Source organism: Odocoileus virginianus, chromosome 15 (genome assembly GCF_023699985.2).
Source record: "Odocoileus virginianus isolate 20LAN1187 ecotype Illinois chromosome 15, Ovbor_1.2, whole genome shotgun sequence".
Lineage (NCBI taxonomy): Eukaryota > Metazoa > Chordata > Mammalia > Artiodactyla > Cervidae > Odocoileus > Odocoileus virginianus.
The window spans coordinates 15,827,034-15,899,122 of record NC_069688.1 but is presented as its reverse complement, the minus strand read 5'-3'; the positions used below and the strand labels follow the sequence as shown (position 1 = coordinate 15,899,122).

At 39.0% G+C, this 72,089-nt stretch overlaps 1 protein-coding gene and 1 long non-coding RNA gene across 4 annotated transcripts; one reads left to right on the top strand and one right to left on the bottom strand.

The window, feature by feature from the left end:
• Positions 1-20,590: 20,590 nt before the first annotated feature.
• On the bottom strand, positions 20,591-52,395 carry HAS2 (hyaluronan synthase 2). Of its 2 annotated transcripts, none has more exons than XM_020906030.2 (4): positions 51,767-52,395; positions 37,978-38,604; positions 25,831-25,932; positions 20,591-24,195 (listed from the first exon to the last, which is right to left on the bottom strand). In XM_020906030.2, exons 2-4 carry the CDS (start codon positions 38,602-38,604, stop codon positions 23,266-23,268), a joined length of 1,659 nt encoding a protein of 552 aa, XP_020761689.1. In that variant the 5' UTR covers positions 51,767-52,395; the 3' UTR covers positions 20,591-23,265. The 2 variants fall into 2 exon arrangements, with proteins under 2 accessions (XP_020761689.1, XP_070333162.1); XM_070477061.1 differs by lacking the exon at positions 51,767-52,395 and adding an exon at positions 49,105-49,319.
• LOC139038444 (uncharacterized) lies at positions 50,201-51,574 on the top strand. 2 transcript variants are annotated; one of them, XR_011491413.1, is made up of 2 exons: positions 50,201-50,270; positions 51,426-51,574. It is a non-coding gene; the product is annotated as an uncharacterized lncRNA (long non-coding RNA). The 2 variants fall into 2 exon arrangements; XR_011491414.1 differs by having other exon boundaries at positions 50,215-50,363.
• Positions 52,396-72,089: the final 19,694 nt, after the last annotated feature.

The following is a 72,089-nucleotide window of genomic DNA, read 5'->3' as shown; positions in this document are numbered from 1 at the left end:
CTGAGAGGTCCTAGCATACCGCTCCTTCTAAAGTAACTCCGCCAGTAAATCGACTCTACTCCAATAAATTTTTCTAAAGAATAAAAGGAAACATTAAAAATAAATAAAAAATAAAGTAATTCTTCCTCCCTGACCTTCCTTCACTGCCTGTCAGTCTCCCCTGACCCAGCTTGATTTTCTAAGTAGCACTAAGAATACTCCTTGGCTATAGGGACTTATGTATCAATCAACTGTGTATTTCTGTACCATAAAACATTTATATAATAGGCATTAGATTATATTATTATAGTAGTATTTATAGTATGTAGTCAATAAATATATTTGTAAATTCATATGGATTCAAGTAGTCAATGAAGACTGACAGAGCACAGGGCCTTCCTCTGTCTTTATTGCAGGGGCAGTGGATACATACTGAGCCCTTAAGGTTATCCTTCGTCCAGCAGTTTTTTCCCTTCTCTTAAAAAAAAATTCCTTAATTTCTTGCCCAGCTATAAAAGGGTAATAATGGCTGTGAGGGTGACCAGACCAGCTCTAGAAGGTTTTGGAACAAAGTTAGAAAAGGAAACAATAAGGAAACAAAAAACACTGACTTGAAAAGACATATTCATCCCCATGTTCACTGCAGCATTGCATTCGACAGACAGTACAGGGAACAACCTAAGTGTCTAGTGATGAATGAATGAATGAAAACACTGTATTGTATGTATTTCCTGAGATTTTATTCAAACAGATAAGAATAGATATCATGATCTCCCTTATATGTGTATTATAAATAAATAAAAAATAGAATGGATTGGTCGCTCCTGGAGGAAGAGGGTGGAAAGTAGGAGAAATAGATAAATTTTGTTTTTCATCTTAAATATACTGGATTTTTAAAAATCATCATATCACAGTACATGATTAGAAAATTATTTTTCTGTTAACATCTCTTCTGAAATGATAATGATCAGTATTTACTAAACACTATATACCAGGAACTTTGCTAAGCACTTTAATAGATTTCTTTTAATTTCCACAGTGATCTTGTTGACCCCTTTTCATGGATTAGGACTCTAAGGCTTGGAAATAATATATACAACTGCTTAGTAGTGAAGCTGGTATTCACACCAAGGGTTTTTTGACCCTGGAAACTATGACTTTGACGAGTCCACCTTATTGCATCTTTTAAGTAAGATATTTCTATAGATGTGGGAGATGATACCAATTTTCTATTTTAAACAAATATAATTTCCTCCAAGTTTTTCAGAAATGAGAAAACTAAATTTTCTTTTTTTTTTACGCACCAGTAGTACAGATACCTAAATTATCTTTTAGAATATTTTTTTTTATTTTATCCAAAGTCCCCAATAATAGAAACCTAATGAAAATTATATCCCAACTTGTTGAATTATTTATTAGGCATTAAAAATGAGTTTAAACTTAATGACACTTCCTTGAGACAGTGTAAATACCTAGCTGATTTCAGTGTTTTGTTTTAGAATTCAAAAGCCACTTGATTCTGCTAGAAAATCTAGAAAACTACTACCATAGCCTTTTTTCCCCCACACTGGGTGGAAAAAGTTTATATAAAGCTTCTGTAGTGCAAAGATGAACAATTACAAGTACATATATCCTCAGATACAAATTTCCAAAAAACGGACTTTCTCAATCCTCCTTCACTATCTTATCAAAATATTGAGATTTTCATATTTTGCATTATATTATTTTTAGTAAATGCTTGTTTGAAATATCTCAGCATACTCCTTCAGGACAATCTTTTATTAAGCATCTGTTTTACACATATGCCATATAAAGAATTGCACTAAATCAATATAAATAACCAGTCAGGATTTTTTTCCTAAAAAAAAGTAAAGTATTAAATAAAACCATATATTTTATGTCTAATTTTAAATTCTAGGTATAAATAACTTCAAAAAATTGTTTACATTGCTTAGAAATCTCTATCTTTCAGTTGAATACTAAGTAGTTTTGAGGAATGGAGGTTGAGTTCAGGTGAGAGAGGAACGCTTAGTGTGGTATGAGTCAGAGAGTAAAGTCTAAGATAAATTGGATTGCTTATCTAAGGCAAATCAAAGAAATACATGATATTACACAGAACTCCTTCTGTATAAGTAAACCCCACCCAAATCAGAGTCAGTATAGTTAAAAGCCTAGAAATCAGAGTGATGGCTGAAATAATAAAACAGAGAAGCTCAGCAATGACTTATGGAAGTAATACACTCTGGGTTTCATGCTATGCATTCCAGTCTTCACCATGGGCATGATTCAGGCAACTTCCTAGGATGTGACAGCCCTATGATCTTGTTACCCAGAGCAAATGTAGCTCGGGAGGAAAATTGTGCTGTTGGTTGCAGTGGCTGCTGACAGGTCTATGACAGAAAACCATAACCCTACACAAAGTCATAGTTTCTCTCCACCTACAATTCTATTGCAGTTCTGGTTGCTAGAATACCTAAGCTTGACAAACTCAGCTTCAAACAAAAGCATTCTTAGCAAAGATCTCTGAAATCCATGGGGTCAATGGGGGAGAGTTTAAGCAGAACTTCTCCTTTAGTTCTCATATCACATATTGGTATTATAACCACTGGGTTTTTCCTCTTTTTCTTCCTGCCATCCATAAGAACATATGTGGTATATACTAGGGACCATATTTTCATCACCCCTGAAAAAAAAAAAGCAAGAAAAGGCAAATGTTCCCCAGGAGAAATCTGAGCAATTTTATGAGTTTAGGGGTCAAGTTTGGGGCATGAATGAAAATGAGATCTTTTTTTTACCAATTAGATATCTAGTATTCTTACAATATTTATTGTCAGTTTCTTGTGTTTTGGTAGTAAGAATAGGTATGTGTATGAGTGTGTACGTGCACATGAACATGTTTTGACTTCTGGAACTAGATTGAATTGGAATACACACCTGGCTCTTCCTTTCAAAGGCTGAGTAAACTTGAACAAGCTATATAATATTTGTCATCTAAATTATAGATGAAGCTATAATTCATCCATAAAATGTAGCTAATTATATTGACTTCATCTAATTATGAAATTGAAAGATAGAATGCATTTCATTCAATACCTGAAAGTAAATATTCAACAGTTAGAACTCAGGGATGTCAGCCCTCTGTGGATTACTACCCTGCTAGTAACCACCTAGTCAGCCTGACTCTTGTTACCTTTAAGCTGTTGCTTGTTAGTCATATGCTAAGTCAGCTTCAGTCATGTCCAACTCTTTGTGACCCTATGGACTGTAGCCTGCCAGGCTCCTCTGTCCATGGAAATTCTCTAGGCAAGAATACTGGAGTGGGTTACCATTCCCTTCTCCAAGGGATCTTCCCAACCCAGCAATCAAACCCATGTCTCTTATGTCTACCTGCATTGGCAAGTGGGTTCTTTACCACTAGTGCCACCTGGGAATCTGTTTGCTAGTTAACAAGGGATAACTCTTACATAGTGGAAAGAATAGCAGAATAGAAAGGAAGTGGATTCAAGCTCAAGTTCTGCCTCCTATTAGCTGTCCAACTTTAAGCAAACCACTTGAGTGTTCTATGAATAAGCTATGTGTCCTTAGAAAATTAATATCCCTAACATCAAATGTTCAGTGTATAATTAACTTATTAATTTGTAGGAGTCAGGAAGAATAAAAGAAAAGCAGGCCCCAGCAAGGGTTGCAAAAGAAATTTGTCAAAGAAATTTATAATTATTGATAAACTGGATGCTATAAGGCATGGGACTCTTGGAACAAGTTCAGAGGGAACAGTTCATACTCTTGAAAACAAAATATGATCCTGGGGTCCGAAAACCAACCCCAGACTATTTCTCAACTGGCATGCAGCTCAGAGTCACATGTTTTACTTATCTGGTGGAAAATCTATAGATAAGAATATTAGTCTGATTTACTAATTTGTTATTGATTACTGTTTCTTAGCTACTCAATGGTTAATGATCACTTTGTTCTTTGGCCCTGAAGGCCACATGAGTTATAACTTAACTCCCTGCATATTCTTTCCTTTATGGCTGAAAGTATAATAAAGCTGGCTTGGATTCAGTTTTAACACCTTCACCTTGGAGTGGTGTTGGTCCTCTGATCCTTGCTTTTCACTGAATTCTTGTGTCTTGTTTCTCATTCTCTTACCATATTGAGCTTTCAGAAATCCTGCTTGTCGAGCCTGTTGCGATGTTAATTTTAATGATTTTAACCCACAGCTGAGTGTCTAGAAGAAGTATGGGTGTAGGTTGCACTGTAGGCAGTTTCCTCATCATAGTCACCTGAATGAGATTGAATACAAAGAGCAAATTTGTATCTACTTTCTGAGCCTCATTTCCTCATCTGCAAAATGGGAATGATATCTTTGCAGACTTACTGGTAAGAAATACATACACTTATTACAACTTCAATGGGATATTAATGGTTTCAGTGTCTTAACAAAAAGGAATAGTAACTTGAATTATAAATGCATATGCACTTTCTATTTCCACAAGGTATCGAGTTGTTGCCTAGGATCTCAGTACAAAGGGTTAAAAGGCACATTTAGAACCAGCTTTACTGAAGGAATGGCTTGATCTCAGTGACTGACACACAGGATGTATCATTATAATCCAAAATCTAATAAAGATCAGATCAATGTCCTTTTAGTTGTAGCCAATATTTAAAGACATAAAAGCATAAAAGATGAAAGAAGATATTTTTAAAAATATTTGGTTAGTGAATGCATGACTCAAGATCACATCTAATAAATAGCAAAAATGATTTTAGAATGCAGGCTTCCTTTACTTTTAAGCTACTGTTGTGTGGGAGGAAGGAGAGATAGGCTTCCAGTCATATGTACTAATAGAATGATTAGAATTATCATTCAACTTAGGCAGGTGACACTAGTAAGATATGTGGAAATGTGCTTCTTTGTTACAAGACACTCTGCTTGTGGTCATTTGCCTTCTAACAGTGGATTAGAAAGTATGGTCAACAAAAGGTTAAAAAGCCGTGGTTCCCAAATACTGTGATACATCTCGAAATCTGTAAAAATTACTGATGTGTGGCTCCTGAAACATTATGAGCTAGTTGGCGTGGGGTGCTACAGGGGCATCAGGATTTTTTAAATCTTAAGTAATTCTAATTGCAATAACGTTTGGTAATCATTGGGTTAAACTCTGAGAAAACTTTCATGATCTTATTTGCATAGATGTATATCCCTCAGATGTATTGCCTCTGCTACTGTCCTCAGTTAGAAATCCTAAGTTTTTGTTGTCTAGTCGCTAAGTTGTGTCCAACTCTTTGAGACCCCAGCGACTATAGCCTGCTAGGCTCCATGTCCTTTGGGTTTCCCAAGCAAGAAAACTGGAATAGGTTGCCATTTCTTTCACCAGGGATCCTCCCAACACAGGGATTGAACCACAGGGAATCTTTACCACTGAGCCACATGGGAAGCCCATAAATCCGAAGAGAAGTACCCGATTGAAGCTTCCCAGGAGTCTTCACATGAGAGCATGCCGGGAGCCAACAATAGAGACCCTACCCCGAAAAAGGCCATAGGGGAGAAAACCCGATGGGCAAGGCCAACACACGAGACCCTACCCCTAAAAAAGGCCATAGGGGAGAAAACCTGATGGGCAAGGCCAACACACAAGACCCTACCCCTAAAAAGGCCATAGGGGAGAAAACCTGATGGGCAAGGCCAACACACGAGACCCTACCCCTAAAAAGGCCATAGGGGAGAAAACCTGATTCACCTTGCCCATCAGGTTTTCTCCCCTATGGCCTTTTTAGGGGTAGGGTCTCGTGTGTTGGCTCCCAGCAAGAGCACATGACCCTCCCTTTCTTCCCTTCTAACCTCTCTTCCTCTCTGGTTCTGAAGTTGGCTTTTGTCTTTCAAGTATTACTGCACTTCTTCTATCAGAGACCCTTGAGCCTAAGCCTGTAGGGGTTAAGCAAAACACTTTTCAAAGACCTTGTCATCTGAGCTGTCTCTGGATCCTGGACTTCAGGTTTCAGATTCTGCTTCATTTGCACCATCCATATTGATCAGTGGCTTCCTAAGAAGCCCGTTCTCTCAACTGTCCTATTTGTTCCTGAACTTCACCATCCTCAACCTCATCCTCAAGTTCACAGTGGCAAAGGGGGAAGTTACAGAATGACCTGGAGTGAAATCCTAGCTCTACATGTTCCCCCACCAGCTCATGGGCTCTGTCTCTATAGGTCACTTTTTTGTGACCATATGTACCACAGTGTCAAATCACTACATGAAATCTTTCCTGATCTCTCAATCAGATGTGTTTTCTCCTCAATGTGAGCCCCCATAAAACTTGACTAATCCAGCTGCAGCATAGTCCAGCTCAAGGGTGTTATATTTGAGAATTCCTGAATTAAGTTTCATCCACTCTCCTTATTAACACTGTCACTCTGAGTGGTTTTCTTAACATTTCTGAAGCAAGTTTTCTTTTATATAAAGTTTTCTTTGTGTGTGAGGTGAGATTAGAGATCTCACCTCAAGTATCTAACTCCATGTCTGATGCATACTCAGTTCAGTTCAGTCATTCAGTCATGTCCAACTCTTTGCAACCCCATGGACTGCAGCATTCCAGGCCTCCCTGTCCATCACCAACTCCTGGAGCCTACTCAAACTCATGTCCATCGTGTTGGTGATGCCATCCAACCGTCTCATCCTCTGTCGTCCTCTTATCCTCCTACCTTCAATCTTTCCCAGCGTCAGGGTCTTTTCCAATGAGTCAACTCTTCGCATCAGGTGGCCAAAGTATTGGAGATTCATCATCAGTCCAGTGAATACTTAGGACTGATTTTCTTTAGGATTGACTAGCTGGATCTCCTTACCATCCAAGGGATTTTCAAGGGTCTTCTCCAATACCGCAGTTGAAAAGAATCAATTCTTCGGTGCTCAGCTTTCTTTATAATCCAACTGTCACATCCATACATGACTACTGGAAAAACCATAGCTTTGACTAGACGGACCTTTGTCAGCAGAGTAATGTCTCTGCTTTTTAATATGCTGTCTAGGTTGAAATAATAGCTATTTTTACATATTTATGGGCCAGATCATATTTCGCCTTATACTGCAGATAGTGAATGTAGATAGTGAAATTAGAAGATACTTGCTCCTTGGAAGGACAGCTATGAAAAATCTAGACAGCATATTATATTATTTTGAGAAGAAGAGAATGGGAGAAATTATACCATAATTACAATGCTGTAATCCAGAAATGTCTACCTAGAGTTCTGAATTTATCCCAAAATTCTAATTCATACACAACATAATATACACACTAAAATATGTACTTTAAAGAGTGAAATTTTTATTGAAAATATAAAAGAATGGGCAAAATACTAGGAAAACTTTTGATGGAGTGTGATGGCTATTTAAAAAAAAAAACAGTATCTCAACTGTTTGAGTAGTCTTATTTAGCTCTTAGAAAAATATAGTAAAAACTAATGTAAGGAATGAATGAATTTGCACACATTGGGATGAAAGGAAAAAGTTTAGAATTTACGAGCTCTTTTAAAGCCTTCGACTGTGTGGATCACAATAAACTGGGAAAATTCTGAAAGAGATGGGAATACCAGCTGACCTGCCTCTTGAGAAACCTATATGCAGGTCAGGAAGCAACAGTTAGAACTGGACATGGAACAACAGACTGGTTCCAAATAGGAAAAGGAGTATGTCAAGGCTGTATATTGTCACCCTGCTTATTTAACGTATATGCAGAGTACATCATGAGAAATGCTGGGCTGGATGAAGCACAAGCTGTAATCAAGAGTGTCGGGAGAAATATCAATAACCTCAGATATGCAGATGACACCACCCTTATGGCAGAGAGTGAAGAGGAACTGAAAAGCCTCTTGATGAAAGTGAAAGAGGAGAGTGAAAAAGTTGGCTTAAAGCTTAACATTCAGAAAACTAAGATCATGGCATCTGGTCCCATCACCTCATGGGAAATAGATGGGGAGACAGTAGAAAGAGTATCAGACTTTATTTTTGGGGGCTCCAAAATCACTGCAGATTGTGATTGCAGCCATGAAATTAAAAGATGCTTACTCCTTGGAAGGAAAGTTATGACCAACCTAGATAGCATATTAAAAAGCAGAGACATCACTTTGCCAACAAAGGTCCATCTGGTCAAGGCTATGGTTTTTCCAGTGGTCATGTATGGATGTGAGAGTCGGACTGTGAAGAAAGCTGAGTGCCGAAAAATTGATGCTTTTGAACTGTGGTGTTGGAGAAGATTCTTGAGAGTCCCTTGGCCTGCAAGGAGATCCAACCAGTCCATCCTAAAGGAGATCAGCCCTGGGTGTTCATTGGAAGGACTGATGCTGAAGCTGAAACTCCAATACTTTGGCCACCTCATGCAAAGAGTTGACTCATTGGAAAAGACCCTGATGCTGGGAGGGATTGGGGGCAGGAGGAGAAGGGGACGACAGAGGATGAGATGGCTGGATGGCATCACCGACTCGATGGGCATGAGTTTGGGTAAACTCCAGGAGTTGGTGATGGACAGGGAGGCCTGGTGTGCTGCGATTCATGGGGTCGCAAAGAGTCGGACACGACTGAGCAACTGAACTGAACTGAACTGAACTTTCAACTCTATTCTGTAACATTTTAGATTGTATCTATAAATTGTTTGATGGGCATAACTATATGTTCTAGTCAATTCTATATAAATCCACATTTTAAGTCCTTCATCACTAGCATGTTTGAATGTGGACTGACCCTAAAAATTTTGTTAAAATGACCTTTTAAATAAATCATCATCCTATCTAAAATCTCCAAAGGTACATTATTATCATATGCCTCAGAGTAAAGAGAAATCTGTAGGGGAAACAAACAAAAACAAACAGCAACAACAACTTTGAAATCTACAAAGGGCATTGAAGTAGCTCGGCCTCTTTTCAGTTGCCTCCTTTTTTCAATCAACCTCTTGGCTTCACTCTAAGCCTGAACTGAAAGTCAACATGGAGTGATGCCTCCAATTACGGGAAGCCCTCCTTGGCCGACCAAGACTTCCAGATTGATTGCATCACGCCTCCTCTCTGGGTGTGATGTCAAAGGCCATTCTGGTCCATCCAAGTGGATTAGAGGAGTGGATCCTTTCGGGGCAGCTGTTTGGGAGACAGGTGGCAGCAAAGGTCTTCAAGGGTGGGCAATTTATTGGACAAGGAAATGTCAAAGGGCTCCTATGTGCACCTTCTGGGAGCAGGGCTGTAGCAGCTCACAATGGGTGAGTCCAAGTACACTGGAAATTGTGCAATAGGACCCAGGTCTTGTAAACCCTCCTCCCCAGGCACTGCATCCAGCTCCCTAGGCCCTCTTTCCAGCCTTAATCATACTATCAGAACTGTATCCTCTTCATGGTGCTTTGATGGCCAGAGGAAAAGTTTCTCTGGCCTCCCCATCCTTGCCCTTCACATAGATTCTACTTTTGGACCTGCCCTCTTGTGCACACCAACCTATTTCTGAGCACTTGCTCATGCTGGTTGGGAACCAGCAGAAAAACTCCACTCAGGATGTTGATTCAGTTCATTGCAACCCTGACTCTGGCTCGTCTACTATATCAGGGAAGGAAAGCTGTGACTCCGGGATGAGATGAAGAGGAACCATAGCTACACTCTAACTTTCTGTGGTCAGTGCAGTCTTCTATTAATCCATATTACTTAAATATAATAATGCATTGTAGCGTCTTGTGATGGACCCATCTTATATTGGGCAACAGGAGTTGAAGCTTTAAAGAGCGGTCTTTTACAGCTTCAGTTAACAATAAATTTGTCCATCTGTTTGGTGAGAACTTCTCACCACTTGCAGGTTTCTTGGCAACTGAACTATTTTTACCTACAGAGAACTAAAGAGGAGCTGGAGGGTATTTAAAACAAGAAATTCCCAACTGTTAGGAATTATGAGCCTGTGTCCTTGTGTAATATCTTCCTGGACAGCTGGCTGTAGCCTAACCATCCTGGAGCCCTGCTTTCAACTGACCAGACACTTTCTGAAGCCTGCCATGCATGGTGTGTGGAAGCCATCAGGCATCCCAGGCCTTGTACCAATTATGAAAGATGCTCTTTATATGTTTGTCAGTGAGAGATGGTGCAAAGAGACAGGGATGCAGCTAGCCCTGGGGACTTGCTGCAGTTTATCCAATTATTTTTCACATGCAATTACTGATTACTGCCACACCTGCATTGCACAGGGGCCTGAATTAAACTCTGGCTCAGAGATTCTCTGCTTGCCATACTCAAAATGTTTCCTAGCCTCTTTAATGCTTCGGTGTCTTCACTGATAAAATTGTAAAATGATGCCCATCCAGCAAATTTGTTAGGGAAGTCACCTGATACAGGGCCTGAATATGAATTAAATTTGAAGAAAGAGGGTAGAGAAGCCATTGTTTGATTGCTTTATTCTCTGTCCCTTTTCTTTCACCATCAACTCAATGACTGTGAGGTCCTAGCTTGGGTTTATTTTTCAAGAAGTGGGAGCTTTTTTCCATTTCCATCAGATCAAGATGACGAGGCACTTCATGGTCCTAGATACCTGTGCTCAAGAAGCTGACCTGTGCTTTGGGAAAGACAGATGTATATTTTCTCAAACTGCATCATTATCACCATCATCACATTCTTATAACCACCACACTGTCATCATCCTCATCAATAATTATAGCTAGCACTTAGGAGGGCTTCCCTGGTGGCTCAGATGGTAAAGAATCTGCCTGCAATCCAGGAGACTGGGGTTCGATCCCTGGGTCAGGAAGATGCCCTGGGGAAAGGAATGACTACCCACTCCAGTAAGGACCAGGCCCTATCCTTACTTGTTTACATAGAGCTCATTCACACATCACTATACCCCTTTCAGTTAAGTACTATTTGTTTCTCTCAAAGTTGGAAAAGCAATACAGCATAGCAATTGGGCACTTAAGTCACCAGAGCAAAATGTCCTGTGTATAATCCTTGTCTACTGAGTGCTAACCCAGGACATGTAATTAATCTCTCTGTGCTCTATTATTCTTAATAGAATTATTATGCTCAATAAAACAGTGATTGGTATGATAAGAGTACCTGACTTGTAAGAATATTTAAAAGATTACATGAGTTGAAAGCATATTTCGGAGAGTAAGAATTACACCAATGTTCACTATTTTTTTATCTCTGTATTTTAGATGGAGAAACAGACTTGGGGTTTAACTTACTAGAATAAGCTTATGCAGTTTTTAAACACAATGCACTGAGATTTGGCCATAGGCAATCTGATTCTGTAGCTTCTGTTTAAAACCGTTACACTCTATATCTAAATAGAGTTTAATCACTAAACCCATCAACCACCGGGTGAACCAGCACCATGATGTCTAAACCTAAGGTCCTGGGACTGGCACAGATAACAGGGCCTCACGTATCCCCACAGGCTGGAATAGAATCAAAATACAACTTGGCTTGGAGATTTTCATGATTCTTTCTAAACAGGGTAGAGACACATTGATTTGCATGCCTGTGTATGTGCTCAGTCACTAAATTGTGTCCAACTCTTTGAGACCCCGTGGGCTGTAGCCTGCCAGGCCCCTCTGTCCCTGGGATTTCCCAGGCAAGAATACTGGAGTGGGTTGCCATTTCCTTCTCCAGGGGATCTTCTCAACCAAGGCATCAAACCCATGTCTATTGCATTGAAGGTGGATTCTTTCACCACAGGGCCATCTGGGAAGACCCAGAGACACACTAATTTTTTTTTAATAAGTTTTTTTAACATTTATTATGCACTTTCTTTTCTTTTTTTAAATGAAACAAAAATGAATATTTTTAATGATAAAAGGTACAATTCACAAAGAAGATAGACATCATAAACAATTAGACACCTTAACAATAAAGAAACAAAAATATATAAAGCAAAAATCAGAAGAAATATAAGGAAAAAATATATAATCATAGTGAGACATATTAACAATTATCAGAATATTTTATCAAGTACAGAAAAAATAAGAATAGGAGTGTCTAGAATGATGTCATTAATAATTTAAATATAATAGATTTATATTTAATTAATTTGTATTAATCATATCCTACACAAATATATTTAAAATTTTGTATCTCAAATGTTGTTATTAGATGTCCATAGGACATTTAGAAAAACTGGCAAAAAGATTAACATTACTAAATTTCAAAAAGTAGAATTCTTTTTTGTGTAAGACTCACTAATTTAAAACCTTTCAAATATTGGAGATTGAATTGCAGAAAAGGCCAAGAGCAGGGATAAAGGAATCTCTCATTTGCCTTTTGAAACCTGAGCTCAGATGGAGAGTGACAGGGCAGACAGAAATCCCTCCTTGCCTTCCCTGTTCTCTTCAGTTCAGAGATGAAGCCTCAGGACAGCCTGTTCTGAGTGTGTGTACAGAGCAGGGGTTGGATACCCAGAGAGGCTTAAGTTACTCAACTGAACGTGGAGTCCATTCTCTCTGTTGGTGATAGCTGATGGTCTGGTTGCCCTGCCTGGGTAATTAGTCTGGATCTTGAAGTCAACAGCGTTGTCAAGCAGTGATTCATATAAATCCCAACCTAGGCACTCAACTGGCAGCTTTCTCAAACGCATTTTAAAATGGCTGTGACTGAAGTTTAACAAAGAAGTGTGACTATGAATTAAGTTACTGATTCCATATTTTAAAAGAACAAACACACTTTTCCCCTCTGTTATTTTTTATTATGTCCTTCAGCCAAATTTTTCTGGACTTCAAGAGTATTACACTTTTTTTTTTCCTTTTTCTTTGCTCAAATCTAGCACCCAAGTATAGCATGAGAAAGTTGATTCAGAAGCATTCTCCAAGTCATCTACTTGGGGGGTCCAGTCAGCCCTAAATGAAAACCATCATGGCAAGTGCTGAGGGGGAGACTAAAGTTGGAACACGTGCTTTGTAATGGGGGCAAGTTGCCAGGGACTTTCCTCTTTGCTGCAAAGATCTTAGGATACTCAATTAGGTGTTCCAGAATGTTTCCTGCTGAGCCTCTAGAAATCTGTGTACACAGCATATGGCTCCTTGACTTATTTTTTAATTTGGGACCTTTTTTTTTTTTCAAAAATAAAAACAGAAACTTGGGCATCTTTAAGAAACCCCTTCAGCTAAATGGTAACCTTGGAATACATGAAAGTCCTGTCTGCAAGAATTAAATAGAGTAGAATCACTCCCTCCCTCAGACCACCTCTCAGTATTTCATTGACTCCTTTCTACAGCTCCTAGGGAGCCAGACTGGCTATGGCACTTTGCTTAGAGCATGGTCTTCTGTTGAGTTTTGTACACTGCTTCACGAGTTCTGACCCCTGATATATGTCTCATCTTCAGGGTGTCTAAGCCATGACTCGGGATCCAAAAGACCCCAGTGTACTTTCACCTGATGAATCTCATGTCTGAATAGATTTCAGTCTGTTACTTCTTTCATTTGACCTTTTTAGTCCCAAGCTGTCCATAAAATAAACAAAGAATCATGATTGTAAAATAACCTTCGCAAGCTCCTTTCCCCATCAAAGAGCTAAATACAACACACAAATACTTCAGTACAAAAAAAAAAAAAAAAACCTTTGGAAATCTAAGATAAATGGGTTGTATCAATGGCAATTTCCTTATTGGGATAGCATACTATGATTTTGTAAGTTGCTACCATGGGGGCGTGAGGATTACTGGGTAAAATGGGTAAGATCTCACTTTATTCTTCCTTCTTTTTCCTTTTTTGAGTAAAAAAAAAAACTATCTAATAAAGTTTTTTCTTTACAGTTTTATTGAGATTTACTAGACATGCAGCACTACATAAGCTTAAGATGTACAGCAGAACAAATTACATTCATCATGCAATAATTAACACTTTAAATTTAGTGAACATCCATCATTTCATACAGATATAAAAGGAAATGAAAAAAATCTTTTTCCTTGTGAAGGGAACTCTTAAGATTCACTCTTAACAATTTTCATCTATGACAAATAGCAGTGTTAATGACATTAACCATGTTTTGCATAACATTCTCTTGTACTTATTTATCTTATAACTGGAAGTTGATATCTTTTGACCACCTCCATCTAATTCTTTCTCTGCCTACTCCCCACCCCTGGTAACCACAAATACAGTCTCTTTTTCTGTGAGTTCTTGTTTATTTTTTGAAGTGTAATTGACCTACAATGCTATGTTAATTCTTGGTTCACAAAATGGTGATGAGATATTTCTATACATTACAAAATGATCACCATGGTAATTAGAATCTGTCATCATACAAAGATATTATTTTATTATCTGCTGTGTTCCCCATGCTATACATTTCATCCCATGACTCATTTGTTTTATGAGGTCTGTCTGGACCTTTTAATCTCCCTCACCTATTTTACTTGCCCCCCAATCCTATTCTCTGGCAACCACCTGTTTGTTGCTCATAACTATGACTCTGTTTTGTTTTGTTTGTTTGTTTGTTTTAGATTCCATGTGTAAGTGAAATCATGGTATTTGTCTGGCCCTGTCTGATTTGTTTAGGTTAGCATAATCTCTCCAGGTCACTCCATGTTGTCACAAATGGCATGATTTCACTCTTTATTATGGCTGAGTAATATTCCATTACTCAGCCATAATAAAGAAAAAAATAAAAGATTAGTGGTTATGGAATAACACATACTCTTTATCCATTCATCTATCAGTGAGGACTTAGGTTTCTTTCATTTTTTGACTGCTGTAAATAATGCTATGTTGAACATAGGAGAGACTATATCTTTATGAATTATTGTTTTCGTTTTCCTTGGGAAAAGGCCCAGGAGTGGAATTGCTGGATTGTATGATAGTTTTATTGTTAATTTTTTGAGGAATCCCCATATGGTTTTCCGTGGTGGCTGTACCAGTTTACATTCCCATCAAAAGTGAGCAAGGGTTCCCTTTTCTTCACATCCTTATAAACACTATTTTTGTTGTTGTCCTTTTAATAATAGCCATTCTGACAGGTGTGAGGTGATATCTTATTGTGGTTTTGATTTCTATTTCCCTGGTGATTAGTGATGTTGGGAATCTTTTCAGGATCTATTGGCCATCTGTATATCTTCTTTGGGAAAATGTCTATTCAGGTCTTCTGGCCCATTTTTAATTTTTTTGACATTGATTTCTGTGTTCTTTGTATATTTTGGAATTGACCCCTTATCAGATATTTTGTTTGCAAATATATACTTCTATTGAGTAGGCAGTCTTTTAATTTTGCTAATAGTTTACTTTACTGTACAAAGCTTTTTAGTTTGATGCAGTTTCACTTATTTATTCTTGTTTTTGATTCCCTTGCCTGAATAGCCAAAATAAATGACTGGTGTCAAAATTAATACTGCCTGTGTCTTTTCTAGTAGTTTTATTGTTTCAGGTCTTACCTTGACATCTTTAATCCATTTTGAGTTTTTAGTGTGAGAAGGTAACCCACTGTGATTCTTTTGCATGTAGCTGTATAGTTTCTCCAAAACCATTTATTGATGATATTGTCTTTCCTCCATTGTTTATTCTTGCCTCCTTTGTCTTCCATTGATTGATCATGTAAGTGTGGGCTCATTTCTGGGCTCTCTATTGTGTTCTATTGCTGTGTGTCTTTTTTACACCAGTTTTGACTTAGCTTTATAGTATAGTTTGAAATCAGGGAGTGTGATATCTACAGCTTTGTTCTTTCTCAAAATTGTTTCAGCTATTTAGGGTCTTTTGTGTTTCCATACAAATTTTAGAATTATCTGTTCTAGTTCTGTGAAAAGTATCATTAGTATTTTGATAGAGGTTGTATTGAATCTGTAGATTTCCTTAGGTAGTACGGTCATTTTAACAATATTAAATCCCCTGTTTCAGTTTGTATGTGTCTTCACATCTGAAGTAGATCTCTTGATGGAGGCAATTAGTCCCTTTACATGTAAAGTAATTGATAGGAATCTACTTATTGCCATTTTCTTAATCATTTGGAGGATGTTTTTGTATTCTTCTTCGTTCCTTTCTTCCAGTTTTGCACTCTTCCCTTATGACTGATGATTGTCTTTAGTGTATTATTTGGATTTCTTTTGTGTGTATGTATTACCTTATTCTAGACTTTTGTGTTGTGGTTACCATGGGATTTATATGCATGTACCTGGTCTTCCCAGGTGGCGCCAGTGGTAAAGAATCTGCCTGCCAGTGCAAGAGATACAAGAGATGAGGGTTCAATCCCGGAGTCAGAAATATCCCATGGAATATGAAATGGCAGTCCACTCCATTATTCTTGCTTGGGAAATCCTAAGGACAGAGGAGTCTGGAGTCTTTGCAGTCCACAGGATTGCAAAGAGTTGGACAAGACTGAGTGACTAAGAACACACACATACTGGCTGGTACGGTATTTGAAACTCATCAGGACTTCAGGAGTTCTGGGGCTGGTGGGGCCCACTGATGGATGAGGCTGGATACCAGCATGGCTGGCTTCAGTGTCCAGGGGTCACAGGGCTGATGCAGGCTCACTGGTGAGTCAGTATGGTCCCATGATATCTAGCTGTAGGGTCTAGGGTATCTCAGAGCTGGGTCTAGGGTATCTCAGAGCTGGTCCTAGTGCACTGTGGCTAAGTTAAGTCCACAGTGCTAATTGGCTAGAGGAAAGACTCCAAAACGGCACCAGCAAGCAGCAGTGTACTCAGGGCAGAACAAGCTCCCCAAATGGCTGCCACCTCCTGAGAAAGTTCCAGTTGCCTCCTGCCTCTCTGGGAGGTTCTCTAAGTTCAGCAGATGAGCTTGACCCAGGCTCCATTCAAATGACTGCTTCTGTGATAGGACTTGGAACTTGGTAGCTTTTATCGGTGCCCTTTAAGAGCAGAGTCTCTGATTCCTACAACCTTCTGATTCCCTTGTACTCAAGTCCCACCTACTTGCAAAACCAGAAGTTCTGGAAGCTCATACATACTCCATTGCAGAACCTTGGGGCTATGGAGCCCACTGTGGGGCTTGGGCCTCTCTCTCCATGGGGATAACCTCTGCAATTGCAGTTATCCTCCCACCTGAAGGTCACTAACCTGGGGATGTGGATATGAACTACACTGTGTCTCCACCCTTCTTACCTGTATCATCATGGCTCCTTCTGTGTATCTTCAGTTTTGGGAAACATTTTCATCTAGTCTTCAGGTCCTTCTCAATGATAGTTGCTATGTAAATTGTTGTGATTTTGGTGTGTCTTGGGAGGAAGTGGGCTCAGAGTCTTCTTACTCTGCCTTCTTGGCCACTCCCGTCTGTATTATTTCTAACAATGTTGTTGAATCTACAATTATCTTAACGTGAAAAGTTTAATTAAAAAAAAAAAATTTGACCCCAAAAAGAAATGTTTTGTGGTTGACATGTGGAGGTCATGCTAGTCCAGTTCTTGCTGACCCTAGCCGGCTGTGCTGTGCTCAGCCCTACTGACTCTAGCATCTTTGCAACCCCATGGAGTGTAGCCTGCCAGATTCCTCTGAATTTAGGTCTGTGTGTTAGTCACTCAGTCATGTCCAACTCTTTGTGACCCCGCGAACTGTAGCCCACCAGGCTCCTCTGTCTATGGAATGCTCCAGGCAAGAACACTGGAGTGGGCTGCCATTTCCTTCTCCAGGGGATCATCCCAACCCAGGGATTGAATTTGTGTCTCCCGTGTCTCCTGCATTGGCAGGTGGATTCTTTACCATTAGCGCCAGTGGGAAGCCTTATTGACTCTAGTATCAACCACTCTTTAGAAAAAGGATTTATCTTATCTGAGAAAGGATTGTCTTGACTTTTTTCTTAAATAAGAGGGATTGGAATTGATTAAGCTGTCTTGCTCCATGGAGGATTCTCCTGCTGTATAATAAGAGAACATGCACAGATTTTCTTTTTTACACTTGTGAGTTACCTTTGCCTATGCCTACTTAGCTTGGTAGAGAGGATTCTTGGATTTATATTTTCAGAAAACCTGAATTTAGATCTAGGCCATGGCATCAAATTTACTTTGCTTCTCCTTCAGATCCAGAGTCTACACAGCATCCTTAGTTTACTCTTCTGAAATACAAGAAGCTGTGAACATAAAGAATGACAATTCATTAGACAATCTAACTTCAACTTCATCTAAAAGGTTGTGACTCTGGACTTCCAATCTTAGTACCAATGTTCTTTGTAGGCACAAATGACCCTCCACATCTGGGCTTCAAAGAAAACAGTTGGAGGCACCATACTTACTCTTGTGTAATAAAGCATATTTTTACAGAGTAAGTCTTGGGACAACCACTTACTCAACTGTCATTCAAGAAAAGCCAAGAGTTTAAGTGACAGGCCTCCAGGAGACCCTGAAATTTCATCCCAAGTTTTGGTAATAAATTGCAGTATTTTATCACAGGTTGGTTAGAGCTAGGCTTACTGCCTTTTGGAGTGATCAGTATTATTCTACAACCACTTCAGGAAACAAAAGTAGAGAAAATTATGAGTGAGAAGCAATGTAGGGAAAAATGAAAGGACCTTGTACTTAGGAACTCTCAAGTGTTAGAGAAGTCCTAAATCTAAAGATCCATTGTAGGGACTTCCCTGGTGGTCCAGTGGCTGAGACCCTGTGCTCCCAGTGCAGGGGGGCCTGAGTTCAATCCCTGTTTGGGGAACTAGACCCCTCACACCACAGCTAAGATATATATATATATATATTATTTATTTAAGTGATCCATTATGGGCAATCTGGCAGGCAGAAGGTCTTCTGATAAACAGGAAAATTTTGATGGAGAATGGGGAAAAGAAGAATATTAAGAAAAGTGTTCTTCCAGTTGAGACATTGACTTCAATATTTATCAGAATAATTTTTACCAAAACAGAAGCAAAAAGTACAAGAGAATCACTGTGGCTGTTGTTGAGATGCATATATTCCTAGGGTTTCCCAAGTGACTCAGATGGTGAAGAATCTGCCTACAATGCAGGAGACCCAGGTTTGATCCCTGGATTGGGAAGATTCCCTGGAGAAGGGCATGGCAACCCACTCCAGTATTCTTACCTGGAGAATCCCATGGACAGAGGAGCCTGGCAGGGTATAGTTCATGGGATCACACAGAGTTGGACACAACTAATACATTTTCACTTTCACAGATTCTTAAGGTCCACCTAGGGTCTATTAGCTAAGAAGCTCTAACTACCTAGGAATCTGATTCTTAATGAGTACACTCTAGGAAAGGCAATTCCTATTTCTCTACTTTAGGACAGAGGTACTTATGTTCCCAGTCACCAGCAGTACTGGGAGCTTTCCAGGTGGTTCAGTGGCAAAGAATCTGCAGGAGACATAGGAGATGCCAGTTTGATCCCTGGGTTGGGAAGATCCCCTGGAGGAGGAAATGGTAACCCACTCCTGTATTCTTGCCTGGAAAAATCCCATGGACAGAGGAGCCTGGCAGGCTATAGTCCGTGACATAGGGTTGCAGAGTCGGGCATGACTGGACACAGAGCAATTAGTACTGACTGTTATTAAATAAGTTGAGTTACTCTCCTAGAATTTCCAATTGCTGAAGTGAGCTTCTTTGCCCAAGGCTGAGTCTTTTCTCTTGTCTCCCACCCGAGAATACCTTTCACCCAATTACTGATTGATATGAAGGGAGAAGGGGTATTAACAAAAGCATGGTCCCTTTGTCTAAACCTAGGACAACTCTGGAGGGCCATTCCATTTCCAGAAACTTTGATGGATAGGCTGGAACCTTAGTTGCAACTGCATCTTTTTTTTTTTTTTTTTTGCAACTGCATCTTAAAAAACTTTTTCTCTGTACAGTCCTATTTCTCACACTATCTTGTTAGTTTTTTTTTTTTTCCCTCAAAAAGCAGACTCAGTACAAAACATGGTTCACTGGAGAAGGCAATGGCAAACCACTTCAGTATTCTTGCCCTGAGAGCCCCATGAACAGTATGAAAAGGCAAAAAGACTCAATAACCATCTGGGAAATAAAAACAAATTAATTTCAAAGAATTTATGCTGAGGAGCTGGATGAAAAACACTGTAAATAGATACTGTTCTGGGTAAGTTCTTAGCTGCTCAGTCGTGTCCAACTCTGTGCAGCCCCATGGACTGTAGCCCACCAGACTCCTCTGTCCATGGGATTTTCCAAGCAAGAATATTGGAGTGGTTGCCATTTCCTCCTCCAGGGGATCTTCCTGACCCAGGGATTGAACCTGTATCTCTTGTCTCCTGCATTGGCAGGCAGGTTCTTTAGCACTAGTGCCACCTGGGAAGCCCATAAAAAATGTTATTGGAACACATCAATTTGTTTACATATGGCCTATGGATGCTTTTGTGCTACAATAGCAGGGTTAAGTAGTCACATGACAGACCATATGGCCAGGAAAGTCTGCCTTGTATACTATCTAGCTCTTTACATTAAAAGATTGCCAACCTCTAGTATAGCACCAAGTGACATTTATCAGCAAATTACTGGGACTAGAACCATCACTATGTTGGTGTTGAGTGGCAGGAAATGTTCAATGGCTATAGTGTTTTGTTCTTTCATGTAACTGTATGAAGTTAATGAAGGATTCTTAGGAAGCAAATAATAAGAATTGGGAAATAAGATGAATTTGAGGGATAAGTGGTAAAATGAATTACTATTAAAGCTCCTCAAACCATGAAATGTTATTAGATGCCCCAACCCACTTTTTGAAAAAAGCAACATTTATTGTCCTTTTCTGATCATAAAAGCAATACATAATTAAGGTACTTGGAAAATACAAAAAAATGTATACAGAATATAAATCGGTCATATTCCCACGAGTAGAGATAATCATGTTTTAACATTTTTGTTTTTACAAAATCGGTATTATTGTACAAAATGGTTGTATTTTTAAATGTAACATATCTTCAACAGCCTCATATTCTCTAGGAACATTTTAATGGGTAATTATAGTCCATTGTTTGGAAATGCCATAATTCATTTAATTATTACCCACATTATTAAATCTTAAATTAGGTTAAGATTTTATTTGTAAATAATGTTATAACAAACTTGCCTATGATGTCTCTGAAATGTCTTTTTTTTCCCCCCACTATGATAGATTACTATAGTAAAACAACTTCTGTCTAAATTGGGGCTGTTTTCAGGGACAAGGCAGAAAAGAAGATTCAAGAAAGACAAAGTCATGTTAATTGGGACTGTCTCTCTCATTTTTCTAAATTCCCAACCATACCAACTCTAGAGATTTCTGCCTTCTGATTAACAACATTAAATGACCTCTATTGTTGACTAACAATGTTTATTTTTCTATATACCCCATTCTTAAATCCATACCCTTACAATCAAAATGAAACATTGTTTTGTTTGAATTCCCCCTTCCCTTAGAAAAAAAGGCAATAATCTTATCAAAAATATTTTATTTACAAAAAAATTCAATTATACTATACATCCTATACTGGAAATACATTGAATAATTGCTAAAATAAATACAGGCAATTAATTCAATCTTTTATAAGAATGAGAGAATCTGAATGTTATCAAGCTTAACTTAGAACATAAATAATTAAAAAGGCAAACTCAAGTTTTAGTCTCATTTAATGGCATGGTCTGTTTGTTTCCCACAAGCTCTCCAATCAGTGAGAGTCTATGTTGTAGAAGTTATGTACCTTTTTGTACTCTGAAGGTAGAATGTGCAGTTTTTTCTTAGGCAGGATGGATGGATTATAGATGTCTGCATTAAAAGGAAGCAGAAAGTTAGGAAGAACATGATCAAATACTTCTCCACATTTCTGCTTCATCACAATGCTTTTCATGAAATTCTACATGTCTTTTTTTTAACATGGGTCTACACAGCACCAGCTACAAGGTCATGCCAAAAGTCAAACTGGATAACTGAGGCCCCAGAGTAGCTAAATTATTGAGGGTACCTGATCCTTCAAATTTTTTCTAAATTATTGAGGGTACCTGATCCTTCAAATTTTTTATGGGTCAATTATTCTTGATACAACTATTAAACCTTGATATCATGTCTACTCTGTAGACACATTTATATAGGCCAAGAACAGAAGAGGTGAAGTAATTATCCATATAATTCAGAAAATATCTTCCCTAGAAAGCTAAGAGGACACCGGAGCTTGATTCTGCTGGTTTTGAATTTATATGCTTTATCCTTATACTTTATCCCCTTCACCCATATAAACCTCATACTGAAATGCAAAGTAAACTAACAAGCTGGAGAAAAAAAAAGGGGGGGAGGTAAAGTATGTTCCACATATAGACAGAATCCAGTGAATACAGGTCACAGAACAAAAGATGAACTGAATTGTATTTGTCCAAATTATACAGATAAATTTTTCCCACATTCTTGTTTACTTAGCCTGGGAAAATACTGTGAGAATGTCCAAAGACTATCTTTGATACCCAGATTTTGTCCACGGCTGGATGCCTAGTATTTTCTTTCAAGAATTAATATTCCCTTTTTCAATCTTTTGAAAAAAATTGCACTTTCCTACCCCTTTGGCCTTGATTTTCAATGACTTCTTTGTACAGATAATACTCTCGAAGTGTGACAGGTGTATTGGACTTTTTTAAAAGAAATTTTTTAAAAAGTTAAAACATTGAAAGTTCACTTTTTCACAGAAATAACTATTCAATTTTAAAGGTAGAGAGAGAGAAATATTTTATTCTTTCTATCATGAACAATGTCAACCAAGTTTCACATTTTGGGTAGAAATCTTTTTAAGTAGGAATTTTTAAAGAACCTATTTTATTTAAAAAAAAAAAAGGAAAAACAGGTGTATTTTGGCAGAGAAGTAAAATATAAAATATGCAAAATTTGTTTTAAAATTGGCATACAAAAATTTTAAAACACAGTACAATTATATAAAAATACAGCACAGCCAACGGCCTGTAAAATTTCCTTTGGCATTTCATTTGGTAGAATTAAACAGAAAAATCATTCTAAAAAAAAAAAAAAAATTAGCTATCAACACAGTCCATAAGTTAGGTTGTATATGTTGAAAGAACTTTTCCTTGAGTTTCCAAAATCCTTTTCTTCCATGATAACCCACATAAAGCATGGCTAGTGAGGTATATAGGGCAAAACACTGTTAGGCGGATGTACAGTAAGGAAAAAGTGCATACACAAAGAATCTTCCCATTTTCATAGAAATATCAGGTTAAATCTGAGTTGTTCTTCTTGATGTATCATTTTCCTTTGGCAGAATTAAAATAAACCCATACGAATGTCTTTGTTCAAGTCCCAGCAGCAGCGATATGTCTCCTTTGGTGGCGTTATCTGACGCCACAATACCATACAGTCCCTAGAGGAGCTAAGGTTTTGTTGTGTCTGCAACTGCAAACAGCAAACGTAAGATCATACATCAAGCACCATGTCGTACTGTTGTCCCTTCTTCCGCCTGCCACATTTATTGATGAGAACCACGTACAGTGTCAAAAGCATGACCCAATAGCATGCATAGAGCAACGTTCCAACAATTAAAACTGTCTGTTTGGATTCTGAGAATGGCTTTTTAGATTCCTTATAAATGGTGAAAATCACACCACCCAGGAGTATTGTAAACCAAACGGATACGGGAATGAGTCCGATGAAATTAACAACAATGGTTTTCCTTCCAGATGTGCCCCACCCAGCTTTGTTTATTGTCGCAATTGCAAACATCTTGGCGGGAAGTAAACTTGACATGTATAGCACTGAGTAGAGGGACATGAAGACCATGACAATGTTTCCTCTAAGGCAGCTGGCGAAAGATGACTTTATGAGACCCACTAACTGGACAGTTAACAAGAAGAGGAGGATGTTCCAAATTTTACCCCTGTAGAAGAGCTGGATTACCGTGGCAATGAGAAAGAAAGGGAAGAATCCAGTGATGACGGCTTCATAGGTCATCCACAAGTGATGTTTATGAAACCACATCGCGTTGTACAGCCACTCTCGGAAGTAGGACTTGCTCCAGCGGGTCTGCTGGTTTAACCATCTGAGATATTCTATAGGTGTTTCAGTAAGGCACTTGGATCGAGCTGTGTATTTCGTTGCATAGCCCAGACTCAGCACTCGGTTCGTTAGATGCCTGTCATCTCCAAAACTACATTGGCTGCCCATAAATTCTTGATTGTACCAGTCTTCTACAAATTCATGCAGTAAAGAGTTTCTGTACATTCCCAGAGGTCCACTAATGCACTGGACACATCCAAAATAAGATTGGCAGGCCCTTTCTATATTAAAAGCCATCCAGTATCTCACACTGCTGAGGAAGGAGATCCAGGAATCATACTTGTTTAAAATCTGTAAGAAAAATAAAAGTAATTAAATAAAGGTAAGCCCCCTGATGCAAAGAATTGACTCATTGATCTGATGTTAGGAAAGATTGAAGTTGTGAGATAAAGAACGACAGAGGATGAGATGGCTGGATGGCATCACTGATTCAATGGACCTAAGTTTTTTTTGGTGTTTTTTGTTTTTGGACCTAAGTTTGAGCAAGCTCCGGCAGTTGGTGATGGACAGGGAAACTTGGCATGCTGCAGTCCATGGGGTCTCAAAGAATTGGACACAACTGAGCAAATAAACTGAAGCCCCAGCTAAAAATACCAACAAAATCTGCACTATTGTGAGGTTACTACCTAGTGTCATGTTTGATTTTTTTATCCTTCTATTTTGACTTATTTCCTTTTTAACATGGTTTTCCTTTATTTTCTTCATGTATTACTATATTAACTTGATAAATGGTGTGTATGTGTTAAGACTTGTTAAAAATAACTATTTTCTACTTACGTCATCACTCCCTGTACTCCTTTGTTATGTTTTCTTTCTCTTGTTGTAACATTGGGATTTTTTTAGGCTTGAGTTCTCAGCCTTTAAATTACTCTGTCACTTTCTTACCATCCAATATTTGAAGGTTTTTAAGTCCCATCTTCTTCTCTTTCCTACTCATCCAGCCCTATTATTCTCCTTCCTCTCCAGTTTTAGCAATGCTAGTGATGAAAGGGTTTTCTCTGGCTTCACCTCAAAACTGGAATCCTGAAATAAGGCTCATAAAAGCTACTAAAATTATTAGCTTTGGGGGAGGGGCAATATTTCTTAATTCTCTCCTGTCTCAATTTTGTTCCATTTTCATCTCGATTTTGTATGCTTCCTTAGAATCACCAGGGTATTTCTTTGTCCTTCCAGTTCATTTTCTTTGCCTTCACTGGTACCGAGCATATCAATATGGGTTATACATCAACATAATACCTACATTTAAAGTCGAAAGTCCATGTGCTTCTCACTTTTTCCTAAAATCTAACTGTATTTTTGCAAGGATTCACTTTAATCTTCATATATTTTAACATATTGTTTTCTCATCCATAAATCTTAATCACCTTCATTAATATTGCTTTCACGTATTGTTTATTGATGGCAAATAACAGGAAATAATAACTGGAAAATCCACTTCTTTGACTTTCTCTCTAGTACAAATTTGAATTGCAGTTTCTCTTTTTTACCTTAGTTTTCCCAATTTGGATTTTTGACCAGTCATATATTGCTCAGCTTTTAAATATAGAGGTATATGGTATAGTAATAAAAACCACCCACTGCCATACCTCCATTTCTTAATCCTTGCACTAAATTCCAACATCATTTTACCAGAAAATTAAGCTGTGGCTTAAGAAGATACAGCAGAAATTACACACTTAACATTATATTTTATGTTTACTTATCAGCTACTACATACATGTGTTACTAAGCAAAGAAATCATAAATTACTTCAAGTTAGACAGTAGAAGAGGTAGTACAGTGGGTACAAGACACATTCTAAAGTGTCTTATTCTCCAGAAACAATTCCTGGCACACAGTTTGGTGTATAATAAATATATATTCAAAGAATCAATGACTAAGCATGCTACTAAAAGTGACTCATGGAAAACACAAAGCCATACATACCTGAACATCTCCCCCGACACCTCCAACCATGGGATCTTCTTCTAAAACTTTTACCATCTCCACAGATGATGCTGGGTCAAGCATGGTGTCTGAATCACAAACCTTAAAAGAAAGTAAGAAATGAGTTAAAGAAAATAAGACAATGAGCATGCTCCATGTAGTCAAAATTGAACACATATATATTATGCCTTCAGCCTCAATATTAGGCCTCAATAAGCAAGTATCATCTGAATGTGAGTTTGTTATATGATGACTAATACAAAAAACTTGCAAACTCAGTATTTAAGCTAATAACATTGCTGAAAAGAACAAATGAACTGATGACCTAGGCATGTCATGAAATGTGGTCAGGTTTTCCTGGTTCACCAAGGATGTACTCATTTTTGGCCATGAAAGTCTCATTTCCCTGGTAACACCTTGGGTTTCTGGGTCTTGGAAAACATCTTGGATTGGTCAACATAAATCTCTCTCTCTCTTTTTAATTGCCTTAAATCAAGCTTTTAAATGTCTTATTCCTCAGGCCTGAATAATGATGGGAAACTCCTATGGCAGTATTGAAGAAGAGGTATGTTTAATAGTAATTATTTTTCTCTATTTTAATATGGTAATTAAGACAGGAAGGTGTCTTCTAAGGTGGGTTGTTTAACTCTGCAACAAGACATCTATTTGACCTGGACTTAGCAGATGACATTCCATCAGAAAGGAAACTAGCTTGATAGTCAGATGACCTTTTTATTTTAAGAGTATTAAGTATTCATCTAGGTCTTTATATACAAAAGTAGATGAATTGTGAACTTCCAGATGTTCAAGCTCGTTTTAGAAAAGGCAGAGGAATCAGAGAACAAATTGCCAACATCTGATGGATCATCGAAAAAGCAAGAGAGTTCCAGAAAAACATCTATTTCTGCTTTATTGATTATGCCAAAGCCTTTGACTGTGTGGATCACAATAAACTGTGGAAAATTCTGAAAGAGATGGGAATACCAAACCACCTAGCCCACCTCTTGAGACCCCTATATGCAGGTCAGGAAGCAACAGTTAGAACTGGACATGGAACAACAGACTGGTTCCAAATAGGAAAAGGAGTACATCAAGGCTGTATATTGTCACCCTGCTTATTTAACTTCTATGCAGAGTACATTATGAGAAATGCTGGGCTGGAGGAAGCACAAATTGGAATCAAGATTGCCAGGAGAAATATCAATAACCTCAGATATGCAGATGACACCACCTTTATGGCAGAAAGTGAAGAACTAAAGGGTCTTTTGATAAAAGTAAAACAGGAGAGTGAAAAAGTTGGTTTAAAGCTCAACATTCAGAAAACTAAGATCATGGCATCCGGTCCCATCACTTCATGGTAAATAGATGGGGAAATAGTGGAAACAGTGACTGACTTTATTTTTCTGGGTTCCAAAATCACTGCAGATTATGATTGCAGCCATGAAATTAAAAGACGGTTACTCCTTGGAAGGAAAGTTATGACCAACCTAGACAGCATATTAAAAAGCAGAGACATTACAGAGACAACAAAGGTCCATCTAGTCAAGGCATTGGTTTTTTCAGTTGTCATGTATGGATGTGAGAGTTGCACTATAAAGGAAACTGAGCACTGAAGAATTGATGCTTTTGGACTGTGGTGTTGGAGAAGACTCTTGAAAGTCCCTTGGACTGCAAGGGGATCCAACCAGTCTATCCTAAAGGAAATCAGTCCTGAATATTCATTGGAAGGACTGATACTGAAGCTGAGACTCCAATACTTTGGCCACCCGATGCAAAGAGCTGACTAATTGGAAAAGACTCTGATGCTGGGAAAGATTGAGGGCAGGAGAAGGGGATGACAGAGGATGAGATGGTTGGATGATGGCATCACCGACTCAATGGACATGAGTTTGGGTGAACTCTGGGAGTTGGTGATGGACAGGGAGGCCTGGTTTGTTGCGGTTCATGGGGTCGCAAAAAGTCAGACACGACTGAGCAACTGAACTGACTGAGATGTAAATTATCTTAAGCTTTTCTGTAAGTGCTAATTGTTATTTTGAAAAACAAACTTTATACAAGCCAAAAAAAAAGCAAACCAATTTTGAAAGCAAACCGATTACAACTTCAAGAACTTTTAGAATTTGTCTATACCCAAGAATGGCTCACAGAAGATTCTACTGGAGGCCAAAGGTGCAGGGTTACAAATAGTACATTTCTTTCCAAACTGATTTATGAACTTACTGAAAAATGAAACAGAATAATAAGGGAGATATGAAGCCAAAATATTACCTGTATACTCATAAAGCTGATATGGAAAATAGGGCTCATATCAATGCAGTAGCCAGTTTTATTATTATGTTCCCCCGAATTACTGATGTATCAATTCTGAACAGCACCTAAGCGGGACCAGTCTCCTCCTGAAGACACATGTTAATGGCCCTTTGAAAGGTATGGCTGCTTCGGAGTAGCCCACTCCCAGAAGGAAGAAGGAACTAGGCTACCCCTTATACCTTCCATACTCCCCGACCAGATTAAGTCACTTCTCATAGGGAGAAATTAGGTGTGTTATACCTGTGGATGGAGATTCTTCCACAGGATCAAAGAAAATCAGAAGTAGGAAAAGAGCTGTCACTTCTAATTATATTAATAACATCATAGCTTTTTCTGGAGGACTCAGCCAGGCCCAAGAAGACATACAAAAGATCAAACTTGACACACCATGAACCAGTTTCATATCCCCACCCAAGCAATGAAAGACATGATTGGCAGAGACTGGAGTGTTAGCTGCAGTTCTGTCGTTTTTCTATGTCCTCTGGCTACATCTATTAATTTAATCAAGACTTAGTCTAGTTATATCAAAAGCCAGTATTTTTACAGTTCTCTGAACTGGTTTATAAAAATAGTAGGAATCTGATATACCAGTTGTGAATGAAAAAAATATGAAAACAATTTTTAGAAGCATGAACTCTTGAGTTAACTGGAGAAGGAAATGGTAACTCACTCCAGTATTCTGCCTGGGAAATCCCACGGACAGAGGAGCCTGGTGGGCTACAGTTCATGGGGTCCAAAGGATCAGATACGCAACTGAGCATGCACACACTTTTGAGGTCAAAGGGATTTTCTATATGTATATTGTAGGAGACCCTCACATATATAACTAGGAAATCTCAAAATTTTTTTAAATGTATGTTGCTTAATTTTACTAATAGATTTTTCTGAAAAAATTAATATATATTAATAACAAATAATGTTGGTGAAAACAGCAATTTAAATGTATTATTGAAATTTATAATTTAAGGAGTATATAGGGTATACAAAATTACAGAAATGAAATCACCTCTCTAAAGTCAATTAGCTATATGAAAGTTAATTTCTGAATTTTTATATTACTGTCCCTATTTAGAAACATGTATTTTCTAAATAACTTCTTGCCCCTTTTGGATGAGTGGGGATGCATTCTATTTTGGTCCAGCATGGTCTGACTTATTTTAGAGGAGGAAAAAATAGACAGCAGCTAGGCATTAGTGTTCCATTAAAAAAAAACAAAACAGAATTTTGCTAATACTTGGATTTGTATCCAAGCATCCAAAACCTCAGAAACCTAGACGAATTCTTCCAATAGCAACGTTTTTCCGCTCTCTTGCCTTGTTTATCACTGTTTTGTAAATACACGGTTATAAGCCTGGCAGCCCAGTCACTAGGGTAGTAAAAAGTGAAGGCAGAAGTTCAACCCAACTTTCAACCTCTCAGCATCCAGAGCTTATGGCCACACCCACCTCTATTGACTCAAGATGGGAAAGGTAAAACCAGAAAGCTAAAATAAGACTAAAAACAACAGGAAGGGGGCAATCTAGAATTAATGTTTAGGTAACTCCTCCTGCTTGTGAGCAGAAACAAGCCAAGGGAACTGCCTCTCTGAAATGACCAAATTGGAACCAAACTTCTGAGGTTCTGCATATTTAAGCTGGGCCCGCCCCTCCCAATTTCCAACAGCAAAGTGCCAGAAGTTCTCTGAGAGAGATTGTTCACATGGTGAATTTAACTGTCAGAAGGGAAAGCTCTCAGAAATCCCTTGGGAGGGGTTTGTTATAGTGGGATTAAAGAGTTCTTTATAGAAGTTCAATTTCTGGATGTTATTTGGTGATAGAATGCCAACTAGAAAACCACCATCTACGAAAGTCAGTGAAAGCAAGTATGTTCATGGACATAATAGCATTGATTTGTTTATGCTAGGCTTTAACTCTAGCCCTTCTTGAAACTAGTCTAGTAGAAACAGGATTTCTAGCTGTCTCTCCACCAATTAATAACAAGTGTATAACCTCACAGAGGTTGGCTGTTTAGCTCTGGGCTAGAAGCTGTGGGGGAAAATACACCAGTTCATGAAGAGCTTAACTTCACACTGGGGAAAACCACAGGACGTGATCTGCACACAGGAAACGGAGAACAAATCAAACTGTCTTTCTGTCCACCCTGAATGTATCATTCTAATTTGTTTAAATTGCATGATCACCAGTCATAATATTTCTCACTGCGAGATATGGAAACAAGGCAGTCATCAAATTGATTAAAATGAATGAAAAATGCAAAGAAAGAAGATGTTATGGGGCAGAACCAGCCACCTCAGTCATAACCACAGAATCGTCAGTCAGTTAAAGTGGATAAGGCCATGGCTCCCCTCCATCAGTGCTCAAGACAAGAGTTAGGCCTGCCCCTTTCTGCATGTCTACAACAGGAGTTGGCAAACTAAGCACTAAGAATCAAGTCAGCCTTGCCACCTGTTTTGGGATGGTCTATGAGATAAATGATCTTTATCCTTTTAAATAGTTGAAAAAAAAAATTTATGACACATGGAAATTATATGAAATTCAAATTTCAGTGTCCATAGATAAAGATTTATTGGAACTCAGTCACACACATTTACTTTCATATTATCTATGAATGCTTTCACACTAAAACAGCTAAGCTGAACAGTTACAACACAGACCATATGGTGTGCAAAGCCTAATATCAGGTGTTTTACAAGCAAACTTTACCAACCCTGGGCCTCAAATAATTGGTTGCAGGAGGAGACTTCTCTGTCATAAAAATTTTTTTAAAAGTTGAGATAAAATATGTCCTAAGCCACAATTTTAATTCTAGTAGATTTTTAAAAAAGATTTCCTCCATCTCCACGTGTTTTAATTAGTAAGAGTAACTGCATAAAAAGTATAAAATATTAATAAACTAGATCTTCTTTATTATAAGAGCAAATATCTTCAGAATCAAGAAGCCTCAATTAAGTAGTGAGTCCTATATCTCACTTCTACAATTTTCAGTAAGTCATAGTGGAGTAAGACACCAAATAGAAAAGTACCTTGTCATTACAAAGGATCATAGGGAAGTATACCATTCATTGTTCATTGTTCAGACACCAAGTCGTGTCTGACTCTGCGACTCCATGAACTGCAACATGCCAGGCTTCCCTGTCCTTCACTATCTCCCAGAATTTGCTCAAACTCATTTGTACAGGATAACCGCCTTTATGTTTTTATACTGTAAGTAAACCCACACCTAAAAGAGCATGGCTATCTTGACCACAAATAGATAACTCGACAGAGAATCTCTAAAAGGAACATGAAAATTGATTACATATTAAGAATCTCTTATCACAGTGAAAAAATTTAAATGTGTCTGGAATTATCTATAATAGTTCTAGACTATCATTGTCTATTCATAATTTATCAGACTATAAATCCACTCTAGCTTATCTCACTTATCATTAATCTACCTCACCACAGTTTAAAGAAAACTCTCCTGTTACATCTTCTATCAAATGTCTTTCAAATCCTGCCTCAGGTCTAAAACTGACTCAGGCCAAGTTCCCCATGTTTCACCTTTTTAAAAAAACATATTTCCTTTCAGACTGACTAGTGGATTCTCCATATCTGCCTGCTCCAAACCACTTCAAAGGGCCCCGAGAGCTACACAGCAAGAGGAAGTCTTAATTTTTTAGGCTGCCTGAGGAAACAAGGTTGAAAATAAATCCAGACCCCTACTGTTGCTACTGCCTTCATCCTCTGTCTGCTTAGAAGGCTCAATCCTTTCTTAACCTTGACCTTCATCTTAACCTGGATGCAGCGAGACTATTTATTGCTAATATGTTTGAAATTTACCTTTGGTCAGGATCCCACTACTACTTTCCCTTCGACAACTTAACCACACAGTAAATGGAAAGACCCTCCTGAAGGAAAAGAAGTCAGCCAGAATTCTGAAATTCCCCAACAGTTATTCACTAGCAAACACAAGCCAGTGCTAGGCCCCTAAACAACGTCAGAGCAAACATACTACTGCAAAGAAAGTGTCATGCAAAACCTTAGAATCAGACAAACTGGAGTCTCAATCCACCACTAAGCAGTTATATTTACTTGCACTAGCTTTGTAGCCTTAAACTCCTTACCTTACCTTTGTAAGTCTCCATTTCGCAGTTGAAAAATATGGATAAGTCAATCCACATAGCAATTTGTTGTAACGGAGAATAACTAGATACTGTATGTATAGCACTTATAAGGGCTAGCTCATAGTAAATGCTCAATAAAAAGAAGTGATAAATTGGGACTTCCCTGGGGTTCTACTGGTTAAGAATCTTCGTTGCAATGCTGGGGACATAGGTTCGATCTCGGGTCGGGGAACTGAGGTCCCAGAGCCACCAACAAAAATCCTGCATGCTGTAACTGAGACCTAATGCAGCCAAACAAAGAAATATTTTTTTTTAAAAAATGGAATGATCAAAACCAGAGGCAAAAAGGAAGAACACTAGTCCAATGAAGGGAAGAGTCCCTCTTATCATTACTGTAAATAAACCAAAACTCACTCAGAGAGCAGAAACTAATGCCTAATCCAACAAATTTAAGTTAAACAAGGTGGATTATTGAGCAGGCACCATGAAAGTCCTTAGATTGGGCTGTCTGCTAGGGAAAAAGATTAGAGAGCAGTTTATGGCAGACTGTGAGTGGCAAAAACAAAATCATAAAATCTAATAATTTTAGGACTGAAAAGACCATTTGAAATTAATCTATGAAACCAATCCAGGAAAAAATAAATGCCCTCAGAAAAGAAACTTTCTTTTGGGAGAGGGACGGGGCATGGGTAGATTATTCTTTCTTATGCTAATTTGGTTTACAATTAAAGATCTCAATATAGCCAATAGGAAGCCTCTAAATCACAGATACCTAAACAATTTGGTTGCTATTTGTTGCTCTTGTGGTAGAATATGTTACCCAAATTGTTATAAAATATTTGCTTTCAGGTGAAATATTTATTTAAGGTGAAAAATGAGTCATTTGGTTATTCTCTTTTCTTTTTCAGGAAAGTTTATACACGGGTGAAAGTTAAGATGGTGCAAAAGCAAAGGTGACAAGCTAGCTGGAAAATGAGAAACCAAATGTTGTCACCTCTAAGACTTAAGCCAGGAAACACCTTTTATTACAAGTGGTTGGAATTCCCATTCTAAAGAAGGGAATCAGGAAATTGCATAATGGTGGCCTTAAATAAGAGTCTACATTCAAGAATCTGACTTTGGGGAAAAGCATAGATTAAAAATGAAAAGAAAAGTCTAATGATATACTCTTGTAAAGCATAGGTAGGTTGCTAGGAAATTAAGACAGCCCTAAACTGGAGTCTTGAGCTGTAAGTGATCTCAGAAATCATCTGTTTTACCAGTTGAGGCCCGTAGCAAGTAATCAGTTAAATCAAGAATTCAGATTTCCCCATTCTTATGTCAATGTGCTCTTAATTTCATCCTCTAAAATGAAAAACAAAGTTGCATTAACATTCTCAATAAGATCCAACAGAAATTTTCAGAAAATAGGAACCAATCAAATGTTATACTCCAGTCAATTCTCATTATCCATGGTAGTTAAGCACTACTAAGTTTCCATGAACAATGAATTAGCATACATCAGAAAATTGCTTCCAGCAGAAGTACAGAAGAGTTAGGTTCCTCAAAGCCTCTGGTCACAGAAGTTTTGCCTAGTGATCAATACCTAACCTTGTTTTATTTGTGTTTATTTGGGTCACCTTATTTAATATATATTGTTGATTCGTTCACATTGAACTCAAGTCCAACAGCACTGTAACTCAGTTGGCGATCTTAGTTTCCTGACCAGAGACTGAACTTGTGCACTTGGTAGTGAAAATGAGGAGTCCTATCCACTGGACTGCCAGGAAACAGCCTTTGTTCATACTACTAGTCAGCACTTCACTTTAGGACCATTTAAATAGCTACATCACCAACAAAAGGCACAAAAATATGAAAAGCATGTTATTAAATAGACTAAAGAAGTTGCTTGTTTATAGAATAAAAGTTGAAACAAAAAGACCAAGCATAATCTTGTTTGACCTGAGTTGGAAATATTTACATCAGGTGACTCACTTTTTTTGCCACTTTGAGCATGTCTGTAAACAATCACAAAAGCACTGCAACTATTGATCTTGGGGTAAAAAATACATTTTTACTCATTAGGTTAATTTGCAAACACAGAATCCATGAACAATTAGGGTCAACTCTACTATCAGGAATGATTTAATCTTCCTTTTCTCCTTCTGGATATGTTGGATAGCAAGGGTACTGCCATATTAAATTAATAATAAAATTGCTTCCTATAATCTTCCCTTTGGGAAAATATTCATACTTATTGTATATTTTTAACCTGGGAAATTTTTAATAGAGACATCAGATGATACTGTTTTTTTTTTTTTTTTTCTTTCCTTTGTCACATAGACTGGTAGTCCCTTATGTGGTAACATGTTCAGTGAAAAGAGATATGATTATCAAATCTAGATGTCAAATTAAAATAAGGAAAAATAGAAAAGTATATGCTGAAAAATATTAAATTTCATAATCTATACATGGGTCAGGTATTTGCTTCAGATGATTTTTCTTTTTCATTGAAGTATAGCTTATTTACAATGTTTCAGGTATACCACAAAGTGATTCAGTTATAAATATATACCTATGTACTCTTTCCAGGTTCTTTTCCATTGTAGATTATTATAACATGTTGAATATAGTTCCCTATGCTATACAGTAGGTCTTTATTATCTTTTATATATAATAGCTTATCTATATCCCAAATTCCTAATTTCTCTCTGCCATCTCTGTTGCAGATGATTTTAGTTTTGCTTTTTGCACTTTTCTACATCTTTGCAAGTTTTTCCAGAAAATACATTGATTGAAAATTAAGAAAATCTTTATTCTCCTTTTTTCTCATTCCCTATACATTATTTTCTCTCTGTTATTTTTCTTCTGCTGTTTTTCTATCATCTCATCTCTGGAAGCAGCCAGCCACTAGCATCACAGATGAATTTCCTAGCATGCTGGGCTTGTCTTAGACTAAAGCTTCCCTAAATATTCCATGTTGGCACTTATTATTTGAGTGGCTACAAGGCTGAAAAAGTAATTACTATAAAAGGCTAGAGATAGAGGGGAGAGATACAAAGAGGTGATAACTAATAAAGCCTTGTTCTTAGAGAGACCAGAGGGAGCCAACCCAGAAAGCTCAAAAATGCAGGTAGAAAGGTTAAACTTGAGATAGGGGGTGAGGCTGGGGACCCTTGAAACTGTAAGCAAAAGACAGTCAGATCTTGACAGCCTTCAGAGCCCATGCTTTTGCTGTTCTTTTGTAGGAGGCAAAATCATCTGTTTGTAGTTAAGCAGGGAGGAGTTTGGGTAAGGCCTTGGGAGAGTGACGAAGATACGAAATAACAGACACGAGAGGAATAAGCAAGACATCTATTCAAGATCAAGTGAAAGAGTGCTGATGAGTGCCAAGGATCCAGCTGCAACTGGAAGCCAATCATTTTGGCCATCTCTCCGCACACTTAAGCAGTGTTCTCCAGCCAGGTTAGGAAGTATGAGCAGATGGTCAATTTCTTCCCCTAGTCCCCATTCTCTCTCGTGCATTAGCACCTGAACGTTGCTTCCTTCCATCCCTAACCCACTTGAACTCCACATCCAAGTACTTGAAATGCTCAGGAGCCAAAAACCTCGACCCCCTCCCCCTTGGTCTTCCTGGGGCTTCTGCTCTGCAATTCTTGGACCCTGGGTCAGTCAGAAGAAAGGATGAGAATACTATATTAGAGTGAATTGAACACAATTTCTGTTTCTATAGGGCACAAATAGTTAAAATAGCAAGGGAGGATGGAGCATGGCAGGGTAGTTTACTGGTTTCAGAACGCCGAAAGAGTTTTTAGCCTTCTTTGAGTGCTCTGAATGGACCATAAGGCTCAGGAGGATTAGGGTCCAGTTAACAGCTATTGCTAGGGTCAGTCTATCTGGACACATCATGCTGAAGGAAGGAAAGTTCTCAAGCCTGATTAGGGCATCAGCAAAAAGTCTATTCAAACATTTTAAATTTTGTATTATTTTTTCCTGGACAGGCCAAGTCAAGTTGCCAAGGATACAAACAAAATTCCAAACAAAATGATGGGAGAAGGGGCTTTGGGAGAAGCAGGTTAAAAAAAGAAGAAAAACTACACAATGACGTGTTGATTAGAAAGGACAAACATAAATTGTTTTAACTAGAATTAAAGGCAAAACATCAAAACAGATGTTTTCTCATTTTAGGGCCAGAGCTTCATTCTTCAAATCTTCTGTAAGGTCCCTAGCCATCCTTTACTATAAAAGTTTTATCTCATCCTCTCATCTGGTCATGTATGTAAAATGTCTCGTGTTAACTAAATCAGCCTTATTTTCAAGTTTTAGAAAATAGGAGACACTTGGGGGTTGAAATCAACTCCCTAGAAGAGAGATTTACACAGATGGTATTAACTGAAGAAATGTTTCAAATGATTCAACTATTAGTGAAATTAATCACTGATATGTTAATTAGCAATTGAAATTACCATAATTTGCATAAGGACTACATAATATTATTAAAGCATTTGCTGTTAATAGAGTATTCTTTTTTTATATGATTAACAGCAAATGCTTTAATAATATGAGCAGTGCCATTATCAGCAACTTTGGCTAAGCCCGTTTGGATTCATAATTTGAAATAATTATTTGAAATCTATTGAGAGATTGGTATCTTCTAACCAGGTAACCGAGATTTGGGAGGTGGTCTTGCTCAAGGTCAACCAGCTACTAATAACTGGGACTAGAATTTCAGTTGATTGAATTGAGTCCAGTGTTCATTCCCGACCCATTACTCAGAGACCCAGTGGGCATTACTCTGTGTTGATAAATTGCCCTAAAATATATGATGGATCTTCCAAAAACAAGGGTTTCATGTTTAAGAGAAGAGGAAGAGTGTCGAATATATATCTGAAGTCAGAGAATTTCTCCCTTCTCAGTATCATTGTGAACAAAGTCTAACTTAAATATCTGCAGAAAATTACAACTAGAAAACTCATAGGAGCCCTACTAGTGTTCTAAAGAAGCAAGCTTCAGTGAGAACTAGGAGAGAAAAAAACCCTAGAGTTAACAGGAAATTAATGAAGAGACACAGCCTGTCTAATTTTCATGCAAACAAACACCATCACAAACGCTTTCAAAGGTCAAGTTGCAAGGAGTGAGGTAATGCTGTTTGGGGAGTGAAATAAACATGACTTGGATTTTGTTCTGAGAAGGTTGGGGTTTTTTTTTGTCTTGTTTTTGTTTTCCTTTTCCCCTTTTCTTTTTCTTGGTGTCTTACTTTTGAATTTCTATACTTTCCAATTAAAATTTTCATTGCCCCCATTTTGCCTAGCTTCTGTGAAAAATATTTTATAGCCTTCCTTTGGTCCTGCAGATTTTCTCCAGCTCCTTCTGCTGGGGTACACACTATTTTCTTACTTTGCTGGAGAGTTTAAGAGTGTGGAAAATGACGTTGGAATTGATTTGGCAGAACCAAGAGGGAAGAGAAGGTAACGGAGGGGAAGAGAAGGAAGGGTCTCCTGTTCAAAATAGTCTTCACTTCCAACCAATCACCCTGCATGAAGTAAGCATTTTCATAGATAGTTTTAACCGTTTTGCAAGATTTTTTTTTTCTCTTTTTCAGAATGTGCTTTCAACACTCATGCTGTTTTCAGATGAACTGAAAGAAGTACTGTGTCCAGAAGGGACAAGGATGGGCTATAGCATATGACTGGAGAGATACAAAAGATGCTTTATTTAAATGTATGTTTGTCCTGGCAGATATGGAGACCTACCTGTACATAATCCACACTTCGCCCCAGTGCTCTGAAGGCCGTGTACATTACTTCTCTTTTTCCACCCCATTTTTGCATGATGCAAATACTCTTGTTGGACAAGACCAACTGGGTGACGTGCTGTGAGCTTTCTTTGTGTGACTCATCCGTCTCACCAGGACCCTTCACGTGGTAGTTGTTCTTCCAGATATAAGTGGCTGACTTGTCCCTGCCCATGACTTCACTGAAGATGTCCATCATGTAAAGGTCATCTTCCGAGTTTCCATCTATGACCATGACAACTTTAATTCCAGGGTAGGTTAGCCTTTTCACAGATTGCAAACATTTCCGCAAATAGTCTGGATCTTCTTGATATGCAGCAATGCAAAGAGCAACAGTTTTGTTCAACTTAATGGGGGTTTCTAGAGATTTTTTCATTTTCCGGTGCTCCAAAAAGGCAAACAGGCTTTGGATGATGAGGTGTGATGCTAAAAAGGCACCATACAGTCCAAAAGAGAAATAGTAATTATCTGTTTGGATAAATTGGTAGCCAACGATATAAGCAGCTGTGATTCCAAGGAGGAGAGAGACTCCAAAAAGTGTGGTTCCAATTATTCTCAGGATACATAGAAATCTCTCACAATGCATCTGTAAAATAACCACATGATACAGTTGGTTAACCACTCTTGTTCCATACTTCTTTAAATACAGGGCACCACAGGGAACACACCAGTTCCAAGTGTTCTAACCCTGAGTTTCTCACTTAACTAGCTCGATGACTTTCTGCATTTCAGTTTGGCATCTCATTGGCAAAAGAGAGATAAGAATGTCCTTTTGGGGACTTCCCTCGTAGTCCAGGTGGCTAAGGCTCTGCATTCCCAATGCAAGGCACCTAAGTTCGATCCCTGGTCGGGGAATTGATCCCACATGCCACAACTAAAACTTGATACAGCCAAATAAATGATCTGGAAAAAAAAAAGTGTTTAAAAAAAAAGAATGTCGTTTTGACCCACTTCAGAGGATTCTTTCAAACATCATATGATATGGTAGTGCATTGTACCACTTAATGTATGAAACAAATATATGGATGCATCATTTTTAGTATCTTAGATCATTTATCTAAGGATGTACTCTGTATGTGTGGTCATAGCTAAGCATAACACCTAATTTTTTTTAGTGATCAAGGCACTCTGGCACCATCATATTCCTTCACTCATAATACTGACCACTGAAAGTTCAAAACTCATAGGCCTTGCTCAATCTCTTATGTATCATTTTATCTCAGCTCTGATGCAAATCCCTCAGCTCCTATCTTTCCCATGCAGCTAGCTGAGGCTGAACATAAAAATATGTAGATTCTATCGTTCTGGCTCTTCTATCAGTTAGCTGCGTGACTTTGAGCCAGTCACTCTTCCTCTCTGGGCTTCAGTCTTGAAAAATCTGTTAGGGACTTCCCTGCTGGTCCACTGGCTGAGACTCTGTGCTCCCAATGCAGGGGGGCAGGGTTTGATCCCTGGTGGGGGAACTAGATGCTGCAACTAAGATCAAAGACCCCTCACTCCATAACCAATACCCGGCACAGCCAAATAAATAATAAGGAATAAAATTTTTAAAAAGTTAAATCTGTAAAATAAAGGCATTTAGACTGGATTATTTCCCAAGTATCTGTTGCCATTAAAACTTCCTTATGCATGGATATCCTACACAGATATTTATCAAAGCTCCTGAAATTCCAAATTATAGTCCTTTGTTTATATGACTGTCTCCTTCATCCATCATCCACATCAGCCTGTTAGAACCTGGTAATCAGGAACTTTACTGGAACACAGCAAGGACACAATAAATGTTTGCAGAAGTAAATTATATAATTAAAGAAGAAATAGCATCATGCTTAATTCAACAGGTAAATTTTCTATAGACTTTAAAACATATTTCAGTCCTTAATAATATCCAGTTTTGTACTCCTCCCCTGCTTGTGAATCTCCTGAAATATTTTGAATGTGTGTACAAGAGGATCATATATTTTGTATTCCTCAAAGCATATCCAATTATGACCACAGACGAGGTGCTTGGTCTTGTTTCCTGGCTCCTATTCCTACACATGCCACAGACAATTCTCTGGACACCTGCTGGGTATCCAACAATTAAATCAATGTTGGCATCATATGCCTGACAGTATCAGATTCCACAGGTTCCATCCTATGAGATTGGCCCCTCACAGACCCACACTCTGATGTCAGTTGCAAGCCCAAGTTGTTACCTGTAATGATAAACTGGTTAAAACTCATAGGATCATGAACTCCCCTCCCGAGTTCAATTAATTTGCTAGAAGGATTCACAGAATCAGGAAACCTGTTTACACATCAGATTACTGGTTTAATACAAAAAAGATGTAATTTAGGAATAGGCAGATAGATGGAAGAGATGCACAGGGCAAGGCATGGGGAAAGTTCCATGCATCACTCTCCCCAAATTGCCACATGTCTGTTAATCCATAGGCTTGCTGAGCCCTCTTCTTTGGGATTTTTATGGGGAATTCATTACATAGAGTGATTAATTATATCATTGACCATTGGCAATTAAACTCGATCTCTAGCTTGTCTCCCCGCACCGCTCCCTGCCCACCCCCCCCCACCCCCCAACTTATCTGGACAAGAAAATGGAAGTTATTCCAAAAGTCACCTCATGAACCTAACAAAAGACATCTCTAAGTCTGTAGGAAATGCCAAGCATTTTAAGAGCCTCATGCCAAAGTCTATATTTATTAGAATTAATTATAATATCATAGGTTTCCCCCGAAGTCTTTTTTCTTTCCTCCCCTTCCAAGAATGAACTCTAACGAGGGACATAATTTGTATGACCTTCAATCATTTATACCAACTTCAGGGGTTTTGTCATATTTGCATATAATTAATATTTAACCTTTCCCTTTAGTTCAGCTAGTTTCTGAAAAGTTAAGTAAATGTATCTTAAAAGTACCTTGGGTTAAGTAATTATCTCTGCAAAATCTCTTCCTGGATATATTATTTATATTTTCCTGTTTCACATTAAGACTTAAAGTTGAGTGTTGACATAAAATCTGTTAACATCTTGGTTGTTACTAGTTGTGTGGCCATCACATCACTCAACTCTAAGTGACACCATTTACATTCTAGGCCCTGTGGTCATCACTGAGGGGGTCCTGAGTGTATTATGCTTTAGGGTAACTTACTGTGACTGCTCACCAACTATATTTCCACTCCTGAGCAGATTACTTGATGTGGCCACGGCATTCCAGTCTTTGGAATTCTGAAATGTGCCATTTCCAGTAGGGCTTTTAAGGGATAGAGTGGGCATGCTGCAATATCTTTTTCCCTCCACAATCTTGACATACATATTAACAGGTCCTTGGAGACTGCAAAGCCCATAGAAGGAGCTTGGTCCTTGAACTGCCACATGGAAGGAAATTAGTCACTAATGCCATCAATCAGGAATACCTGCCTTGGATTCATGTTAACAATAATTTCTGAGTTTGTGTTTGTGTGCCTGTTACAAATATTGGCTTTAGTGTCTCCAGCTCATTACAAATCAAGTAATGTAAAGTAGGCTGGAGACCAGGGTTTGAGCTTATAGACATTATTTTCCTTTGCTAAATGGAGTTGATGATACTTGTCAAGGACCCTTCACAGGACAACAATCAGGCACAAAATCAGTGTTCATAAATACAATAGTTTAAAAGATCAGCTAGCATGGAAGCTAGAAATAAAACAAAAAACCAAATGTGCATTCCACTTTGAGCACTTATATAGGACACCGTAGTATGTAACATGGGAGCCTGATAAAGGTAATCGTGACACAGATGCAAAATGCAAGCTGCTGGACAATGGTGAAATGCTGAGTTTTCAGTGAAAGGCAAGAGAGCACAGCCCCCCTTGTTAATTGAAACCACTGGCCGGATGCTGAAAACTCCCAAAGTGTACATTAACCAATGCTGAAGGTGCTGGGAGCACCAGACTAGGAACTTGTCTTTTCCAAGACATGTGTCATTCTCACAAGAGTGAAAAATTTCAAGGGGACGAAAACACCCTGCCTGGGAGAAGCTCAGAAGTGTGTTCTGCTTGTGTGTCAAATCACCACAGCCAGGAAAAGAACTGCCTGCCATTCTTTTCCATTATTCACATTTTCCTTGCTTTTATCAGCACATGTAGACACAGAGCGTGTTCACATAGCATCTGCTGGCCACTGCTGAAGTGGGAACACCCTCTTACATCATAGGAGTCCACAGAACATCCTTCTGCAGCCTGGGAAAAGTTGCTAGTAAACTGCAGCAGTAGAATCTATTTCTGGGAAGCCTGGGTTTCTGCCTAGTGTGACACAAGCAGCATCTCAGTGCAGACCAAAGGGTTAAAAGGCATACTTAGAGCCAGCTGCACTGAGGGACTAGACTGATCTCAGGAACTGACACACAGGATGTGTTTCTTTATAATTTCAGAGATATGGGCACCATATGTGTGAGACTTTCTGAGACAATCCCCAATTCAAACACTCTGTTTCATAAGCAAACCCTCATTGTCAGACACATAGTTTATTGCTACATTGGAAAATATGGTTAGCTTCATCCTAGATCACTTGCGGATAGGAAGACTTAGAAATCTGCCTCCCCAAAATATTGAAAATGTAAAACTTGGTTTTGCCCATTATTAGACCTTATTTATTGATTTTTAAGTTGCTGCATAGAATTCTAGACCAAACCAAATGCTAAAAAACAGTTTGGTGCACCATAATGTACACTCCAAGTGAACAGATTATTTGTGTGTATATGTATACAATGTGTATCTGTGTGTGTTAGTTATCTGTCACTCAGTCGTGTCTGACTCTTTTGTGACCCCGTAGACTTTAGCCCACCAGGTTTCTCATGGATAGAGAGAATTCTCCAGACAAGAATACTGGAGTGGGTTGCATTTCCATCTCCAGGTGATCTTCCTGACCGAAGGATCAAACCCAGGTCTCCTGCATTGCAGATGGATTCTTTACCATCTGAGCCACCTATATATGTATATATAATTATCTTCACTAATGTCCCCCAAGGACGTAAAATATTGTTGGACTTACAGTTGGTATTCAGAAAATATTTGAATGATAGATGTAACTTTATTCATAAATATCACTGGCATCATTGTGATGTCAATGATTTTTAATTCATCATTTCTAAGCTCCAGGCATAGTCAAGTTTTGTTTTCTTGAATAGGGAACAATCCTACTTAATTTAAACAGTGAGTATAAAAATACTGTTCATTTCATGTTACAAACCACACATATATATGATGAGGCAGCCAAGACTGAATATTTAAGTAGCTTGCCCCAAATCACAAAACTTGCCCCAATTCACATAGTAGCATAAATGCCAGGTGATTAGACTAATTTCAGCAAATATTGGCTGAATAGATTTGAACTTTCATGAAAAATTAGGTGGTGATCTTTTGTTTCTGTTTAATAAGCCTGTTGTGTAAGGAAAGATTTTAAAAGAACTTGAAAAAAAAAAAAAAAGAACTTGAAAACTGTTTTCCTGCTGTAATAGAAAAATGAGTATTGATCTGCACTCAGGAACAGATACAACAGCCAGTTCCCAGAGATTTCTAGGCTCATGTATTTTCCTACATGGCTATAACCAAAGGAACCTGGAAAGATGTGGTGCCAAAGGGAATTGGCTGGTGGTTCCATTTAGGCAACAGCAGCGCTATTCTTAATGTTAACAGTCAAAATCCTGTTTTACTCTAAGAAAGGCAAAGACAGGAGGCCCTAGGCTCTGCCAGTCTGCACTGATTACTTGAGTCTAAATGGATTTTTCACTTGTTTAAAATGTATTTATTGAATACCTACTCTGTGCTAAACCTATTTTTTGGATACAGGAATACACAGTTGATTGAGACACACAAGTACATAAGCTATGGGTGCGTGCTAAGTCACTTTAGCCGTGTCTCACTATTTGCGACCTCATGGACTGTAGCCCACCAGGCTCCTCTGTCCATGGGAATCTCCAGGCAAGAATATGGGGGTAGGTTGCCATTTCCTCCTCCAAGGGATCTTCCCATCCCAGGGGTAGAACCTATGTCTCCTGTGGCTCCTGCGTTGCAGGTAGATTCTTTACCACTGAGCCACCAGGAAAGTCAATCTATAGCCATAGTGTGTACTTACTGCTTCTTAGAAAATCAAGGGGAGACAGTGTCATAGGTTCCACCCGTAGAGCAGATATAAGCCTTGCTGTTTGCTCATAGACCCCAAGTGGGACTCTACAGGTCCCTGGGCAGCACTGGGCACCATTCCTTCCTTTTGACTTTCCTCTATTAACCAGAGAGCAAAGGGTGGATGAGAGAGAGAGTAAAACTGCTCTCATTGCCCTAGTACAGTGGTGAGAACTAAGTCCCCACAGCTTTCATTATGGGGGCTTCCCTTCTGGATCAGGGAGAAGCTAAAGCAAATTCTGATGAGTCAAGTCAGCATCAGGGAAAGGCTGTGGACATTAGTCCAAGTGACACCTCTTCTGAGAGGTCCTAGCTTACCATTCCATCTAAGGTCATTCCCCCAGTAAATCAACTCTACTCCAACAAAAAAATTTAAAAAGTAAAAAATAAGAGGAAATACTAAAAATAAATGAAAATGAAGTAACTCCTCCTCCCTGACATCTCTTCACTGCCTGTCACTATCTCCCTTGACCCTGCACGATTTTCTATTTTTTTGATTAATGTTTATTGGAGTATTGTTGCTTTACAATGCTGTATTGGCTTCTAATGTACAGCAAAGTGAGTCAGCTACACATACACACATATCCCCTCTTTTAGGGATTTTCTTCCCGTTTAGGTCACCAGAGCACCGAGTGAAGTTTGCTGTGCTATACTGTAGCTCCTCATTAGTTATCTATTTTATATATAGTATCAGTAGTGCACATGTCAATCCCACCCAGTCTCCTAATTCATCCCACCTAACCCCTGCTCCCGACTCTGCTTAATTTTCTATATTACACTAAGAACACTCCTGACTTTAGGGACTTGCGTATCTCAATCAACTGTATATGTCTATGCTATACAACAGGTGGTTGTGGTTTAGTTGCTAAGTCGTGGCTGACTTTGAAATCCCATGGGCTGTAGCCCACCAAGTTCCCCCGTCCATGGGATTTCCCAGGCACCAATACTGCAGTGGGATGCCATTTCCTTCTCTAGGGGATCTTTCCAACCCAGGGACCGGACGCAGGTCTCCTGAATTACAGGCCGAATCTTTACTGTCTGAACTACCAGGGAAGCTCTTAGAAGCCCATAGAACAGGGTATGTACTCAATAAGTACATTTTAAATAAGTGAATATTCATTTTGACTCAAGTAGTCAACATAGCCTGACAGAGTCTTATCCTGTCTCTGCTGCAAAGGCAGTGAATATGCTGAGCCCTCAGGGTATCCTTCATCCAGCAGATTTTTTGCTCTTTTAAAACCAGTTCTGTAATTTCTTGCCCGGCTATTTAAAGGTAATGGTTGGGGGTGGGGGGTGTGGAGGGAGGCTGAGTATCCAACCAGCTCTAGAAGACCTTTGGATAAAAAAGTTAGAAAAGGCAAATGATCCTGAAGTTGCGGGATCTGAGCAAGCTGATGAGTTCGGGGGTCAAGTTTGGGGTATAAGGAATAATGAGGTTATCTATTTTCCATTTAAACTCTAAGTGGTTTTCCACTTAACCTCTATTGTAAGTGGTCTTATTAATAGTTATTGTCCATTAATCTACACACTGCTTTGTGTCTTGATGCTAATGGTTGTGAATGAGTGTATGTGTTTGGGTGTGAGTGTGCACACCTATATATATTTGGCCTCTGGAACCACACCGAGTTGGATTAGACTCCCAGCTGTCTTTCAGTGGTTTCTTTTTTCTTCATCTATGCTAAGTTGCTTCAGTTGTGTCTCACTCTTTGCAGCCTATGGACTATAGCCTGCCAGGTTCCTCTGTGCATAGGAATTTCCAGGTAAGAATATTGGAGTGGGTTGCCATTTGCTTCCCTAGGGCATCTTCCCAACACAGCGATTGAATCCATGTCTTACATCTCCTGCATTGGCAGGTGAGTTCTCTACCACCAGCAACAGCTGGGAAACCCTTCTTCATCTTTAAAATGGAGTTAATCATAATGACTTCACCTAATTATGAGATTAAAAGATGCATCTCATTTCAATACCTGAAAGGAAACTATTAACAGTTAGAGCTCAGTGATGTCAGCTGTCTATGGGTTACTACCCCACTAGTAATCACCTATTCAGCCTGACTGTCCCTTTAAGTTGTTGTTTGTTAGTTAACAAGGGGTAATTTTGACATAATGGAAAGGATAGCAGGACAGGGAAGAAATGGATTCAAGTCCAAGGTCCCTCTGCCTCATATTAGCTGTTCAACAAACCACTTGAGGGTTCTATGAATGAGCCATGTGTCCTTGGACAATTGATACCTCTGAACTTAAAAATATTTAGTGGTACAGATAACTTTATTCGTTTTAATGATTTTAACCCACAGCTGCCCACAGCTGAGTGTCTAGAAGAATGGATGTAGGTTGCACTGTAGATAGTCTCCTCGACATAGTCACCTGAACAAGGATGAATATAAAGTGTAAATCTCTTTTGGTCTCTACTTTCTGAGCTTCATTTCCTCATCTGCAAAATGGGAATGATAACTTTTTGCAGGATTACTGGTAAGGAATATGTATATTTATTAGAGTTAATGGAATATTAATGGCATTAGTATCTTAACATAAAGGAACATAACTCAAGTTATAAAGTGACCTGCACTTTCTATTTCTACAAGGTATTGAGTTGTTGCTTAGGATCTCAATACAAAGGGTTAAAAGGCACATTTAGAACCAGCTTTACTGAGGGAAATAGACTGACCTCAGGGACTGACACATAGGATGCATCATTATAGTCCAAAATCTAATAAAGACCGACCAGATCAATGTCCCTTCACTTACAGCTGATATTTAAACACACAGAAGCACAAAGGACAAGAGGAGATATTTTTTTAAATATGGTTATTGAATGCATGACTCAAGGTCACATCTAATAGCAGAAATGGTTTTAGAACATAGGTTTTCCTTACTCTAATGTGTGGGAGGAGGAAGAAATAGATCAAGTCATATGTAGAATGATTAGAGTTAGAAATACTAACTTACGTAAGTGACACTAGCAAGGCATCTGGAAATGTATTTCTTTTTAACAAGACATATTCTACTTTTGGCCATTGCCTGCAAATGGTGGATTAGAAAGGATGGTCAACAAAAGGCTAAAAAGCAGTGGTTCCCAAATATTGATGTATATCCAGTTCCCAGGGAATCTGTAAAAATTATAGAAGTGTGGCTCCTGCAACATTCTGAGTTAACTGGCATGGGGTGCTACAAGGGTGTCAGGAGTTTCTAAATCTCCCTAAGTAACTATAATTGCAACAAAGTTTGGTAATCATTAGGTTAAAGTCTAAGAAAACTTTCATGATCTCATTTGGACAGATATACATCCCTCAGGTATATTGCCCCTGCTACTGTCCTCAGCTAGAAATCCTAAGAGAAGTACCCAAATGATGCCTCCCAGGAGTCTTCACATTAGAGCACATGACCCACCCCTTCCTTCTCCCCTTCTGACCTCTTCTTCCTCTCTGGTTTTGAAGTTGACCTTTGTCTTTCCAGAACCACTGCACTTCTAGCAGAGACCCTGGAGCTAATTCTACAAGGGTTTAGCAAAACACTTTCAAAGACCTTGTCATCTGAGCTGTCTCTGGATCCAGAACATTAGATTTCAGATTTCTCTTCTTTTGTACCTTGTTGATCAACAGCTTCCTAAGATGCCCATTCTCCCAATTATCTATTTGTTCCTGAACTTCACCATCCTAAGCTTCATCCTAAAGTTCACTGTGGCAAAGGCGGGAAATTACAGAAAGACCTGACATGAAATCCTCACTCCGTATGTGGCCAAATATACCAGTCAAATCCTTACATGAAATCTTTCCTGATCTCTCTCAATCAGATGTGATTTCTCCTCAGTCTGAACCTTCATAAAACTTTACTAGTCCAACTATAGCATAGTCCAGCTCAAGGGTGTTATATTCAAGAAATTGGATTAAATTCCATTCGCTCACTTTAGTAACACACTGTGATTTTGAGTGGGTTGCTTTACTTTTCTGAGGCAAAGTTTTTTTTTCCATAAAGTTTTCTTGTTAGGGGGCATGGCAAGGCACTAAATACAATCCATATCAAGTATCTACCTCAATGCCTGATATATATTAAACAGGTGATAAATAGTAGCTATTATTTTACTTCTTTATGGGCCAGACTGTATTTTGCCTTACACGATGGTTATTTAAAAACTTCTTTGACTATGCTTTTCCTATGATGCATTCCATTTAGATGTGTACTGCATCTTGTTCATTTTTAAAATAAATTGCAGTACAGTTGTATGCTTTTAAGAGACATTCATATTTAAATATTTTACATTAAATTGAAGAAAAATTTAAGAGTGTTAAGTTGTATTTATTTTGACTCTGACATGTTTCTAGGTTGTGAACATGGCAGTATATTATGAACTCCACACAGATCTAACATTCAAAATATTACTGAATTTAAGATATATGAAGTGGGATAATACTTAGTCTATGCAGACTGCTGCTACAGAGGAAAGGATTAAAACCAAGTTGGGGTGATGAAAATGGTTTTTCTGCAGGGAGCTGTCCCTCCATACAGTGTCATACAAGCTGCCACAGGTTCTGTCCTTACAGCCTGTTAGTGGAACACAGCCTGGATGAGCATGGGCAAAACAGAACCTGTAAAAGGACAGTGGGGCTTATGCTCTATTCTCCAGTTACACTAACTTATAGCTCCCACATTATATAAAAGCCAAGAAGTTAATAATATGCTACTTGTTCTTAAATTAAAAATACAACTGTGTAATAAAACTTTGCTAAACGGTCTCTCCCAGTGATCCATCAATAAGGCCTTTCCTCATAGAAAATAAATGAATCAGTGGAAGGTATGAAGTTCAAGAAATATTTCTTAAAACAATCTCAGTTGGTAAGGAATCCATGTGTGAAAAAAAATTATGAAATTCAATATTGTGCGACTATTCTACAGACTTTACAGTAATGATTAGTTTCGATATGACTTACTTTTTCTAGTAAGTCTGTTACCCATTTGTTGCACGATTCTTGTTTTCCAAGAAGGTAGGTGACTAAACAACATCTTTGTTTGGAGAAGAGTGGCATTCAGTGGCATTGGTACTAGTCATTGATTTAAGACCTTGAATTCTTCTTATAGTTGCCATAGCTTTCTCTGAAAACAAAGGATCCAGTTCTAGGTACAGTACAAGTTAACTCCGGTAATGTACATTTGTCACACTTCTACAAGAAGTTTTTCTATTCACTCATCTCAGGTATTATATAGATAAAAAGAAAAGAGGAGAAATTATATCTTCATTATAATGCTATAATCCAGAAATGTCTTAGAATTTTGAATCATTAGTCCCAATATTGATTAATTCATTCACAACATAATATACATACTAAAATTTGTACTTTAGAGTCAAACTATTGAAAATTTAAAAGAATAGCCAAAATATTTGGAAAACCTCCGTTGGAATATAGTAAGAATTTTAAAAAACAGTATTTCAGTTGTCAGAATAATCTTATTTAATTTAGCCTTTGGAAAAATGAAGTGAAAACCAGCTTAATGAATGATTCAACCTGTGCATATTGGAATGAAAGGAAAAAGTTTAGAATTTAGGAGTTCTTTTCAAACCTATTCTGTAACATTTTCAATTGTATCTACAAATAGTTTGATGGGCATAACTATTTGTTCTATCCAATTCTACACAAACATACATTTTAACTTTTAACCTTTCATCATTGGCATGTTTGACTGTGTGCTGACCCTCAAAATATTTGTTAAAATGACCTTTAAAAAAAATCATAATCCTTCTTAAACTTTCAAAGGTACATTATCATATGTCTTCACTGAAAAGAGAAATCTGCCGGAAAGAACTTTGAAATCTACAATGAACATCGAAGCTGTTCTTATCTGTCGCCTCCGTTTCCCAGCAAAGCTCAACAACCAACTTCCTTGGCTTTGCTCTCAGGCAAAGTTGAAAGTCTATATATACTCAGGCCTCCAGTTGGGAAAGCCCTCGGTGGCCAATCAGAGCTTCCCACTCTATTGCGTCACACCTCCCCCCTGGGTGTGACGTCAAAGGCAATCCCAGGCCAGCCACGTGGGTTGGGTAAGTGTAGCCTTTCTGGGCAGCTGTTCGGCAGACACCAGGCAGCAGTGGTCCCCAAGGGTGAGGAACCCGGCTGGGAGGAGCCGGCAGAGCTCTTACACCCACCTCCTGGGAGCAGGGCTGCAGCAGCTCGCTGGGGCTCTGGCACGTGGGGTTGGTGACTCCCAAGTACTTCGCGCGGCCCATTTGGGGGATGGAGGGAGTGGCCGCGGGAAGCTGGCACCTAAGCCTGTGTAATAGGACCCGGGTCTTGTAAACCCTCCTCTCCAGGCACCGCCTCTCAGCTCTCAGCCCCTCTTTCCAGACTTAATTATCCCTTCAGAGCCATTTCCCCTCGGCTGCGTATCCTGGGCCAGAGGAACAGCCTCTCGCCTCCCAGTCCTCGCCCTCACACAGACCCTCCTTTCAGACCCGCCCTCCTGTTCACAGGGACCCATTTTGTAGCCCTCGCTCACGCTGGGCGGGAACCAGCTTGACGAATTCCGCCCAAGGTGTTGATTAACCATCCCAACCTAGCCTCTGGCTCGCCTCCCATCTTCACCCCCGGCTCCCAGTGGCCCCCCACGCCCCCACCCGGGACTGGGCGCTGGGGACGGCACCCCCAAAACCCCCACCCGACCGTGCCCCGCGCTGCAGCTGCGGGAAGAGGCGTCTGCGTGCCCGATGCCACGTTGGAATTGGCTCCCGGGACGATGCAGCTGCCTGCGAGCCCCACGAGGTCCCCATGCACGCCCTGCCCCCGGAGGCTCGGCGGCAGACAGAGGGATGCGCGCTCTCTTCCCGCTCTGGTCTCCCAGTGCCACTGCCTGGGTTGGGGACCCCTGGCCGTAGTGAGGCTTCCGGAGCCGGGCTGAGCCCAGACAGACCCACTCTGACACTTAAATGGGGTGCAAAGAGTGCAAAGAGGTGGGGGGGGGGGGGGTGAGGCAGGGGAAAAAAGGGGAGTGGCCGAGCGAGGCTGGTAGCTGCTCGGAGGTGGTGAAGGACCCTCCCTCCCTGGGGCCAGAGCTAGGACCCGCGATCGCTTTAACCCTTTGCATTCCAAGAAACAGGCTTCCTTCCCACTTTGAAGGAAAACGCGCTAGGCTGTTCAGGGCTTTTCTCCCCACACAGAGTGTGGGGGAAAAAGAAGAGAGGTGATGAGAATGGAAGGGGGAAGAGGGGCGGCTGTGGGGAATGCATTTTCCTTACACAGTGAAGATGCTTGTTTCCTAGCTCGGGAGTCCCTCGGCAGCTCCGGAAGATGTGGAATGGAAAAGTACATCCCGGGAAGTGCAGCTTTTCCCAGGCAAGGAGGTTACCTGTGTTCCCATAAAGGCAGCAGATTTCTGGCGAGCGCCGCAGAGATGGGACAAGACCCGGGGTAGGTTGCTAAGCCTACCAGGGATCCGAAATATCCCCTGATTTGCCGCCTGTTGGAAATGTTCAGACCTCAAACTTCTGTCGAACACTGACTTAAAATTGGGTTTAACTCTTGACGTGGGGGTAATAACTTCCCCCTCCCTGGCCTATTCGAGGACCCTCACCGTTCACCGAATCGCGCCAGTGTAACGTACCTTGTTCAGCTCTTGGTCATAAAGTTGTCCTCAGCCTGTCTGTGTGGTCCTGAAGGGTCGGTGGCGGGCAGTTTCCAAAATTGAGGTAATAGGAGATCAGATGAATTTGAGACGACCGGCCAAGAAAAATAAAAAATTTAAAAACAACATTTAAAAAGGATGGGGGAGTCTCAGATGTTTAGGTCTCCCCCGCTTAAAATAAAATCACTAGTATTTTTTAATATTTCCGTTGCACTTCAATCTAACTCTAAAAATGATATCTGTGCTTTGAAAATAAATTAACTTTATTTTATTTTATGCTCTAGTTCCTTTCCCCTAATATCGGAAATTCTCTGCTCTCTTTTTGTATTAAAGAAAAAAAAAAAAAAGCCTGGTGAAAACTCAGCAGAACCCAGGAAGCGTAGAATCAGGAGAATGTCTTTGGCTGGGGCTGGTTCAAGTCCCTGGTTCAATGGGCTGCTGGAAGCCAGGACTGGGTAATTCTTTCCAGACGTCTTGACTTCTCCTTCCTCGCGGTTGTTGCCTTTCTGCCTCCTCCAACTTAAGGGGGTCTTAACAAGTGAGCTGGTGGGTGTTTTAATAGGGCGGAGGAGGGAATAGGGGTGAGGGGAGTGGAGAAGGGAGGTGCGGACTGGGAAACCGGAGGGGAGGGAACTGGGAGCGCGGGCGGGCGGGCGGGCGGGAGGCGGGGAGGGGGAGAGGGCGAGAGAAATTGGCCATTCAAAGCTCTCTCTGAGCTAGAGGCCGATTCTAAACTCCAATGAATTCAATTAACTTGATTGCAAACGTGTGCAGAGCAATGCTGTGCGCACTGGCGGCCCACCACCTGAGTCCCTCCTTTCCTCCAGCGGAGGAGCAGGGAGGCCAGGCTGCGTAGACATCCCTGACTCCTCTGACTTACAGGGATTCCCACGTCGCGATGCACTGCCAGTTCTGTTTAAGTAATTTGCTTTAAGACCAAATGGTGCCCTTAGGCTAAGTAACGGCCCTGGAAAGGGAGAGCTGGGGGGCGTGTGTGTACACCTGGAGCCTCCAAAAGCCGGCTGAAACTCTTTAAAAAATAAGTGACTGGTCTCCCACTGGTTAACCCTTTCTTCCCTTCAACTCAAAAGTTTCTGAGTTGATGTCAAGTGTCAAAACTCTCCTTTACATAGAAGTTTCGCCTTGGGTAGGCGAAAGAGTAGAAAAATGTGTTTTTTCCTTAACCTGATCCCCTAACATTAAAATATGCCAGCAGCGAGCATTATAAAATATAAATAAAATATAACAAAATAAAAATCGTCCTCTAATAACTCCAGAATAGCGCGCTAAAAAAAAAAAAAGGCCGTGTCTAAGAAGCTGCGTAAGTGACTAAGTGACTTTTGCTTCTTGGGACTTTTAAGAAGATAAGTCAAAATACTTATTTTTGCTTCGTGATAACCTATTCGCATCTTTCTTCCAAGGACCCAAGGCAGGGGGTTAATTTTCTCCTTTCCTTTTTCCTCCTTTATTTCTCTTTGGTCCTCGCCAAAAGCCTCCTGATGACTTCAAATGGACAGTAGGTGGCACTGTTTAGGAAAAAATGAAAGTGAGCTTACAATTTAACTATTTCGGTTTGAGGAGATTTCGCCGAAGTTATTATAGAATAAAAGGGATTTCTTTTTTCTTCCAGCGTTCATCTGAAGTGTGGACTTACTTCGAACTCGATTAGGCCTTGAAAACTAGGTTCTTGCTCCTTATCACGTATCTTGTACATTAAAGAACAAGACAAATCAGAAAAGTCAGTAACCTGGGAGCGATGCTTTTGCAACACGTCCCGCAGGATGTGGTGGTGGTGGGGTGGGGGGTCGGGGACGAATGCAGTGATTAGAGGTCAAGAGTTTTACTGCCATACCTGGTGTCAGCCAACCCAGTCCCCAGGGGCCGACTTGCAAAGTACTATGCATTTCCGCCCATCCCCTCACCCCCACCCCCCAACACACAAGCGGTCACACCTCTGGGAAGTATCCCCTTGGCCTGATAACTCTACAACGCTCCGGGGAAACCCACTTTCGAATTTTCTCCTGAAAACTTTGCAGCCTTCTGCCTTAGGTGGTCAACTCCTGAGAAACTGGCATAAATTTCAAAGCCCAGTTTCATAAGAATTAGTGATTTGTAGTTGTTTGGTTGTTTTTAAATGCTGAGTTATAATTGAAAATATATTATCTAACGTAAGTATTCTTACACATAATGTGAATTAAACGGACTTAGGAGTAGGGTGGAAATTGTGGGATGTCAAATACCTAGCTGTGGAACCCCACAGGAACACAACCTCAGCTCTAAATTTCCATGAATATTATATGTAACACAGTGTTGCTGATTATTCCTTGGTAGCATTTAGCTTTTTCTGTGCCAAGAGTTCGAGCAATGAGAGCATTTAGTAAAATTGAGTTTCTTAGACAAAAATACACTTGCTATTTGTCCCCTTCTACTTGTAATTTGTGATTCATAAAGCAAAAGTATAATGTCTCCTAACACTGCTGCTGCTGCTGCTGCTAAGTCACGTCAGTCGTGTCCGACTCTGTGTGACCCCATAGACGGCAGCCCACCAGGCTCCCCCGTCCCTGGGATTCTCCAGGCAAGAATACTGGAGTGGGTTACCATTTCCTTCTCCAGTGCATACAAGTGAAAAATGAAAGTGAAGTCGCTCAGTCCTGTCTGACTCTTAGCGACCCCATGGACTGCAGCCTATAGGGCTCCTCCGTCCATGGGATTTTCCAGGCAAGAGTACTGGAGTGGGGTGCCATTGCCTTCTCCTATCTCCTAACACTAGATGAATATAAAAATATCACACATCCATGCATTTCTATCAGTCTCCCCCGAGCCTAACAACACTCCCCAAAAAAACAGAGGGAAAAGGATAGCACAATTTAAAGTCAGAGGAGAAAGCTTCTTGAAGGCAGAATATTGTTAACTGCCAGATTTTCTTAGGGGATTCAGAATAAGAAAGACCTCACAAATCTCACTTTTGATGCAAGATTGCATGATATAGGATCCATTTGTATAATCCTGGAATCACATTTCACCTCTTTATACCTTTATTACCTAGCTGACCAGTGGAGAAAATACCTACATTACAGGGCTGTTATGAAGATAGAATGTATTACATTAAATTGGTTTGGCCAAAAGGTTTGTTCAGATTTTTCTGCACGATGTTAGGGAAAAACTCAAACATTTTGGCCAACCCAATGTTAGGAGATTAATCTGTTACCTTTCCTTTAGATAGAGCTTCTGAATGTAACCCACTGATCCTTACTATAACCAATCTGGGTATTAAAAAAAAAACAAAACAAAACTTTAGTACCCTTCTCTTTGCTTTCTATTCTTTATAAGCATTTCTATTCTTGATAAGCATTAACTGAAGTTTTATCCTATGCTCACTTATTGGACCTACTTCAGCTTTCTTCTGTCCCATCACTGACTCATAAATTAAAGATTAAATTCCTCTGGGTGAAATAAATAAATAAATAAATTCCTCTGGGTGCCCCTAGATATACCCCCAACCTTCACATTTAACTGAAATTCCTTTCTGAGTCCTAGGCCTGAATTACAGTTGCTGCTGCTGCTGCTGCTAAGTCGCTTCAGTCGTGTCCGACTCTGTCTGACCCCATAGACCGCAGCCCACCAGGCTCCCCCGTCCCTGGGATTCTCCAGGCAAGAACACTGGAGTGGGTTGCCATTTCCTTCTCCAATGTGTGAAAGTGAAGTCGCTCAGTCGTGTCCAACTCTTAGCGACCCCATGGATTGCAGCCTACCAGGCTCCTCCATCCCTGGGATTTTCCAGGCAAGAACACTGGAGTGGGTTGCCATTTCCTTCTCCAGAATTACAGCTACTAGCCATCTAATACTTATCCATAAGCAACAAATTAAAAGACATGAAGTCCAGTTCATAAACAAGTTATTGTTGTTGTTAAGTCACTCATACGTGTCCAAATGTTTGCCACCCCAAAGACTGAAGTACGCCAGGGTTCCCTGTCCTTCAGTATTTCCCAGTGTTTGTTCAAGCCCATGTCCATTGAGTGGGTGAAGCCATCCATCCATCCATCCTAGCCAACTGAATAACATTTGATAATTAATTTAAAATTTAGCCTTCTATCTTAAACATAAGCTGTTTGGATCAGAGAATGACATATTTTCAGGTTTTGATATTCTAAGACCAACTTCATACAACCTATATCTATTACATTTTCAACTATACAAGATAATGTAGCAAAAAACTTCAGAAGCAGATTTACTGGAGTCAGTATGAGTTGTTACTGATCTCCTCCCCCTCACAACACAAAGCAAGTGTTTATGTGTCTGAGAGACAGTTTTCAAAACAAGGATTTTTTTTTTGTTTTTTTAACTCTACCATGAAGCGAAGTGAAACTCCACCATGGAGAGAAATCTGTATGCAAGTCAAGCAGCAACAGTTAGAACTGGACATGGAAAAACAGAACTGGTTCCAAATCAGGAAAGGAGTAGGTCAAGGCTGTATGTTGTCACCCTGCTTATTTAATTTACATACAGAATACATCATGTGAAATGCCAGGCTGGATGAAGCACAAGCTGGAATCAAGATTGCTGGGAGAAATATCAATAACCTCAGATGCAGATGATACCACCCTTATGGCAGAAAGCAAAGAAGAACTAAAAAGCCTCTTGATGAAAGTGAAAGAGGAGAGTGAAAAAGTTGACTTAAACCTCAACATTCAGAAAACTAAGATCATGGCATCTGGTCCCATCACTTCTTGGCAAATAGATGGGAAAGCAATGGAAATAATGAGAGACTTTATATTCTTGGGCTCCAAATCACTGCAGATGGTGACTGCAGCCATGAAATCAAGATGCTTGTTGCTCGGAAGGAAAGTTATGACCAACCTAGACAGCATATGAAAGAGCAGAGACATTACTTTGCCAACAAAGGTCCATCTAGTCAAAGCTATGGTTTTTCCAGTAGTCATGTATGGATGTGAGAGTTAGACTGTAAAGAAACCTGAGCCCTGAAGAACTGATGCTTTTAAACTGTGGTGTTGGAGGAGACTCTTGAGAGTCCCTTGGACTACAAGGAGATCTAGCCAGTCATACTTAAAGGGAATCATTCCTGTATGTTCACTGGCAGAACTGATGCTGAAGCTGAAACCCCAATACTTTGGCCACTTGATGCGAAGAACTGACTCAGTGGAAAAGACCCTGATGCTGGGAAAGATTGAAGGCCAGAGGAGAAGGGAATGACAGAGGGTGAGATGTTTGGATGGCATCACCGACTCAATGGACAGGAGTTTGAGTATGGTCTGGGAGTTGGTGATGGACAGCGAGGCCTGGTGTGCTGCAGTCCATGGGGTCACAAAGAGTTGGACACGACTGAGCGACTAAACTGACTGATCATGAAGTGGCTTGCAGGATCTTAGTTCCTCAACCAGGGATTAAACCCACACCCTTGGCAGTGAAAGCACAGAGTCCTCACCAGGAGACCGCCAGGGAATTCCCCAGATAAAAGGATTGACTACCTTTATAATTCTCTGCATAAGAGAGTCTCAAACATTTTGGGGTAAAGGATCTCTGTATACCCTTAAAATTATTGAGGTCTTCAATAAACATGTCTATATGGGTTATAGGAATCAATATTTAGCATGTTAGGAATAAAACCTGACACAACATTGTAGATCAACTATACTTGAATAAAATAAATTTTAAAAAGAAAAGCTGACTGAAAGTTTAAAACATATTTATTAATTCATTTAAAGTACTACACACAATGACTAGTCAACTTAATAGCATATTTTTTGTGAAATGTGGTATTGTGTTCCATGTTTTCAGTTCTCTACTATCTGGTTTAATGGGGGAAAAAAAAGGATTCCCATATCTCCTTCATCATTCAATTGTTACTTGGATTAATGATTGACATTTTAAAACTCTGGCTTCAAACAGATGTGTAATTGGGAAATGGAATATTTTAATAGCTTTTTTTAGAAGCTTTTTTAATTTTTAGCTTTTTTTTGTTGTTGTTGTTGTTGTTCTTTGATGCTAAGTCAAAACTTCAACAAAGAGTAATTTTTTAAAGGTAAATTGCAAGGACTGCCCTGGTGGTCCTGTGGTTAAGAAAGTGTGCCAGTCACTCAGTTATGTCTGATTCTTTGTGATGCTATGGACTGTAGCCCATCAGGCTCTCTGTCCTTGGGATTTCCCAGGGAAGAATATGGAGTGGGTAGTCATTCCCTTCTCCAGGGGTTCTTCGTAATGCAGAGATCAAACCCAGGTCTTCTGTATTGCAGGCCGATTCTTTACCCACTGAGCAACCAGGGAATCCCAACCACCTTCCAATGCAGGGGACACACTGGATCCCACATGCCATAGGGCAATTAAGTCGCAACTTGAGAGCCTGCAAATGGCAACTGTTTAGTCTTCAAGTGCAGAGTTCATGCTGCATAACAAAAAAAACTCCCATGCTGCAACTAGAGAAAGCTTGAGCCTCAACAAAGACCTAGAGGAGCCAAAAAAAAAATGTTTTAAATAAAAAAGTAAAGGTAAATGGCAATGTTGAATCTGAAACAACAGGAATGAACTTTGTGTACTCTGTCAAATTAAAATCTGCTGGTTTATCTTACACCATTACAACTGTTAATGAATTTGTGATATCATATTTCAGTCATTTATAAAATATCAGCTCACTTAATTATATAAATTTCCCAAATGTTGTATATTTCATTATTCCATATTTTAAAAGTCATAACCATTGAAGCACCACCAACCTTCTCCAAAAAGTCTTCCACTATTGGGAAGCTATCATGGTCATGGTGGCAAATAAAGTTTACTGAAATTCTAATATTCTTTTGAAAGCTCATATATTTTTGCTAGCATCAAATAATGTCAATCATTTTCATCACAGTGGCAAGTTCACTTATTTTTCAAAAAAATAAAATATCTTTCAGAACACCCGTCTGAATAATAGTTGGCCTGTGAATTGTTCTTTCAAGTGAAAATGGTATACCAGGATAAAAGTGGTCCCCTTAGCTCACAGCGGAATCACAGCTTTTTCACCAGACAAACATGGTAGCTTGGTGTTTCTTCATGCAGAATGTTAAAAAGACATACTCTTAAAGATTGACATTTAATAAAATGAATAATCTTTTTTTACTGTTTTATCAAGAACTTTCTTAAAGATTTTTTTTTTTTATGGATGTGGACCATTTTTAAAGTCTTTATTGAATTTGCTGCAATTTTGCTTCTGTGTTATGTTTTGTTTTTTTGGCCACAAGGCATGAGAGATCTTAGCTCCCCAACCAGGGAGCACGTCCTGCATTGAAAGGTGAAGTACCGACCACTGGACCACCAGGGAAGTCCCTCTAGAACTTTCTTAAATTTGTTTTTTTTTTTTTTTTTTTCTGTATGGGGGAAAAGAATACAAAAACTGGTAGGACCAAGAGTACAGTTTAATGCCACTGCCCCGATTCATGCTAAGGTATAAGCAGCTTTATTCACCATTATTTTTGCACATCAGTGTAAGTGTCAATGTAGTGAAAGATGCAGATAATTTCTTAGTCTTATTTTAGAAACAGTGTTGATCTTGCTGGTCCTCTGAAAGGGTCTTGGGGTATCCAAGCATCTACAGATTACGCTTTGGAAAATGCCAGTTTACATTAAGCATAGCAAATGTAGTGGTATATAAATCTGTGTGTTTCACTTTAAGAATATAGATAAACTTTCACACTGAGAAGAGATCTACCAGTGGGAATATTAGGGGAAGCACATTGACTGAAACTGCACCATAGTAACCATTTGCGTGAGCTGTTTTATGACAGGAGGTCCTGGTAAGGAACACAGAACTAATAAACCACCACCAACTGGAAGAGTTCAGGAAAGATCAAAAGGGGACATCACATGTCCGACCGCCTCCCGGAATCCTTGCTGGCATCCATCTTGGCACCACCAGGAAGGACTCTGAGTCAGAATGACTAGCTAAAGACAAACCGGAAACTAGTCCCATCACCATAAAACACAAGACTGGGAGAGCAGTTCTCCTGGGTTTCCTTACTCTACTGCTCACCGCCCAGGCGTCCTTTCCAATAAAATCTCTTGCTTTGTCAGCACATGTGTCTCCTTGGACAATTCACTTCTGAATGTTAGACAAGAGCCCACTTTCAGGCCCTGGAAAGGGTCCTCTTTCCTGCAACAGGAAGAGAAATGCTAATAGTAATTCTGTCATATGAAGTATGCCTATAGGAAACAACAATGCCCAGAATGATATTTCAGAGAACAGAAAGGATTCAGAGAACCTAACAGACATGGAAAGCTTTCACAATGCTGGCATATACATGTGAGACTTAGCATATTCTCTATGAGCCAAAGGGAATTAAAACAATATGTCTCAGCCTCATAAAAGGTAGTATTTGTAAGATTCTGTATTGTGCAAAGACAGAAAAAGATTGTTCAGGAATTTAGTGAAACTGTTAGTCACTCAGTCTGTCCTGTGACCCCATGGACTATAGCCCAATGGGCTCCTCTGTCCATGGAATTCTCCAGGCAAGAATACTGGAGTGGGTAGCCATTCCCTTCTCCAGGGGATCTTTCCAACCCAGGGATCAAACTTTACCATCTGAACCACCTGGGAAGCCCATCAGGAATTTAGTTTTCTATTAATAGTTCCCAGTTTAGATAATGTGAAGAGGTTTCCAGTAGTTCATCAAAATTGGACTGCGCATTTTTAATGTTAATTCCAGCCTGAACTCTTGAGGCTCCAGGATTAATTCAGATGAAATTTTGAAGGTAAGACTAGGTTTTTCACTTGTGGGTAGAGGGAGATATTGAAGCATCTATCAGATACCCAGGAAATCAGAATGACCAGACTAATTCACTAATATATAGAAGAGGGTACTTTAAATCTCATGGTAGTTTTTTAAGATCTTACTGTATCAGGCAGAATAATAATTTTTCAATTGTTGATAATTTAAAATTAGATTTTGAGTATTATTAAAGCTGTGCACTGAAGATTACCCAAAAGAAAGAAAAAGAACAAAACTCCCTTTCCTCCTCAGATACTTTCTTTATAATCTTCTTTCAATATCCCTTTCCATGGATAAGGAAACTAGCTTTAAAATATTATGTGGCTTAGTCTAAAAGATTACTCAAAAGTACCTAAGATGAATGACTATGATTTGATTGGCATCACAATATCCAAATACAACCATCTGAATGAATTGTTGAAAAAGAAAAAAAAGAAAACCTTATATTTTATAACTTTATCTTAAAGCAGCAAATATGTGAGAGCTTTGCTTTCCTGTTATTGGACTCTTTAAATTTTAAGAATTATCCCCTGGCTCATATGGGATTCAGATTAGAGGGGGACAGAGTTGTTTCATGTAACCTAAATGACATTTTTTATTACTTGATTTTCTGACCCAGATCACAGAAACGGACAGAACTGTTTATTCTCAGTTTAAATACCAATAGCTCCATCAGTAAGGGTTTATATTTTACATGACAAAACAATAAAAGCAGAAAGAGCTAGTTGAGGGGAAGTCTAAATCTAACTGTCCTTTGATATTTTAATAGTCTTAATTGTAATGACTAAGGAGATTTTGAAATGGTAGTGCTCACAAGCAATTGCTAATAGTTGTAATTGTGAAAATATAGCTACATTGTTTAACTTATCTTCTTTGAATATGTGTTGGCATTTCACCTTTTTCCTGAAAAGCTTAATAAGATTTCCAGCTTTAAAAAAATCTTAAAGATATACTCAATTTCTGGAAACTAATGTATTTCTTACTAAAGGGGGGAGTAGTTAAAAGTCTTCTAGGTAAAGGAAATTTCTTTTTGTATATATAATTAAGGGGGGAAAATGACTCTGTTCTCAGAAAAGTGAATATATGCTCAAAAATGTCCATACAATTTCAAGGGATTCACCGATTGCTTTCCCCCAAATCTGTTCAAGGGCAAATTAAAAATTTCCTTGTCCAACAGGAGTGTTGTTAGGTCTTTGTAAATGCTATAATACCCTAAACCTTTAATTCTTTAGCAACTATATCATATACTTAAAAGTTTTTTGAAAGGACAAAGAGGTAAAAAACTAAACAAGCCTTTTATTTTCTCTAGTGATTCACAGTAATTTTTTTTCATGCATCAATTTAGGGAATGTAAAATCTCAAATTAAGGAAATCAGGCATTTGGGAGAAAGTCATCCAAGGGGAATAGGAAACTGGAAATAGAAGATCTTTAAAGAATACATCATTTGCCTTTCCTTGGGAATTGAAATCTGATTCTATACTTTTAGGAGAAAAAGAGCAACAATAACAAAAGTCCGCATTCTAATTCAAACTTTCAAGGTAAGAAGACTGCCTTCTAAGGCAAGTAGCTGAAATTATTAGAAGAAAAATGCTGAAACAATTCAGTAAAGTGAGACTTCCTACCTTTGTCCAAGCGAGGTGTAAGCTCCAAAACCCAATTAGCAGAATTATCATTCCAAAGGTACCTGCAGGCTGGTACTGCACTCTCTGTCCTACAAAATGCCATTAAGAAATGTGACAGCTTGCATTGCCTTAGTCACATCCTGCCTACCTTAGACTTAAGTATAACTTGAAGATGAAAGCAGGCCATTGTCATGCTAGTCAAAGGAGTTACATTCTTCTGGCTTGTAAGAATGATCTCTCCCATAGCACTGCTTTCCAGTATTTTAAAAGTTCAAAGTTCAACCCAGATCAATGTGGATCTGAGAACTTAGTATGGAGGGGTGCCATCTATTTAACTATACTTAAGCTACGAAACTAGAACGTATTTTGATTTGTCTCTTGCAGACAGCACCTGTTATTTGTTCACACTGAATTTGTCAGGCTTCTAATGAAGCAATTAGGGAAGTTGCCTCATTGTTTATTTTGAAAAGCCAGGTGGTTCCAAGAATCAGAGGTGACAAGTAACTTAGACTTCTCAAAGTATGGACTGAGGGCAGCCTCCATTGCAGTAACCTGGCTGCTTTTAAAAATACAGACAGGTCCGTGTCCAAACTCCAGACCCAGTTCACCAGAGTTTATAGTGGTGAGTCCTGAGAACCAGGGCTCCCCAGGTGGCAGAGTGGTAAGGAACCCACCTGCCAATGCACGGGACACGAGACATGGGTTCGATCCCAGGGTTGGGAACATTGCCTGGAGTAGGAAATGGCAAACCACTCCAGTATTCTTGCCTGGAAAATTTCCATGGACAGAGGAGACTGGCAGGCTCCTACAGTCCAAGGGGTCACAAAGAGTTGGACATGACTAAGCGACTGAGCACGCACACCCTGAGAATCTATTTTGAACGCTTCCTTGGGTAATTCTTGTGTACTTTGAAGCTTGGGAACTTCTGCTTTATGAGTTTCTTGGGCTTTTTACACATAGCTCTTTAAAATTCAGCTTTTGGTCTAAACTGTACTTGGGAAACAAAAGAGCAAAAACTCTTTTGCAAAATGCAATCAAATTGTGGATACCAAAGAATTTATTTAATGACACTATGATTGTCTTGAACATGATGAGGTTTGTATAATCAGTAAGTTTTCATTGGTGTATTAACCTAGTGATTTCTACCACAAGTGAGGCAATATCACATATAGACCTGAGGGCTCTTGGACTAGAACTATGTGTTTTTGGCACCCACACAGCTACTACCTGTGTGGTCTTGGGCAAATTGCTAATCTCTCTAAGGTCTCAGTTTCTCTTTATGTAAAATGGGGAGATTACTAAAACTTTACCTTAGAAGCTCATGTTGAAAGTAAATAAAATTATCCCTGTAACAGTCTGATACCCTGTTAGTCACTCAGTCGTGTCCAACTCTTTGCAACCATATGGACTGTAGCCCACCAGGCTCCTCTGTCCATGGGATTCTCCAGGCAAGAATACTGGAGTGGGCTGACATTCCCTTCTCCAGGGGAGTCTTCCTGACCCAGGGATTGAACCCAGGTCTCCTGTATTGCAGTCAGATTCTGATAATTGTGCAATAAATGTTAACCATAATTACTGGTGTTGTTGAAAAGAAAGTGCTTAAGAACTTGTTCCTCCGTTGTCATAGAGACGTTCAATTTCTCTTCTTCAGGTTAAGACTTTCTGCTACTGTACTACTAGAATATGCTCAGAGTTAGAAATTTAAAAAGCTGGTCAAATCTTTTTGAAGATGTAAAAGCTATAGATTTGGATTTTAATTCTTAAAGAAAATCTTTTTAAAGTACTCATTGAATACCAGCCATAAGTATATAGTTCAGAAGGTATATGACCATTCCCTGAGTTTACCTAAATTATAAAAAGCCCTAGGTTGAAGAATTAAAAGCCAAATTTAAAATACTTCTTTGAAAGAGTTGAATGTTCTTTTTTTTGCATAATGTATTTACCCAAGGAAGCTTACTTAGATGGAGCATCTGGTTTTCAGTACGTTCTTGCTTTACACCTATATTTCCAGCTGAAAAGCTCTGAGGTGAAGAGAGGTCAAATGAATTGCCCCACGTCACACACAATGAGTCAGTGATTCAGGCCAGATTGAATCAAGGAGTTTCTTTGGTAGGTGTGTCCAAAAATAAATAGTTAACTGAAAATAAATCTTTATACCTCTGTTTTTAGAGCAAAGAGAAGGGATATATTTATTTTTCACATCTTTATTTAATTTAAATTCCTAAATAAAATAAAAGATATTTCTAAATATAACAACTTGAGCATGACTTACCAACTCTCTTCCAAATAACTGAATTTAGGCTGTTTACTAACTATATTGAATTGGAAATACAACAATTCTGTCTAAGAAATTCTGGCCAATTTGTCATCTGTCTGTCATCTCTCCTCATTTGGAATCATTGTGTTCATTGTTACCAACTATTTGTTCATCAAAAGTTGATTGAGTATCTACTATGGGCCATCTGAGGCAGGAGACGGATGGGCCCCAGGCTGAACAGTTTATCACCTGTGGTCAGAAACTCCATAATAGCAGAAACACCAGAAAATCAGGATGATGCAGGAGGCTGGGCCCTGCCCAAAAAAGAGATGAAAGAATATATATTCCTCATTCTCAAACTCAACGATACCTCCCTGACTACAGATGCGCAGAAAGGCTCCTTGGAGGTCAAAAGAAAAGGGGCATCACCTCATAGTAAGTGATGCTGAGGCAGGCAGTAGCTGACTCCCTCCCTGCCCAGGGTAAAGTGATTGGACGTTCACTCCCTATAGACTGACAGTCCATGATGAGAATAGCAGGACAATTAAGGGAAGAGGCTAGGTCCTGCCCAGACCACAAATTTCTCATTCTCAAAGTCAGGAGAGAGGTCTCCGACCACGCATGTGCAAAAAAGCTTCTTGGAGGTCAAACGGAAGTGATGCCAAGAGAGGCTCATCACCCACAGTCCTTTGCAGTAGAATTCATCTTGGCTAAGAGATTCATGAGCACACATGGGAGGATCCTGAGATACACCAAATATGGATGGTCAACCAGAAAAGTCAAAATGATTGGCCGAAGGAAACCCAGAAGAAATGCCCCACAAATATAATTCAAAATACCACGAGGTATTTTGAAATACCACAAACTCTCTGTTTGTCTCTGAGTCCATGCATGTTTCTATCCACATGTACTGTACTCTTTTTTCCTCTTAATAAACAATTCATTTGTTTTACTACTTTCCATCTTTGTGGAAATCCTTTCCTGCAAAGTTGAAGAGCCAGGGCCCTTGTCACTGACCACTGGTCTAGTGGCTAGGATCTCGTGTTTTCACCACTGCAACCCGGAGGAAACCCAAGCTCGACTCCACGCCACTGCAGGCCAAGGCCACCCGAGATCAATGCAACTATCCATGACCTCTTTGCTAGAATCCATCTTGACTAAAAGATGAGCATGTACACATGGGAGGACCCTGAGGTATAGCAGATATGGACTCCAAATGAGGTAAAGAAAGATGACTGGCCAAAGGAAACCTAGAAGAAATGCTTCATAAAAATAATTCAAACTACCATTAGGGCGAGACTGTCCCTCTCTGAACCCACCTTTGTGTATGTCCACATGCACTGTGCTCTTTTCCTTCTAATAAACACATAGCCACTTTTTGTTTCTATGTGGGAATTCATTTCTACACAGCTGACAGGTCAAGGCCATACCACTGACCCCTGTCCCCGGTGGTCTAGTGGCTAGAATTCAGTGCTCTATTTCTGGCTGCCTGACCTCAGTCTCTGGCTGGGAACTGAAACCCTGCTTCAAACTGCTGCAAGCTGAGGCCAGCTGAGATCTCATCTACAGCCTGACTACTAACCCTCATAGGACTCAGCACAAATATTAACAGAGGCTCACGTGACTCATGTCTAAATGCTTAATATTGATGAGTTAAGTGGGCAAAGTATTCAATAAAATTAATTCCTCTTCCTTCCTTGAAAACGGTACCCTTGTACAAACGTGCAAGGCCTGTTTCAAATTTAGAGTTAATGCCTCAGCATTTTGTGCCAGAAACACAGTCTGAAAACTCACTACCAGCCACCAGCCACCTCTGGTCTGACAATCATTTATGTTTGTCTGTTTTTTTCCCCACTCCTGGCTATATCTTATAATGTGATGGGCACTGCAGACATGCATTGACTATACCAGTTTACACATTCAAGCACATGCATCGTTCCCCAAATCAGGCACCCACTGCACCATTCTTTTGACCTCTGACCTCCAATTCCAGGGTAGAAGCTTAAGCTGGCCCTGAAAATAGTCTTAGTACCAGGGTCCTTCATGCCTGGGTGTCAGGGTAGTACTTCCAGGCACCGTACCAGGACATCCATGAGGTGAAACTGCTCCACAGTATAATCTGAGCATATCCTTCTTCTATTGTACATATCACCACTTTTCATTGTCAACTCATAGGTTCAGTGCTTCAGTCTGATGTTGTCTTGAACATTCCAACCTGACAGCAAACCTTTCCATGTAAAGTACACTGGGTTAAACAACTTACAGCACTTTTCCATCTCAATGCCTTAGTCTGTTTGTCCTTTCTGCTCTCTTCTCACCTTGGTCCAAGTGTAAAAATTCTTATTATCTCTCTCTTCTCTTGTTTTTAATTTTATTTATTTATTTATTTATTTGCCTCACCAGGTCTTATTGCAGCATGCAGGTTCTTTATTGTAGCATGCGGGGTGTTAGTTTGTGGTATGTTCGATCTAGCTCCATAACCAGGGATCGAATGTGGGCTCCCTGCATTGGGAGTCCTGAGTCTTATCCATGCCTATCTTTCATATCATACTTTTCCCTTTATAATTTTATAGTTAGGCTTCCTTGGTGGCTCAATGGTAAAGAATCTGCCAGCCAATGCAAAAGACTTAAGAGATGCAGGTTCAATCCTTTGGTAGGGAAGATCCCCTGGAGAAGGAAATGGCAACCCACTTCAGTATTCTTGCCTGGGAAATCCCACGGATAGAGGAGCCTGGAAGGCTGCATTCCATGGGGTGACAGAAGAAATGATTTAGTAACTAAACAACAATAATTTTATAGTTATGTTTATATATACAATCTCTCCTAAGTTTGGTTGTGGAAGCTTTGAAGACTAGTCCCATGCCATTTATTTACTTCCAATTCTTTGAAGATAGTTTTATTGGTTTTGTAGAAATCTTGTTTATTCATAAGCTATACCACAAGAGTTCAAAAAGAGTAAAAACTCAGAAATGGTGCCAGTTTTTTCATGTAGACACATAAATCAATGTACAGAAGTTACACAAAGAGGAGCATTTACTTTTTGCAACTCTTTTCTTCGTTTAACTATTTTGTGTGTTTTCAGTTAATGATTTAGAGATCTACATAGTCTTTTTAATGACTGCATATGATTCTATACTAGTAATATTTTGGGAATATATCTAACCAGTCTCTCTTACCTGATAGTTTATTCTGTTCTTTCTAATCTGTTATGGAAGCACTGAAGATATGACCTTCAATTAACATCTTTTCAAGTATGCACAAGTGACCTCTTAATGATAAATTCTTAAAACTAAGGTTTCCATATAATATCAAAGGAATTGTTTCATTCACTTTCTCTTGGAGCACTAGGTACAAAGCCTTAAAAACAATAGATATTTCATAAATATTGACTGAATGCATTCAAGAGTAAATTCATGATTGGTTATTTAATATCTATTTACATAACTAATCTAATACAGTATTGTGATTAGATGTTCTGGAAGGAGCCAATCCAGAGATATGCTACCTTTTTACACAGAAAAATATTAAAAAAAAAAAAAAAAGAAAGAAATAGTAAGGCATGAAATAAATAGAGTGAGAGATATTTGTAGTGAACATTACAAGTGTTTATTTGTTCTTCCTTCCCAGCAATGCTATGAGAAGCTAAAACTAATATCATTGCATCCATTTTGCAGAGGAAGCATTTTACCATTAAGGCAAATTATTGACCTGAGGCCACGGGACTTACAGTAAGGAGGAGCCTCACACTTTTTCTTGCCACCTCTAGCCCCCTCACCGTGTTTTCTTAAATATGCCACTCTGACTATTAGCTAAATAAGTTTTCCACCATTGCATCTTAATAAAGAACTCTGAGTCAGGAACTGGTTTCTTAGAATAGCTGTTTGTACGGAGGATCCTCTTTTACCAGGAAACACAAACTGGAGAAAACTAACAACCTTTGTTTCTTCAATGACCTCTAACTGACCGGTTACACCTGAACATGACTAGGCATTTTACTAAAAAACCTGCTTTGCCTTTTTTCCAGCTGGTGAAGATTGCAAGTTTGTTGAAAATTTTATACCTTGTTTAGATGAGAAAGGAATGTGCCCTGCTGACTTAAACACATGTAGTTCGCTTTAGAACCACCCCATTTTTTGATAAATCCTTAGCACCAAGCATACTGCTTGGACCATGATAGACTGACATACATACATATATATATATATATATATATATATATACACATACATACATATATATATATACTTCCCCGGTGGCTCAGCAGTAAAGAATCCTGCAATGCAGGAGCCCCAGGAGATGCAGCTTCAGTCCCTGGATTGTGAAGACCTCCATGTGGAGGAGGGCATGGCAACCCACTCCAGTATTCTTGCCTGGAGAATCCCATGAACTGAGGAACCTGGCAGGCTACAGTCCATAGAATCCTGAAGAGTGGGACACAACTAAAGCGAATTAGCACACATGCACACGTATAAATTTCCATATATATATACACATATATATATATATGCAGAAAGGAAGAGGAGGGAGAAAGAAAGTCCAATATCTTCTACAAAGCATTCACCTTTAGCAATGGCTGTTATTGGCTTATTTCTATTTTGATAGATAAAATTTTGATCATCCCTAAGCCTCTACAAGTGACTGATCCAAAAAGGTTAAATCAGCTTTCAAATGTTCTTTGTTCTTCCTTTCTCCAAATGCTCCTATTTATATTTTGAAATAGGGGACCCAATCTGAAAGGCTAAGAGGTTTGTGTTTTTTTTTTTTCTTCTTGAAATGAAAACGTTTAAGATGAGTGGGAGAAAATGATTATATTTTAAAAAATTATTTAAACGGACATAAATTGTGCTTAGTCTAAATTTTACAAATATTTGTTTCCTTTGTAGAGACAAGCTTAAAAGTGTTTTCTATCACTATTAAAATACAATCAAGCTGAAATAATTATCCATTCATCCTCTCATCCAGACATTTTTTTTTTTTTTTTCAGTGAATTGACCACATGGTGAAGATTTATTATTGTTGTATTTTAGTCACTAAGTCATGTCTGACTCTTTGTGACCCCAACAACTGCAGCATGCCAGGCTTCCCTGTCCTTTGCTACCTCCTGGAGCTTGTTTAAACTCATGTCTATTGAGTTAGTGATGCTATCTAACCATCTCATTCTCTGCCTCTTCCTCCTCCTCTTGCCCTCAATCTTTCCCATCATTAGGGTCCTTTCCAATGAGCTGGCTTGTCGCATCAGGTTTCAATTTCAAATATTATAAACAATTATTCACTTAATATATATCATATGATTCATGAAAATTTGAGTTTGGGAGAAAAAAGTGGTGTTGATCCCTACAGCTAACATAAATAGTATGTTCTATAGGATAATAGTGAAAGTTATTGGCATACTGTATGATAGCTAGAACACATAAAACCAGAGATAAAAATAAGTCCAATTATAACAAAAGAAAAGTGAAAGTGTTAGTCACTCAGTTGCGTCCAACTCTTTGCGACCCCATGGACTGTAGCTCACCAGGCTTCTCTCCTCACGGGATTCTCCAGGCAAGAACGCTGGAATGGATTGCCATTCCCTTCTTCAGGGGATCTTCCTGACCCAGAAATTGAACCTAGGTCTCCTGTATTGTGGGCAGATTCTTTACCATATGAACCACTAAAGAACGTAATAAGTATAAATACACTTATTAAGCTTACCTGGAAAAGACAGATTTCCTTTCTATCACACACATATACACACATACAAAAGATTTTACTATTTTTCCCCTAAATAGACAACTTTTCACCAAAAAAGAAAGCTAAGCCAAAAAAAGAAATTTAGAGGAAACTAGCAAAAATTTAGAAGTGATGAATGACACACAGAAAATGAAAGATAATTTAAGTTGCTACTTTATTCTACTACTCCTAAATTATAGGCACATTTCTTACATTTTTGATTTGTTATTCATTTTGGTAATTACAAATATACTTTTTTGTCTCTTAGATGTCTAAATTTATAAATTAGTAGTAGTAGTAGAATAAAGTAACAACTGGTAGGATTGTAAGAAAATATGGATTGGGATTTCCTTGGTAGTTCAGTGAATAAGACTCTGCATTCCCAATGCAGGGAGGCTGGGTTTGATTCCCAGACAAGGACTTAGATCCCACACACCACAACCAAGAGTTTGCATGCCACGACTAAGACCAGGCACAGCCAAATAAATAGATAATTTTTTTTTCTTCAGAAAAGAAAATATGGATTAATCTAAATTAATAGCTATACTTTTAAAAATTTCTCTCATTATTATTTAGATATGTCTTTTTTTCTAATGTAAGAGTGTAGAACTATACACTTCCCTCTCATCAATGTTTTAACTATATCCTCCAGTTTTGTTATACTATATTTTTATTTTCATTCTATTAAGTGTAGTTTTGATTTACCTTGAAAGTTCCTCTTTGACCCATGGATTATTTCAAAGTATGTTGCTTAGTTTTCACACATTTGGTGATTTTCTTCCCTTTGTGTTAACAATTTCTAGTTTTAAGTTCATTGTGGTCAGAAAACACCCTCTGTATGACCTTATTTCTTTTACATTTTTGTTTTGAGATTTGTTTTATGGCCATCATGTGGGCCATTTAGGAATGTGTTCTGTGGGTACTTGAAAAGAATATATTCTGCTTTTGGTGAGTGGAATGTTCCATAAATGTTGATTGAATTCTGTTGGTTAATGTCATCAGTGCTATTAATTTCATGATTTTCTAACTGGTACATATTTCAACAATTCTCGAAAGATATTGAAGTTTCTAACTAAAATTGTGAATAAATCTATTCTCCTTTCAATTCTATTAATTTTCCCCTCACAGAATTTAAAGCTCTATTGTTTAATACATGTACATTTAGGAGTACTATGTTTTCTTATTTATCTCTTAGTATGTGATATTTCTATTGTTTTGAAAGCTACCATAACTGATATTAATATAGCCACTCTCACTTTGCTTTCCATTTACATGATATATCTTTTTTTATTCATTTACTTCTAACCTGCTTATCGGAGAAGGTGATGGCAACCCACTCCAGTACTCTTGCTTGGAAACTCCTGTGGACGGAGGGGCCTGGTAGGCTGCAGTCCATGGGGTTTCGAAGAGTTGACACCAGACTGAGGGACTTCACTTTCACTTTTCACTTTCATGCATTGGAGGAGGAAATGGCAACCCACTCCAGTGTTCTTGCCTGGAGAGTCCCAGGGACGGGGGAGCCTGGTGGGCTGCCATCTAGGGGTCCCACAGAGTTGGACACAACTGAAGCGACAGCAGCAGCAACCTGCTTGTACCATTATATTTGAAGTGAGTACCTCATAGACTACATATACTTGCATCATTTTTTTTTAATCTACTCTGCTTATCTGCGTCTTGTGATTGGTATATTTAGAATATTTACATTTAAAATTATTATTGGTATGTTAGCACTTAAGCCTGCCATTTAAATCTTTGTTTTCTGCCTCTTCTGTTTTTCATTTCTTTTTCCCACTTTCTTATGGCTTGCTAAAACATTTTTTAAAATTCCATTTTGTTTCACCTACAGTTTTTTTCACTGTATCCTTTTATATAATTTTTTAAAGGGTTGCTCTAGGTACTACATTGGGTTTCCCTGGTGGATCAATCAGGAAAGAATCTGCTTGCAATGCAG

Bases quoted from the DNA above. Each gene is read 5' to 3' on its own strand.
- HAS2 (XM_070477061.1), bottom strand. From the start codon at position 49,200: ATGCCACTCTTCTCCAAACAAAGATGTTGTTTAGTCACCTACCTTCTT. The intron at 38,605-49,104 runs GTAAGTCATATC...GTTATTTTACAG, and splicing joins TAACAGACTTACTAGAAAAA to ATGCATTGTGAGAGATTTCT. The intron at 24,196-25,830 runs GTATGTATGGCT...TTTTTCTTACAG, and splicing joins GTGTCGGGGGAGATGTTCAG to ATTTTAAACAAGTATGATTC.